Consider the following 59,016-nt stretch of genomic DNA (forward strand, 5'->3'; position numbering starts at 1 on the left):
TTTAAAAAAAATATACCAAAACTTAAATTATAAATTTTACTGACGTCTTAGAAAAGTAATAGGAAAAATTAAAGAAAATTAAATCCATAATTCACAGTCCGATGAACACCGTACAGTGTTACGCCTACCCGGATATATCTGGAAGTTAATGAATAAAAACATCATCATGGCTATAATAAAACAACTTTTTTGGCCACCTCCGTCACTGTGGTTTACAGAAATGGTCTAGGGTTCGATTCATGGTGTACCATTATTACTTTTGAGTCTCATGCTCGTTTATTTATACTTAGTGAATTGTAATAAAATACAAAAAGATATTAATTACATTGAAAGATTTATGATAACGCATTATATTTAAATACGTAGGATTAAAGAAATATAGAATAACAATTTGCTTGCGATGGCGTCCATGCGTCGGGTTGTCTGTCTCCCTAAAATATGGCGAGGGGCCCGAAGGCTGGCCATGCGTCATACTCGTGAACTGGTGTTACTTGTGATGGCTGGTCGTACTTGAATTCGTGTATGCGGTGATGTTAGTTACTTCGACTATGTATTTGCGTGTTGGTCTCACGAGAATGTAAGTGCGTGCTCCTATTTCACCATGCCTCCTGCTGACAGAGGACAATGAGAAAAATGTATCTGTGCACAGCCTGATTCGAACGGACAACAAGACGCACGATCAAGCCTCTAGATCAATACTGCTAATAACGTGTTAAATGCTTATTATATTATTGTTTTACATTTAGCATTATTTGCGAGCTGCCAGAAGACGTCTCTATTATCAGTTATCACGTGTCTCGTGGTCCGAATTCGATCATAATAAACATCGCTGTATACATACAAAGATATTTGAAGAGAGCAAATTTAAGAAAGTGCTTCTAACAAAAGCAAGGAGAGCCGAGCTTGAATTTAAATGTCTCGGCCTCGCTGAGTCCGCTGTGACCCTGGAGTGTTTGCCTTTTGACCTTCACACAGGCATGCAGAAAAACTCTACCAAAGTTATGTACCGTCAAACCATATTGCATTTTTTTTACTTTAAACATATGGATGTTAGGTTACGTTATTATAAATATAAAACAAGAACAAAATATATAATATAAAAAAATAGATTAGTTTATTATTTTAGTTTCCAGTATAATTTTCATTGGTACTTGTAACTTTAATTAAGTTTTACACTTGCAATTTAATAATACCTTGTGAGGTCTGGGCCTCATATTTCTGAATATATTTCATGATCATTTGTCAATCTAATAGGCACGTAGTTGGTCAGTCTTCTGTGCCTGACACACGCCATCATTTTAGGTGTAAGGGAAGCTGGCTTTCTCATGATCTTTTCCTTCACATTTCGTGCGAAAGTTAAATGCACACATAGAAAGAAAGTCTACAGGTGTACAGCCGGGGATAGAACCTACGACCTTATGGATAAGAGTCACACGCTAAAACCACTAGGCCAACACTTCTCTCTTCTGCCATTTTACCCTAAGTTTTTCCTTTTTTCTCTTACAAGGATTGGCTGGAAGAGATCGCTTGAAAGGTCAACTTTAATGTACCGAAGTATAAAATAAAATAAAATATTATCTATGAATCAAGTAAAAATCTGTCGTAGTGAATAAATTTATACAAAGCTTTTCAATGATAATATTTTTATGTTTAAATACCTTAAAATCATTAAACAAATGATTTTTCATTTTTTGTAGTTCTGTATTACTTTTAGCTCTTTTAGCTTGGGAAGCCTAAACACGAAAACTTGTAACGATAAGACACTTCTTTTCTTCGTTTGGATTTAAGCCTTAATCATTTCTTGTTGACTGTTAACTGTCAGCTGTAAATAAAGATAATACTTACTCTACTGGCACAGCGACCCAAAGTGAACCTTGGCCGCCAAAACTAGAGAAAGCCTTTGACAACGCGCGCTACCGTTTGCCGGGCGCTTGAAGCTGGCGTAAGTCCTTTTGCAAGACGTCTTTCCAGCGATATCTGGGCCTGCCGACGGGTCAGCGGGCGGTCGGTAAACCTAGATACGCTTATTAAATATGTTCTGAATAAATATAAAACGGATATGTGATGATCTCTTGGCCTGATGTTGAGAAGTCGTCAAAATTCAGATTTAGCTTAGGTCTGTGTGCTGTATGTATTAAAAAAGACAGCGGAAAACATTAGAATTTTTTTACGAAACTTTTGGCCGTATGACGTATGTCTACGGCCAAACATATGGTAATTGGTGAGAAGGTGGCTAGTTGGTCAACGGAAATGAAAACCTGATATGTTTTGACTAGGTGTTGTTAATCTCGGCAAATTTAAATCACAAAGGACGGTCGTGTTAAGAACGTTCCTATGTAATACTAGAATATGTTTATTATTTATATTTATACTTATTATTAATTTATATATTTTTCCCGAAGACAAAAACCACGGATCTTCATTTGCTACGGTCCTGACATACCTCTCTCGCTTCATCCAATTTTTATGACATTCACCATGCATGCCTGCATGTTGTGAGAACTTTTATAAGGCTATTTTTTAAAGAAATATCTTTAAATATAATAATGCTAGCCGCTAATGATGACTCTTAAATAAAAAACAAGAATGACTCGGTGTTAGTAACAAGCGTGTTTCTATAACATAAATATAAAAGGACATTTAAGTTCTAATCAACGTTTTAAGAATATTATAAAATTAGTTCCTTTTGAGTATATTTGCGTATTCTGTTTAAAAGAAGAGTTCCAAAGCAAAAGTGAATGTTCGTGTTTCCAAAGCCACACATGACGCTTCTTTGACTTTATTTATTAATCAGTTCAATTATTTCGCGGGAAACTACTATTGTCTGTTGCAAGCGACTCTACTGTCAAAATGAAAATAGGCATTTGACAAAGAACCTACAGGACCAAGTAGATTCGAAACATAGTTACATAGCACACAACATAGCATATGGTAAGTGCTATATTTATATATTTCTCACAATTACGTTTAAAAATAGATAAACAAAGGGCCTTTTATTTGTTTGATTAATAGAAAATGAGCAGTGTTGCCCTAGTGGTTTCAGCCAGTGACTCGCATCATTGAGATCGTAGATTCGATCCCCGAATGCATCAATAGAATTTATGTCTATGTGCGCATTCAACAATTGCTCGAACGGTGAAGGAAAACATTGTGAGAAAACCGGCTTGCCATATAACCCAAAACCCACGGCGTGTATCAAGCAGAAGGCTGATCCTACCACTATCAATCTACTTGTCTATTAGATTGGCAAATGATCATGAAACATATACAGAAATTTAAGCCCGAGATCTAAAAAGGTTGTAAAACCACTGGTTTTAATTTTAAAAAATGGTTTTATTACAATTAAATTTTGACAAAACGGTGGTTATTGTTTTACGATTGTTGCTAGTTGGGGTTTAATTATTATTGGTTTTATTACAAGCTTGCAGACGTTTAATTACGAATAGTTAAAATAAATATCAATATTATATCTGTTACAGTTATTGGTCCATAGTCCACAGACTTCAGTATCCGGGCGTTTCCGGGAAACAGAGAATTTCCAATAATTTCTCAGCATAGCCTCTTTAATTATAAGGAATATATATGTGCCAGTTACGACATTTATTTCATAACGAGGACACAGTAGATTGTAAAATAATTAGTTTTTAACGTTCTCCTTAAAAAAACATGTTATTTCAACCAGGGATGATCCCTTTTTTACTGTTGGATAATCAATTTACAGACTCCCACGCATCTTCTTAACGTGACGAGGGTAGTTTGGGGGTCGATGCGCGTGGTTCAATGGCCCCCTATGAACCAAAACCGCAGCCCCATCTTCTCGTATAGACGGGAGGCACAATAACAGTTTCTCTTAAAGCCATTTACTTATTTCTTCGTGTCCAAGGTGATGCTACCTACACCATACTAAGCGTATTTTCGCCTTTCTAATCAATACTAAGATAATTTACTTCCACTATACAGTACACAATACTTTCGTCACCTACTGTAAAGAGATACTATACCCATGGGCACTCTCAATGCCAGAGGGCTCGTGAGTGCGTTACCGGCCTTTTAAGAATTGGTCCGGACGTTCCTTGAAGGACCCTAAGTCGAATTGGTTTGGAAATTTGAGTGGGCAGCTGGTTCCACATAGTTGTGGAATTTCTTATCTAGCTCCACTCTAAAGAGCGAAGCCTGTTATTTAGAACGGAAGATCCTGGATGAGCACTTTGCCGAGTCGTGCTTCTAAATCCAATCTTAATATTCAAATCTAATCATTTATTCCAACTAGACCACCTAAAATGGAACGTTTAATAAAATATAAAGATGATTCTTGTTGTCCCTTCCAAAAGGTAGTTTCGTGTGGAGAAGAATGGGCAAGAAACTCCACTCTTACTCTTTTAAAATAGAGTTTACAATATTTGTATACATTAGTTAAATAATTATATGTGTAGACAATGTTCTCCTAGAATAAAACAATCTAAAATAAGTAATTCAACCATTGCAAATTATTAAGAGATTTTAGTCCACGAGTATATAGTATCTGTTAAAATAGTAAGTAAAACCAACGAATTGCAAGTAAGTTCGAGAGTGAGTTGTCGGTGTTTTAAGCATTGGTGCTTTTAGGTACCTATATGTTTTTAAATAGTTTTGTTTAAATGCCTTAATACATTTTTTTGGTTATCCTACAATATTAAATAAAAAATAGCAGAGAAAATAAAAATTTACCTAAAGTACAGACTAAAGAGTATGACTATTGCCAACAAACAAAGAATGATTTCGCGCTCAATTTTCCGATGCTAGCGTTTTCTTTGTCTATGAACAATAGATGAAATCTTTTAATCAATTATTTATTAAGCAATTTAATTCTTTAGAAATATTTTATGGATGTTTCGAGGAACTAGCTTTAAAAATTAAATAAAGGTAAATGACATAACTTCTGTCCTTCATCGTCTAAACTTTAGAAATGGGTCATGAGGAAGTGTTTTGGTGGGTTTAATTTTAGGCATTTGTTTTTATATGTGTTGATTTATTTATACGTTTTATTTATTATTATTTAGGAGTTGATATTTTATTATTTGTAATCATAACAATCAAATTAGTCAGTAAATCTCTTAGTTACATAGTAATAATAAAAACAATTAAAAATTAATAAAGAGCAATTGAAACAAATTTAAAAAGTTTGGTTCCTATGGCCATGTCCCTTTACCGCTGGCAGCATTTCCTCTCTGTATTGGGATACTTATTAGTTGAGCGAGGAAAGCACTAGCACCCCAAGTCAGAGGTACTATCTACCAGGCGCCAACAAAAATCTTTATTTTATCTTTCATTATTTAAAATTAATATTTAACTATTTATACGCAAGAACATATTTTTTCAAATCATAAAATTCATAATTAAGGATTTCATCGGAATTTTGAAAACGACAATTTATTTACTAATTTCCTTAATATTTTTGATTTAATTGGTATTTCAACTTTTATTGGATATTAACAAAACCTTTTATTGTTATACATGGAGTCGTTCCATGCCAGCGTCAAGTTAACAATATACAATTAGGAACCTTGTAAAGATAATCTAATATTCATAACGAAATAGGAAAATTTCTTTTGTTACCTATTATGATAAAGTATTTTTAAAATGTTAATACATTATACAAGCGTAGTAGGGTTTAAAACAATAATAATTAGTTACAGACATAATCTTAACATATGATTTTCAGTTATTCGTAAGAATGACGCATTATTGAATGGACATTAACTTTTCATTATAAAATATGATCATACACACGATACATAAATATTATGTTCATGATATATCAGAAATTATAACAAAAACGGTGCCGGTCTCCAAAAATCAATAATTGTACGTCCTTTGTCCGTGATTATTTTTACTTTTTCTGTTGCGCATAGAGTAAAGACGAATTGTTGGTAATGTTTTGAACTGAGATTCTTGATACGAAAATAGAAGTTTATTGTAAAATCCCCTAAATAGAGTGCGTAATAGAGGGGAGGTCGGAGGGCAGCTTTTACCGCGCATGCGCCCGTGTAGCGCTAAATATCGGTTTTATAAGGACGCTTTTGTTGCTTTTTTCACATTACTGACGTTTGTTTTCCTTTTTAATCTGCATTAGTGCTTTAAACTAGCAATATCACTTAGATTCTTATTTAAAATATTACAGTAAATAAAACACTTATGTATTATATCTAATTTCATATAATGATACTTTTATCCATTGTTAGAGAATTAAATGTTGTTGCATTAATTAGTATTGTTTCTTTTAATATTAATAATTACATTTCTATTTTTTCTCTTCTATCTAATAAATATTTTCGATTCTTTCCTGTCAACTTTCAGGGCTTAAAAATAAAAACAGATTGCAGAAGTAGTTGGGAATGTGGTTGAATGTAGGGTGCCTGTCATCCGTAGGACAGATGTGCGTTGCACGTGTCGCCCAGCCGAGCGCGCTCTGCGCACAATACAGAACAAAGATGGCGGAGAGGAGGGAGCTTTCCCGCTCTTTTTGTGTGGATGTCAATTGTCATGATAATTTTTCGTAATTATTAATTGCGTTATCAATAATAACTATATATCTCAATAGATGGCGCTATGTCACTTCTTCAATCATCTTAGAGATAAATTACGTTTATTTTGTTCTGACAAATTTTTAATTCACCTCCCTTGCTCGCGCGCTCTGTTACTAAATGTGTTTTGCGAGGAGGTACATTATTCTCTTCGTATACTTATACGATAAATTTAAGCAGTCTTCATTGAACCAGACCAAGATGTATATATAATATGTGAAAAAATAAATAAATATTAACCTTTATACATAAAGACCATATGGACCTTATAAATACATATACTTATCATTACTCAATTTTAATTATCATTGCTTTTTTAACGTTTCCCTTACTTTTTAGTCACCTTAAATCATAAATAAACGTGACTATTACTTAAGTTACTACATACCATGGATCTAAAAACTAGGTCTATGGTTAGTACAGACTAAAACTGTCAACGACATAGAATTTTGAAGTTTAAAGTTCGAGTTTGGGATGACATAAGCCCCAGCTATATCAGACTGTCATAGGCACAAATAGGCTTCATAAATCTGTAACACCTTAGCGCGTCCAATTTATATTGACAGTTATTTCGAGTCCCGATATTTCGGGAAGCAGGCATCTGCTCTCATTTCCGAGCTTCGGACCTGCGCACTACATTTTCCTCTTGAATTATTAAAAACCTTTAATAGGCCCGTTTATTAGTATCTAGCTGATACCGTATATTACATTTATTTTAGAAGTCTCTATTATTAAATGAATAAAATAGTAAAAGCGTGAAAGCGAAGACATTATTTTGTGCATTTAAAATACTATGCACTGTGCGAATTTATTTATTTTCCCCCGGGTTTGAACTTGGAAGCTAATCGCATCAGATACGGGGTAAAAATTCATGAGCACTTAATTAAAAATATCAAGAAGAAATTAAATACGCTTATATTATATTATAGTGAAAACATCAGATAGAAGAATTATGTATCTATTAGAACATAACTTATGGTAACTACAAAACGAATTTTTTTTAATTTCCCTGCTATATTATTTCACCAACGCAAAGTAGGTTTACATTCACCAGCCCAGATATACTCATGGACCGGTTTGTGATCGCATCAGAAAAACAGCTACTGAGAGACGAGCGAACAGTTTTAAATATTTTTTTCTTTTATTCCGACTATTTGGTTCATGCTTTTAAATACGTTTTAATCATACGAATCTTAAAAAAAACAAATTCTGCTGCCATATTACATAACTCACTTGCGTTGCCACTGCCACTAAGAGCTTGGCTATGTGAACTCTGGTGATAATACTCCAGTAGGAAGAATATAGAGCAATAGGTAGTGGCAGGAGGCGTAGTTAAGAGTGACTGTAATCGTGGTATGATGATTTTCACTATGGGTAAACGAAAAATACGAAAGTCGAACATTCTAATCAATTTTTAAAAAAATCATTAATTTGACGATGGTCCGTGCGCGCATATATACAACGATTGTTCGATTCTTTTTATACTCAGTCTCTACCGAAGAAGCTAAAAAATTACTTCAATTTAACGGCTGACAAACGAATTACTAAGACGGAGTTATCAAAAGGTTTCACTAGCGGGTCTTCATATACGGAAAATTCAGACACAGTTTTTTCAGAAACTGATAAACAAATTCTTTTTTATAGTATAGGGACAAACGAGTACACGTGACGTCGAAAAGGGCATAGCAGCCCATGCACACCCATTTTAGTAAGTGCGTTACCGGTCTTTGAAGAAGGCTCTTATACTCTTTGATTAACAATTGGAGGCTGTATCTTCCAGGGAAGATCCCCACCAGGAATCGATCTACACTCTTGTTCGCAAAAGAAACTGTCTAATGTTGAACCATGGAAAGCTTCTTGTATTCTGATACTTTAAATTAATACGGCTGGTACAGTGTTGGAATGAGGCTGATGGGATCAAAAACCTATATATGGGTATCGCAGGTATATGAAGACTCGCTAACAATATCTATGTTCCTTTTTTCTAAAACTTCAAAAAAAAATCCTTGTCGTACTGATAACCTTACTCATCCATTGGTTTTTGGAAATTGGTTAAAAAGTAGATATACACACATCCCCTGACAGAAATAAATAGCAAGAAAGAAAACATGATGAGGAAAACTTCCGCTTAAAACATAGAAAGCAGATCATACTCTTAATATATAAAACAAATTCGGTTTATTTGAACTCGATAACTCGAGAACGGCAGGACCAATTTCGATGGTTTATGATTTGCTATAACTATTAAAAATATGGGAAATTTGACGGAAAAAACCTCCAATACAATATTCGTATAATGTATTTTAGATTTAAAAAATGTAGGATTATGGTTATTTATGCATGTCTAGACGCTTATTTCTTATTGTGTCAATTTTGAAATAAAGTAGTTGACAACAGTCAACGGCGTTAACAAACGCCCGAATCCAATAATTACTCCACAATCTCAAATCGACCATGACAGTCGATCCATCTGCTATCCATGTATCCCAAATAACCAAACCTTGTAGGGTTTGGTTAAGTGAAGAAATAACCAAACCCTACAAAGACAATCCATTTTTGGCGACGAATAGAAAGCAATATCTGCTCTCTTTGCACTCATATTTGATAATCAATATAAACCAAATACAGTAAATCCCGTACACAAAATATTTAAATATACATGTCTATGTTTAAAACATAATATCAAATAGCTTTTTAATTATTTTAAAAACTGGTGTAAGTTAAAATCTTAAGATAGGATATTTGCCCAGTTGAACTGTCATTTTCATACAAAGGTCTATCCACATAATATACTGATCCGACCTACTATGGATAGCTTGTATCGACTGATGACTATTACATTCCGTCCATTGGTTAATGGCATACTTTTATTAATAATTGGATTAAGATGTCTATTTCAGATGGACAAAAATGGATTGAGATAGGTTATTGGATTTGGGCGTAAGTGATGAGAAGTTCGCCGGGCCAGTTATTCTATAGGAAGAAGTACCCCTAAAAATTACGAATACAGAAATCTAAGTAATGTTGTGAATAATGTTATTATTATAATTTCCATATATATATATATATATATCATTTACAGATCGAGTGAATTAAAAAAAACATTTCCATGACAGCATGAAAAGCTATTTTCCAATAAACATTAAATTCACGACAGCATCATTTGTACAAATACGAGTAATTTGATGAATACAGTAAAATTTGCTGCGTAAAATTTTAACACTGAATTTGTGGTAGTTTCGGAACACGCGTGGCCATCGGTTTGTGTTTCCGGGCTGATTTCAACTTTCTGTTTAAAACTAGCTTTTTGTTGCGGCTTTTTTTGCACTTAATGAATCAAGATTTACTAGAAAACTTTTTTCTATAAGTACGGTGGGGTTTCACACTTTCGTTGTTGTCATCCCCAGGCACCGCACTGCACGATGCAGACATACGAACAAACTGCTACTTATGTCAATGTCAAAACTAATAATTTGACATACGGTTGTCACATATTCATATGTGGAAGCGAAAGGGGAGTTTCATTACGGACGTCAATCCAACAGTATCAACTTGACATTCAGCGTTCCACAACTGAGAGTTTTAAAAGGTAGTTTTTGGCGCGCACCAGCCCAACTGTCCACCGAAGTATTTCCGAACCAATTTGACATCGGGTCCAAGAAAACAGCGTACCGATTTGTAAAAAGCCAGTAACGCTCTTGATGCAATAAGAGTATCCATGGTTAAGTGATAACATTAGATGAGCCTCCATATAATACCCATGCCATTTTGTATTGTATATGCGTCGTCATAATTCCAATAGGTTTTTTGCTCTCTTTGACCAATATCAGTTTTAAATCTTGATATTTCAAATTTACTGAAATGTAAACGACAAGTGATGTCGACGACTCAGTAGCTGCGTACCGAGCAGTAAGTTCGTTTCCTGAATTCCTAGAAGCCTTCAAAAGGATTTTCCACCACTTTTCTAATATACAAACTAATTGGAAAACTTTATTCGACATTTATATCACAAGAAACTAAAGAAGTCCATAGAGTTTTTTTTAAACAGTTTTTACTTCATTTGTGTTGAATTAGCTTAGAATAAAAGCTAATTCAACACAAATGAAGCGGTCGGTCTATAAAATCAGGTCAACACACAGAACATAGAAAGCCGTGGGAATAAATAGAACCCGTTGCCTCAAATATTTGAGTCGGAGAAAGGCGGCGCGAACGCACTATGAAAGATTTTTAGAGTCCTTAGTGGAAATTAATCATATTATGAGTTTACATAGAGGTGTTCAAGTGCGCGAGACTGAAATAACATCAATATATAATGACTTTATGTGGCGGCCTCTAGCGGACTAAAACAGCACTTGAAAAGGAAAAAATACGTTAAAATCCATAGTGTTAACTGTATTCGCATAAACCACAGATAAACTTGCGTCAGATGTTATAATTTTTTCGTGATGTTGTCAAACGAATTTTAGTTTGTTAAGAAACACCTTAAAAAGATGTAAAATAAAATGTATCTTTATATAGTTAGTAATAAGAATTATATTTCTGTGATATCGATTCAAAAGACAAGGGAATATAAACTATTTATTATAAATTACACTTAACCACTAAGTATTTGAATAAGTTAATTTTTCCTTCTCGCTTTACTTTAAAAATTTAAATCTAATCTATTTTTTATTTTAATTTAAATCTAGGCTATTTTTTGCTGAAAACTATAAAAAGAGGTACTTCTGGGTCACAAATTTCTGTATAGGTTATCAGCCTTCTGTGTCTGAAAACTTATTATTCTCCTGTCATATTATAAAGCTGGTCAACCAACCATAAGTATATGGTTGAACGCGGTTATTTCTTATACTACTATGACAAGTAGAATTTTAAAAATATTTGTTTTTTTTAAGTCTTTTACAATAGTCTAACAGCCGAATTAACACGAATCCTTCGAACACAGCTTGTATTGTCTATTTACGTACATCTTAATGGCTCAAACAATATTTATCACTATTATGTATGTATTTGAAAAGTGTCATATGATTTTCAGTCTCCAGAAAAGCAAATATTATAAATTATTTAAGATCTAGTCGTGACTATATTATGATCTATAGTATATGGTTGAATCTTAGGTTAAATGTTTGAAGTAAGTACGTATTTCAGTAGGTAAGTCGCTTTGAGTCTCTAACAAGGGTCGGAGGGTGAACGCAAGGGCAAAAGGGCGTGGGGGCGCTGCCCAATCCAAGGGTGCTTCGTCAAGGGTACGGGAAGTCATCATCGCGTGATCACAATATATCTATAGTAATATTATAAAGAATTGGTTGTATTTTTAAATATATAATATAATAAATAATATCCAGAGACCGATTTTATCCAAATTTCGAAATTTTAGTAAATGATCCAGCCGCAATAGGCCGCTAGTAGTTTTGTACCACAATATACATGTAAAAGTTTTTTATTGTGATTAAAACGATTTGCAAAATATCAATTTAATCATATTTTATCAATATCATTTATCTACTTATGAACGTTATATCGTATAGGTAATTTTTGGGATGTAATGATTTTTCTAATATTTTGAAAATATTTGAGTTATTATAAACACCACGGTGTTTAAGATTTTTGATAGATTTGAGAATGGTATCACGAAAATAATGATTACGGCTATACTTACCTCAATATATAAGTTGAGCCAAACTTAAAGTTCTGAACCTAGAAACCTGAACACCAATGATAAGCCAACGGTATTATTTTCATGTATATTACATTATAAAGTTTCGCTGCGCAGACGCATGGCGCAACACGTCGTGAAACGAGTTACATAAAAATACGAGTCAGCCACCACGTAGCATGTTCATAATTCGGACATATATTTCTGCATTACAAATACTTCATTTTTCCAGAGCTGGGATACGCTTTCAACAGGCCAGAATCAGTAGTGCTGGTACTCTATTATTTTCAATAGTGACGGCGGATTTTTCGTAGTCCTCCAATGTTTTATGTATACTGAGAGAACTATCTCGAAATTTCAAAAAAAACGTCGATTTAGCTAAGACATTCATTTTAGCCTATCATGACTATATAACCAAAAGAGAAACTTTTTTTTTCACAAATAAAATGTTATTAAATTAGCAAGATGTTGACCACTGTCCTTGAGATGACATCCTGAAGCTATTGGTCCACGCGCCATCTTTCGATCTGAGAGTCGTTGCAGATGTCTCAATCGGCTATGAGATTCACTAGAGAGTGGACCTGTGTGCCCACACTGTGCGTATCACATACATATATCAGTTTGGACATTTAAAGTTTTTGACAAATTCGCAATTCGGTAGACCTGAATTCAACCTCAAGAACCAGTCAAGAGAGTTGTACCACTGAGTTCTTACTTACTTAACTTAAAAAATCAGTTGCGCAACAATCTCTGGGTGTTGGCCTCTGTATGTTTCGTGATATTTTTTATCATAATACGGCAAGTAGGTGATCAGTGCTTGGCGCTCGCCGTCGAATTTTAAGTCTAAGGCATCCCAGATTCCTTAAGATGTTTTTTTTCAAAGCTCACATAGACAGAAAAGTCCATTTGTGCGCAGCCGTGATTCCAACGCATAAAAATATAGGATTACAGGTTACATAGATTTTTATTATTTTTGTTTCTAGACCTATCTGATTTATGGAGTTTTAAACTCTGGAGATGTGCGTTGATACCCTGGATGTCAATCAATAGATTTTCTTGCTATGTACGGAATCATTGCTTACTTGTATAAAATAAAGCTCTCATCGGCAAAGAGCTCTGAACTTGCCTATTCAACAATTATCAATTAAACAAATAAATTATTTGATTTCTCTTGTCTTAATAATTGATGTTATATATAAAACGACGAAATTTCTCGGCAAACGCATATTGGAACACAAACAAACTCTTAAATGAAAACGAATCAACAGAATGTTTCTTTTTGTGTTCAACATTCGAGTTGATATTTCATAACGCAGGCAGGACATTGCCAAAAACACTGCGATGAAAACAACGTGGGAACTGGGAACAAAGCCAGCCCGGACCATTTACACTTCATACACATTCAGTTAACAAAACTTAGTTTTATACCCAATATCCCTTTGCATATTCGGTTTCTCTTTTCATTCGTACTACAACGATGTAAAAAGATTTCAAAATTCCTGAAAATATAAAACGCTTCAAATTAATATATCGATAATTATAAAACCTCGGCCCAAGAGTTAGCTATTACACCGTTAACTTCATACATACGTATATACTAACTTACCGACGGGATCCCAAATAATTACAAAAATCTGCTTTAAAGCAAGAATTTTAAAACGATGCAATGTACTTATTGTAAACAGTGTAAAGTAAGTTTTATTAAAACGTTACTCGCGTAAATGAGAGACAGTGTTTTACAAATAAAAAAAAGAGGTCCTACTTAACTTAGGACTAGGCTTAAAAATATATTTAAATTTAGAACTATCATTTACTATAAGTTGGTGGCAGAAAGTTTTACTTTAATACTCATATTAAGTATATAAACAGTAAAAACCTATGACGGTCAGGCCTTAGTCATAAAATACGGCGCCTATAATGTAAGTTCACATTGCAATCTTTAATTTATCAGTAGGTATATTACATTTATTGTGTATAGGAGTAGAAACGAAATTACTGTTATAAAGAAAAATCACTTGAGTTAATAGCTAATATTCTGCATTTTGCACCTTTTAAGTTTCTGGACTTAATTTTACTCTGGATCAGGTCGCGTTTAACAGTGACCTGCACGTTTAATGTAGTACCTACTAAGATTAAAAATACTTACGGGACTTATTAATTGATTTCTATAATATATGTTATATATAGATACCTTATTACAATAAAACCCCTTTTTTCATTAGAAAATATAAATCTTAAATTAGGTACCTCAGTTTCAAACTGCGCATAAGCAGTATTCTGAGAACTTATTATCTTCAATATAAGTTGATCGTAAAGACCACGGTCGAAGCGAGCGGTGACACATCGTGGTGATTCACAAGCAACAGAGCGCAGGAATTCATGACGTCAGCCCACGTCCGGACTATATTCATTATTGGAGGAAAATGAACGCGGATTTCACAACTTTATGCTTATCTGTATTTTTTTGTTATTGTCATTATCGTGATAACTCTAGTATTAATAACTGCTGATATAAATAGTAAGATATCTGTGGGTGATTTTTAAATCTGTACCCAACAACTAATTTTGTTATATTATTTAAAGCTAGATGGCGTTACTAGACTACATAAGTAAATGTTTAAATTGATCCACCCCGAACTCATTTATAAAACATGAATATATATATACAGCAATTTTTGCTGTCACTATTCTCTAAAGGGATAAATAAAAAACGAATGAGAAATTCTACATCCATTATATTATCTCAGTAATTAAAAATCACGTTTATTTATACACAAAGGGAAGTATTATCAAATAACTAAAGTTATGTAAGCATCTAATGTCAAAAAATATCAAAAAAAAACAAAAGCACATATTGTCTCACTTACAAAAAAATAAGCGGTCAAGAAATAATTGTAATTAAGTCTTCATTAATAGTAAAAAGAAAATTGTTTTATTGTGATAGGAATAAATCAGTCTAAGAAAGGAACTGTCTAACACTTGATGTCAGTTTAACAATAACGGTCCGTTACCTTACAACTAAACAGGAACAATTTAGAACTTAATATATATGGTATAAAAATAATACAAAGAATGGCTCCCACTTCGATATTTGACTAGTATTTGTCCAGTCTACTCTCAGACGCGTACAGTACTAAATCCTGTTCAACTAGAATAAGTCAGCCCCTTATAGATTGTATAACCGTTTGTGTCTTCAAAAACATTCCAACTATTAATCGCCGACTTGCGAGGGTCGGCTGATGCGCTGACGCCTTTTGCGTTGGAAAAACTTCATTTTAGGGCTGAATTCATATAACAATCCCAAAAGCCATATAAACCATATATACAAATACCTTAATTAGCTTCGTGATGCGATATGAGTTAAGGGTTTCCTAACAAGGAGTAAAAACCTTTTATAGCTAAATTATCAATTTCATATCAGGAATATTGAGAAACCCTAGATACTTGAGTATCAAAATTATCTTACCTACATAGTATAGTGCTGTAAACTTAACTGTCCCAAATTAATTTTGGTCAAAAGTTTATGGCACTATATCAGTCATCCATTCAAAACAACACAGCCCAGTCATGACTAATATACAGTCTTATTTTCAATATCACAACAAAAATTGTAAACTGACGTCAAATGTGAGGGCAAGTGATTTGGCAGTGTGATGAATATCGGACAATGGACCACAAATATCAATTTACAATCTGGACTTTTTTTTTATAGAACGAGGGCAAACGGGCAGGAGTCTCACCTGATATTAGGTGATACCGCCGCCCATTGCCCCTTTCAATGCCAGAGGGCTCGCGAGTGCGTTGCCGGCCTCAACTTATTTAAATTGATCTTACTCGCATTTAAACCCAGTAAAAAAATACTAATGACAGTAATTAGTTCATCTGTCATAATGAAATCGGACATTTTAATCAATAGTCCAGCCGTATGTAAATTAATGTTTGTGGTCTATGACTTACACAAAAGATCCACAATACTTAGAATTAAACCTTATCGATCAGTGTGTACACTGGTAACTGAAGGACAGCAGTCTTAATAAAATTAGTCTCATTATTCATACATTACGCGGCATTAGGATTTTTTGTATTGGCAACATTTCCTACCAGCGGTACGCTGAAACGGCCATTTTGTTTGCATGTCAAAGAGACCACATTAGCGTGCCACTGGTAATGCTAAACACTAATACGTAGATAATACTATAGGATTTTCGAGATTCTAACGGCTTAACGCCTTGAATACTGTGCGTAAACGCTATTTTTCTAAACAAAACGCCTAATTTAACCTGTCCTTAGCCTATCTTAAAATTATGAATATGACGTAAAAATGAGAAAACCAATCGAAAACAACACATCTATGCTTACTCACTAAAATGTACTTATAAAACTCCCGACAGATATAAAAGACACAAAAGCATAGACAATTTGTTTTCAATCGTATTTACAAAGAGGCTCGTCACTTTAACTAGTTTAAAACCTAACAATTTAGGACCTGTTTAAATATTGGAAGTGAAGGAAATAGGACTTAAGTCCATCAGTTTAGGTAATTTAAACAAGTGTTGTATTATTGCAAGTATCACTTCATCCACTAGGATAAACGTAAAATGAGTTATTTTACGGGATTAAAACGCGTTAAATTTTAAAAACACTGTACTGATCTTATGTCATATGGCTTGTAGCATGTATTATTTGTGACAGTCTGAACTTTTTAAATTGTTAAGTAATACCCCTTATTTATTAAAACTTGGTCACATTGCACCGTTTTAAAGTACTCGTCTCTTTTCGTCGCATCGTAAATTCAATTTGACAAAAAGAGACGAAAGAGTACTTAAGAGTGAGTGCAATTAAACTCATTTACTTTTATGAGGATAACATTTAAACGCGTTTTAATCCCGTAAAGTGTATCTTCTTCAAAGAGAAATATTAGAAATAATGTATGAACTAGTGTGATGTCAATAGCCTCAGTCTTGAGCCCCACCATACACAGCGCCACCTTTTACAATCTGAAATAATATCGATAGTTTTAGATTTTTTAAAGGATATGTGTTTGTGACTAGATATCGATTTTAAGACCTAGACTTTGTTTTTTCACATTTTTACATGCATTTATATTAAGTGTGAATTCTCCTATCCAACTAAATTTAACAGTTATGTTGAGTTATGGGAGAATTGAAGTTAGCTCTTCAATTAAAAATTTTGACTCTTTCGGGCTGAGGCCTGTAATGTACCATACATTAATGTAACCGTAGCAGTCTTGTTTAGGAGCGCAACAAATGCATATAAAAGTAGTTTTTTAATTTAGAGTTTATGTTGGTTAGTGTTAGGCTGTTTATTATCTGCTTGGGTAGACTATTTATTAGTGTTTAATACCGCAACGTTATCTTGCCATATACGCTCGAGTCTGTACGTCGTGCTCCACTCGTTTTTTTATATTATTATTATCTCACAGACTTATATTATATAATAGGACTGTGAGAACTAAATAAATATCTATCAAAGGTGTTCATAAAAATGATAGCTTATTCGATTATCAATAGCTCTCTCAGTCAATATCTCTACTTCCAAATGTGTGGACACGGGACAACGTCATCATATTTCTATATTACGTGATTGACACCCCAGCACATATTATATAGATTTTTGTTAATTGTAAAATACCACATTATTTTGTATATCACTCATAAGAATTGAAGAAATAGAAAATAAAACAATGTAGTGTAGTGGCCATGATGTAGGCGTACGGACCAAGGGTTTGAGATAAGATTTTAGTTTAGTCTACACATGTTGCAGTAGGCGTGTTTTTTATTCATCTTTACTAATAGCACATATTGTTAAACCCGCAAAAGCCTAAGCGAAAGTGAATAAGGATTTTATTGATTTCGTTAAAATTGCAGTTTTAAAATATTTATATATATTATATATAAATTTCTACTATGACATTAGAAGGACATTTACTTGAATTTTGAATCAGCGTAGCTGTTTTGACCTTTAAAAAATATGCAGAATTTTGTTTAATTATTCAGAATGAATTATCTACTTCCAACCATATATTATATATATCAATATACATAAATATAAAAAGATATGTACATAATGTAATAGAATAACCTAAATTGTTTTATATGTGTATTTAAATGTATTTGGCTAGCAAGTTTTGTGTAATTGTTAATAGAACTAAGAATACTAAAAATAAAATAAATGCTCACAAGTATTTTATGCCTCTGTCGCTTGCTCTATGGGGTCTGGAAGTGGTTCTTCCTTTGAGAGGGATTTCACTTTGATCTCCGAAACAGACTTAATTTCTTCTTCTGTTTCGTTAGTGCCATTTGACCCATTCATTTCTTTTCCATTTTCTGCAGAAAGTCTTTCTTCTACTTTTTCGACACCGTTTTGGCTAATTTCAGTTCCATTTGTCGCATCACCATTTAATTGAACTTCATTTTCATTCTTCGTTTCCTTTGTGTCATTTGATTCTGATTTTTCTGGTTCAGCTTGTGTCTCTTTTGTGTTTTTCGGCAAAATTTCTTTTTCAGCTTTCGTTTCTGTTACGTCTTCCGCAGGTTTTGCATCATTTTCCTTTTTAACTTCAGTTTCGTCAGCGGGAACTTCAATTTTATCAATTCCATTTGTTTCCTTAGACTTTTCAGCAATAGGCTCATTTGAAATACTCTTGTCTTCACTTGCTTCTAGTACTTTAGTTTCTTTCCTTTCATCGACTTTTTCCTCAACATCCTTCTTTTCTTTGCTTTCAGATTCAGCTGGCAGACTATCATTTTTTGATTCCACTTTGGTGTCCGAAACTTTTTCGCCTTCACTGGGTACATGATTTTCCACTTCCATGGATTCTTCAATAATAGGTTTTAATAAAGGCTTCATGTTTTCTAAATTTGCGACATTCTTCATTTTAAATAATATCTCGTCACATTCTTTTTCCAATTCCTCACCTACATTTTGTAAGTTGTCTATTTCAGCTGCCGTTTCTGGTTCTTCAACAACTGGTTCCAGGCCTTCAATTATTTCAGCAGCGTCAGCAAGTGATTCCTTCTCGTTTGTAATTTCTTCTATTTCTGTAATTACAGCAGGAGGGGTCTCCTCCGCGACAGGACTGTCTTCTTTAACCAACTGGTCTTTAGACAATTCATTAGCCTTTTTGGGAGTTATTTCGTCAGATGTTTCTTTAGCCTCCAACTTTTCAGCAGATTTTTCAGCAGCAACACTGCCATTTATTTCAGTTTCCATCTTTTCTTCTTTTTCATGGCCATCGTCGACTTCAGTAACAATTGGTTTTATATCACAAACTGGAACATCGGTATCCTTAGCATCGGTTATTTCTTCAATAATTGTCTCGACCTTCGCTTCAGCAGTGGCATCATCCACTTCCATTTTTTCTTCTGCTACTTTTTCAGTAGGTGACACCACTTTTACTTCGGCGGATTCAGTAGCAGTCTTTACGTCATCATTTATATCAGTCTTTAGAACTTTGGCGGGTTGTTCGTCCTGCAATGGACGGAACAATGGATTAAACAGGAGAATGAAAATACCTAAAACTAAACAGTATTATTAGGCAATTGTAGAAGCTTACAATTATTTTTACCGATCATCATTAAGGCAGCCTTATCGAATTTTTTTCAGCAATATGAAAAAAACTTCGAGGTAAATAAATAATAGATAGCTTTTTTAAACATAATTTTATTAAAAGAAAACAACAAAAACCGATCAAATACTCACATTACTAATGTTATAATAAAAAAAAAGGTTTATCAATTGCCTTTGACCATCACCATACAAAAATATACATATAGCACCAGTTTTTCATACAAACGCAGAAACATACATAAATATGACTTTGAAACACGAATTTGTATACACTCGAAAGTGAATAAATTTTAAGGAAATAAGATTTGTTTACAGGCTAAGCACGTATGATAACGTACCGTCAAGTAAAATAGCAAGCGACAAAAATTAAAAGATCTTTCGATTAGTTAATAGTTATCAAGAACAAAGGCTGTGCTTATGTTACTGGTAGCATACAACTTCTAATCAATATACCTCACTCATTAATCGAGTTAGTTATAGGATGGCAAAGCAGTGTTCAATATAATACAAATATACGCTGGAACGCTACGATTTCAATCTGAATTATTAAAAATAGCATTAACATCATATAAAAATGATAAATAAGATTGTAAGGGACTTGCCAGTATTAAACCAGTGTCGCTACGGTTGATACCCCTTTCATTCTTAATTATCTCTTCTGTAAAACCACATTCCAACCAAGATCTACTATACTAACCTCACCTACTACAAAGCATGCAAATCTAATATGGCACCTGAGGGTCGGTCTTTCGTTTGTTTGAGACTGTAAGTTGCCCAAACGACTGAATCACAGGGTATGTGTTTTTGTCTTCATCTGTGAGCGGTGCATTGCCTTCTCTTGTGACTAGAGCTGTGTATAGACCAGCAGATTTGGCGGCTTCCGCTTCTGTAATTGAAAAAATATATATTTAGTCCATTTATTTGAGATTGAAAGACAGACTTAAATAATAAGACAATTTGAAACAGAGGCAGATATATGTTTTGAAATGAAATCGTTTATTTGCTATGGATAGTGGTACAATTAGATATAATAATTATAAAAATCCGCCACATATAAATAGGTATGCAAATGTTAATATGCATGCCTATTTATATTATTTCATATACATATAATACAAACATTAACATAATGTCATAATAACAGGTAAGTTAAGTTATTAAGAATTATTGTCATGTTGATAATCTAGATACTCGACCACGATATAAAAGCACCTTGCCTTATTTATGCCTAATTATTATTATTATTAATAAATATATTTATGCCTAAATTTAATCATCTTCCCCTTAAAAGAATTGCACATCAGTGATCTATAACTTGTAGGAAGGTGATTAAATAGTTTAATAATCCACAACCGTGTTGGATCCTTCGGCATATATCGGTTAGTTTCTTGAATGTTTTGAATAATTTGGGAGCTTTATTACAGTCATAACTGCTTCAAGGATATATCAATTTGGTACTGTTAATATACCGAGTTCGTAAAAAAGTTCTACAGCTTACGAGAGGCCCAACGCCCACAAGAATGAGTTAAATTTCTAGACTTATCACTTAGATGCATCAAGATAGTCAGGCATAAATAAGTAAATGGGCTAGTTAGATTTTAAAAACCATTTTCGAGTATTTAATTGTCATTATAGAACTTAACAAATGTCAAATTCACTTCTGTAAGCATAGACTTACAATTCAACATTCATAATTACAGTCAAAACGAAGGTCACGTCGCACAAGTGTGAAAACAAATATCAAGTTTTTTTATGTTAATTATTATTCTTGAATATACACATATTTTATTGCGATAAAAAATAATTTCAATACTGAAAATAGTTTTATTTGCACAAAGTATTGTCTTTTTTTTTCATTTATTATTTTATATGCAATGAATATTTTTAATGAAATAACGCATATACAAAAACTTTCGAAAAAGTTAAAAGCCTTTAGGTTCATTTTTGGCAACACAATGTCTCAGGTTGATTATCTATTATATTAATTGTCTATTTGGAAATTTTATCAACAAACTAGACAGAAAGATGTTTTTAAATCCTATTATTAATCAAATGTATGAAAATATTGTCAATTACCTTTAACCACATCAGTTAAAAACAGCACTTCTTCAGCACTGCAACCTATTTTCTCCACTATGGCCTTATAACTCGCTGCCTCCTGCTTAGCACCAACTGTTGTATCGAAGTGGCCATCAATAAACTTAAGCAGGTCTCCAGCCAGGGATTGTCCAAACAATAATTTTTGAGCTTGAACAGATCCAGAAGAGTAGATGTAGACCTTCTGACCGTCAACAGCTCGCCACTGTTCCAATCCTGGGAGAACGTCGTCGTAAACGCTGTAAAATTAAGTTTTAACCTTATTTACTGTATTAAGAAATATTTACAAACAATATCTTCAAATAAACATGCGAATCTTGACTGGTCAATGGCCTTTCTATGTCCGCAAACAACACGATTTTGCGGTGAAAATACTTTGAAGAACGCATGCCTTAGACCTAATTATGATTTGTCCGGCACAGACGGCTGAACATCTACTTGCTTACAAGGATTCAAAAAATGTTCACGACAAAGTTACATAAATCGGGGAGCAAGACCTAGAGGTTGTATGCAATGCTTTGTTGTTTCAAAAGACACACATGATTTCTAATAAACATAATAACACCTCTAACACCAATTCTTCTGATTGGGTTCTTTATTTATAATACGACATATACAATATGATAATACAAATTTGCCCAGACATTTTACATTATGAGCTTCTGCAGTCATAAACTAACCCACACTGTTCTTGGCTAATATAATAATTACTTACTGGCCCTTAATATCTCCTTTATCATAGCCTTGCTTCCAAATCAATCCTTGAAGCTGTTTAAGAGCACCAACTTTGCGGTCAGAAGACATCTGCCACTTCACATTGTTGACAAGACCTTCAATCTGGTCTTCTTTTGATGCATCCTGAAAAAATATGGAACAGTTTAACTTATATGATTCCATATTAGATTCTGTACCTGAACCTCACCTCCACAATAGACATCAAACAACATCTTTAAATAAAATGAAGAATAATGTCCGAAAACGAAATATACCAATAGAAACATTAATCTGTGTCACACAATTTCAGCTGAATTACAGAAGTATCCTTAAAAACTGCATATTTAAAAAACATTTTTGTAATGCTTAGCAGGACATGATAAAAGAAAAAAAACTTTGGTGGCATCACTTTTCACTAATACTAACAATGCTAAATCACTACTGGATTATTTCTATTGTATTGTATAGTGGAAATAATTACCTCTCCGGGTATTGAAACAACCCCGTCTACACTTTTCTCTTTATCCTCGAGTGCTAGCTCCTTCAGCGCAATCACAGCCTTCTTTACATCCTCATTCTCCCACTGACTGTCCAAGAATGTCTTCACGTTCTCTTCCGCATACGGAAACAACTTGTCCTAAAGACATAGTAAATTATATAAATAATATCTTTCAATAAACATACCATCCATCTTTATCTAAAAATAGCAATTCACTTCGACTCGCCACATAATACTTTAACATTGAAAATTTATATTCAAAAACAGCTTTCGTTAACCAAGGTAGTTATTGGTAAATAAAAATTCATAGATACTATAAATCCAGATAATCCCCCCCAGAAAACCTCACATCTTTATAATATTAGCATAGAAATATAAGTTTTTGAATCAAGATTAAAAATACGATACTTTATAGGCAGAAAATCTAATAACAATAATTATAACATAATAGCTCAAATCAGCTGTATAATTTTACTATTATACACAAGTAAATTTATTTTTTGAGTTTTAAATTGTAAAGTACAATATTTAGATACCTTAGTTTTTACAAACACATGCATAAGTTATCGTGTAATTGCATTTTTTCATATGGGAGAACGGGAAATCCATGACCACAAGTAGATTGTCAACACTATGGACCTCCCCGGCTTAATAGTAACAAAACTATAAGCTATTTATTTGAGGGTCTACATAGTTATTTAATGGAGTTTTGTTACGTCAGTAAAATAGGATGGCCGTATCTCTTATAACAGATGAGAGAAGAGAGAGAAACAAGAAGAAAATTCGCTCAAACGATCGAAGTAGATTAGCTTGGTATAAATATTACGTTCCGAAATGTAGTACATTCAAATTATTTGTATTATTATTACTGATCAGATTCTACAAAAACACTGACCATTTGAAATACTCCTCAAAAGGGCAAATATTATTTTTATACATATGATTCCTATTTGGCTGGCCAAGTATAAATAATCATAGCATAAGCGATAACGATAACCCTAAAAATTGTAGCTCATTATTAGTTTCGTAAGATTCTGTCCCTAATTGGTATCATCTTATCAGAAAAATCATAAATTAACTCGAAATTCTACATTGTAATTCGAAATGAGTAATTAAAGATATTCATTTCTAAAGGCGTAAACATAGAATATAGGCGTATACTTCCGAGAACTAGGTGAACATTAGCCCACCAAAACCTCCTTAATTAAACTACCAAACCTTTTAACCACTTAATAAAAGTAGGTTACGACCTTCAGAGTCGCAATTGTTGGCTTTATGAGGCCTAATTTCATATATGTAATATGAATGTCTTTTTTATTTCTATCCACAAAGAATTTATTTAATATAATAACTTTTTTTACTGAATACTAATTTACTAGTGATGTCATAACCGTTTTTTATAGTAATTGACTATCTATGCCCTTAATGTATTAATATAAGTATATCTTTTAGCAGTCGAATAAAATAACAAACTGTACTGCAAAAAAGACAGGGATATGATGGGCTGAAGCCACTTCATGCTCTCTGCTAATCAGCTTGCCTGGCAAGCAATAACCACTAAAACCACCTCGATTAGTTAAACAAGGCATCTGCAGATGGATGTGATGTATACAATGCGAAAGTAAGTATTTCACATTTGACTTTGTTCAGGTAAACCCTAAACATGTTTTTGTGAGACCAGGATTGAAATGCTTATCATTACTTCTTAAATAATTCAGGAATAAAACGACTCTAAATCCAGTTCCTGATTTCGGACTTCAATATAAAATAGTACACAAATATTATACGAAGTAAGAAGTGAAAAATGGTTTTTAAGCATTAACTTATCATAATTTCTAATAAATAATGTTTGATTTTGCTTATTTATAACGCATCATCTAACCATTCGTATACATTCTTTCGCTTAAATCTCACCATACATAAATTGTATTTAAATAATAAACTCTGTACTCCAATTCGTCTATTAGTCGATATGGTACGCGCGAAGGCACTCTTGACATAATTTTTTTATAACCTAAAGTAATAATAAACTAGTTTTATAAAAAAGTTACAAAAACGGTGTACAAATTATTAGCTGAAACTTCTAAAGACGTTAAATTCTGAGGAGGGTTAAACTCTTTTGCTGATCGTCAGAATAACTTTTAATATTTTTTAATTACAATTTAATTATTAGTACAAGACTATACTTAATGCATTGCTTCTCGGCGATGCTTTCCTATATGTAAAATCACCGTGTTAAACCAGATATATAGCCTAGTGAAACTGCATACACGATAGTGGGGTGGGTTAACGAACTTACGAAGTCGCTACCCAAACCGGCTAGGCTGCTAGACTAGCCCGTGTAGATCACAATGCACTGAATACTGCATGTTAATTTACCATTTGAAGTTCACTTCACTACTAAAACTTCTCATTAATGACTATATAATATGTATATTTCTGCCTGCTATTTATAAATGAAAGTAGAAGATTTATTGGACAATAAGATTATTTGGACAATTTTTTTTTGCATGATAAGTACAAGCAAGAAACTTAACTGAGACAATTTACAAAAACACCATTGTTACATACTCTAATATAATTTGTGCATTTAAGAATGATTTACAACACTTTCTAGCATTTGCCATTAAAGAAGTTTGGTCTCTAGATTTCATTAATAAAGAATTAGTTATGTATTATTATATTATATTGGTCCTCAGAGTACTCTACGAAAATCGCATACTTTTCGTGATATAATTACGTTATTTACACACCAACCCATTTGAAATTTGATTCGATGATCTTTTGAAAAAGACACCAGAGACCATGTGATACTGTCACTAATATAAGAACAATTTCCTCAAACATATATTAATATGTAAACATATATATTTGTTGACTGTATGTGTAAACTTCTATGTTTTGGACTTGATTTAGTAACAATTTAAGTTTTTGACTATTGTGCGATTATTATAGAATATAGAGACTCCAATTATTAATGTATTTATTTTATTAATATTATTTTTCTAAACATTTACATTTGAAATAACTGAATATGTATTGTAGTGTGGCTCTTCAGGCACCAAGATTATACCCCTTTGTGATGCTTTTGTGTCTGTGCCTAGTTAATTTGGTTAGTTAAAAAATGCCTGGTGCCTAGCTAAAAAATGTTTAAATATAAAAGAGAAAAAGAACTTCAGTATACATTTACTAAGAAACTGTGTAAGAAATAAAAGAATTGTTATCATACAATAATTATGCCACGGAATCACCACTAACAGATCAGTCTCAAAATTACTTGTCTTAGCTGTAGAGAGAAATTGTAATTTACGGCCAAAAAAACCTGGTAGTAGGTTATTGCTAGCAACATAAAAAATGATTTAATATATAAATTATCATTCAGGAGTAAAATGATACTTTTTAACTGACTTGAAATTCAAAAGACAAAGCCATATTCAAAGTTTATTCAGAATTAAAAATTATTATTTATTGTTCTTGTCAATTATTATTCAATAAATTATATTTTTCATAATATTGTCTCGGGGGCCATCGCTCACTCCATTCAGCTCATTGCACCAGCAATGTAGATAATACTTTGGTGTATTGTATGTAGTATTTTCTTGACTATTTATTTATTTAATTAAAGAATAATACGATATTACTTAAAAGTAAACCCACCTATAGCAATGAGGTATAAGAATAGCAATAGCCATGGATAATTATTCAACCTACTCTCATGGAATCAAATATTTTAAAGCAATATGTTAAGTTAATAGAACCTCTCTTAGGTATTAATTGAAATCAGTTAAAATTTCAAAACCAGAATATAGCATTTTTATCTTTAATAGTGTATATTTAAAAATGAATGGAATGGCAAGAACTTTTAAACGCAAGTTTTTTTAAACTTATCATATTGGGAGAGAGTATTTCTGGCTGCAGGTTGATATTTTAACAGACCTTGAATAAATCTAGTTAAAGATTACACCATATTATGTTTTTTGTTCTTATAAATATATTTATATTATGAAATAAGGCTTTTAACATTTTTTTTATCTATACAGAGTGAATTGTATAATACAGTTCGTCGTTATAACAAAATTTGTTATAACTACGTTGAAGGGACTGCACATATTTGGTCGTAAAAACCGATGTCGTTGTTATTAAGTACCTAATTCAATAGAATTCAGCCGTGACCTTTGATTTTGGATATAACCGGTATGTTGTTGTAAACGACATCATCATAAACGGTTTATAGTTTTAGACCTTGTTTATAAAGTAAAAAAAAACTAATTAATTAGATAAACAACACTAAATAACAAACGACATAATATGGATGAAGTTATAAATAGACATTGTTGGTTCAGTGTGTTATCAAAAATCAACATTGTATTGAAAAGTAAAAGTTGTCTGCAAAAAAACGCATGGAATGATCGTCTCGACAACACTTCGTTAACAACGCGCGATCGTGAAACATGATTTCCTTTTTTTTCTCTGTCTTGATTTTATATATGACGTGAGATAAAAAAGGACAGCCTATACAACCACGGCACCTATTCATGTAACTGTTCCACATTTTTTTACCTGCCAGCTGTGTGAACAGCTGTTCCTGCCGGCAAATCAAGACAACGAAATTTTTGAAACTTGTTTGGATTTAAATTATAATATACTAATATATATCATTGTTATGCAGAAAACATGACGTTGATGAAATACATCGATCCAGGAACTCTTTACGTTAACTAAAAGCCGTGTCGTTACACAAAAATACCATTTCAATCACTTTAACAAGTTCAATAGTATCGTAATTCTTACTTTAATTAAATTTTTATTAAAACCACATTAAATATTAGAGGTACCATTTTGAAGTTGTCCTCCATGTTGCGAATCCATAAACGCGCCCATTTTGCACACTATTCTACCTTAATAGGTATCGTGATGAGTTGCTCCAGAAAGTCCTAATCATTATTTTTGCGAACATAATGTAAAAAGCGTTTCTTACCGACGAAAAACACATGTTAAACAAAACACCGGCCGGCCAATTAAATAGACCTACCTTAACAAAGCTGATCGACGTTGTAGTCCCTTCGATGTCCAAAAGCAGAATTTTGCATTTTTTCACGATATCATTTATTTCTTTTAGTTCATTAGCCATATTTCAAGCTAATATAAGTATACTCTAGCAATTCTTAAGATTTTATAAAGACTAGAAATTCTACCACACCGCACTACAACCCCACGAAAAAGGGCATCGATTGAACGAGACACGAGAAAACTGAGGACAAGAGGACGCGCGGGCTGCGGGTGCAGGTTACACGAGTGAGCAGGATGAATCTGTTTATTAAAGGTTAGAGAAAGATGAAAAACGGAAGGATACGTCTTATTACAGTTTAGCCAACTTGAAGACTTAATTGCAAAAATTGCCAGTTAAAATTAAATTTTAAACATTTATGAAATTCAACAGAGTTTAACGATAAAAATTAATCATTTATTACAATACTGTAGAATGTAATGTTTATTAATTTATGAACGTTGCTAAATAAGTTTATTTGTTTTCCAGTTTAGATGGTGGTCGACACTGGGTTCCGTGTAGATTTAACTTTTTCTACTTCAGGAAAGGCAAAGAGAAAGAGTCTAAAAATGATAAATTACTAAGTATAATATTTGCCTTCTATCTAAGATTTATTTTACATGAAACCCATACAATATTATGTAGGCTGTAAAGGGGTTACGTCAGGACAGTTTTATAAATTGAAATAAATAATTAAAAGATAGTAAACGAGTTTTAATTTAACAAAGTTTCAGTTGTTAAATCTCTAAGCAAATTTGAATTAAGCTAAATAATTGGAATTTACCTTGCTAAGAATTGATTTTTATTTTAACTTATTTGCGTTATAAATTTTATACACTTCTGATGAATTGTTATAGCAATGTAGTTCATAATGTTCTTTAATTATTTAATAACAAACTTAAAATATCTTTTTTCGTATAGGTAAACAGGTACACTTATGTACGTCAAAAAAAATAAATTAATTGTAAATTTACATTTACTACCAGTTCGCAAGTCAAGGGCGTAGAGCGGGCAAGAAGTGGCAAGTAACTTTCTGCTACTCGTTTTTAATACAAATTCTTTGAACTGGAGCAAATAGATCCCAAGGATCATGTAAGTATTCAAGCATATCGGCACACTATATTATTTTTACATGGCTTAGATTTTGTCATACGATTGTAGATACATTGGCTACACAATTTTTTTTAAACCCTTATTGTTTATTATTAATCATGGGATATAAAATGTAGGTGTGTATATGAGAGATTGATATAGCAAAAAGCATATTTACAGTCAGTTTTATTAAAATATCTGTTACATGTCATATATATTTACAAGTTTACAAATAGTTCTAGTCACGAAGTTGTTCAAACAGTGTTTTCTTATATTCTTCAGTCTTCATCTTCTTGATAAGTTGTGGTGTGCCTACAGTTGCTTCGGCTTTTCGTTTTTTTACCTGGGAAAAAAAAATTACCTTTTTAATACAGTTGCTCAAAAAGTGGCATATTGCAGGGAGGTATAGCGTTCGGAAAGTGGGCTATTACACACTCGTGCTTTTTCTTTGCCATTCCCGCACTCGTGCGTTTTCTTTGCCAACTGTCAAAACAATGTGTATAAAAAAGAAAAAAACCAACCACGAAGGTTTTATTAAAAAGATTCATAGAAGTTTTTATGATTTATGATTTCTAAATATTATAATAATTGCATTCAATAAGTTCGATTAGGTTTCTTTTCATTTCAAATTAATTAAAAAAATATTAAAAAGAATTTTATAATATATGCAAATACGTATTTTTAAAAAGTTTACTAATAATTGGATTCAATAAGTTAGGTTAGTTTTATTATATTTCATATCAATAAAAAAAATATTAAAAAGAAAAAACTAACCATGAAGTTTTTACTAAAAAAATCACAGAAGTTTTTATGATTCATACAAATATTTTAAAAAGAAGCTACTATTTGTTGAAATATCAGATTTAATGATTGGACTCAATGAGTTAGATTTGGTTTTCTTTCAATAAAAATAGTCTACTGAAGAATTGGCTGTCTCGGCCAAGTTCCCTTTGCCTACCCAGAATGGGTGAAGAAAAGAAAAAACAAGCTTTGCTCATATTCTTTGCGGTTGGCGCCATTTTCCAAAAATGTTCTTTCGAGTTGAGTTATTTGTTGCACAAAATGAGTAATTTCGACGATATTTTATTTGAATGAATACCACCCGAACGCAGTATAATTGCATAAAATGCTTCGGAGAACAATTTACCGGAAATATATAAGTAGCTACATATCTACGTGCAACGAATTTATTCCGTAGAGAGAATAGAAAAAAAGCAAATAGTTTAATTAAATTGCTTAATTTTTTCGCAACTGTATTAAAAATAGTCGTTCAGTACACGTGCGGTACCGTCATTGCAACTTGTCCCGACTGTCAACCGTCAATTCGTCGGAACTCGTTGCAATGACAGGCTTTCCGCACTTGTAATGAAATATACTATTAAGTGATAGCTAAAACATTTATAAGATCAATAAAGAGATCAAAATTGAGGTATCAATAGATACAGCAATTTATAGTTGTTTTTATTAACATATTATACTTTATTAGTTAGTTTTAAGTAAACATATACTGGGATCAGTGTAACTAATTATAATCTGTGCAGAGAGGGAGCTGTGGTAATTAAGGCATCAGCAGTGTTAGATTATTATCCTTATTGTCTTTATTATTAGCCTTTTGTCAGGTTTCCAGAATAACGTTACTTTTTTTTCGATAGTAATCTTGATATGAAAAAAGTATATGTAAATAAATAAAATGACGTAAATAATAATTAAATTAATTTGTATAACCGGCGTTCGTTCTCTCTCCGCATAAACTTAACAGAGGCTACAACTTCATTTGCTCTAACGGTGAAGGAAAACATCGTGACGAAACCGACCTGTCTTACACTCAAAAAGTCGACGACGTGTGTCAGGCACTGGAGGCTGACTTGCCTATTAGATTTAAAAATGATCATGAAACAGATTCAGAAATCTGAGGCCAGGACCTAAAGAGGTTTTAGCGCCACTGATTTATTATTTTTTCTATACCTTTGGTTCATCATTCTTTGCAGTAAAGACAAAGTTGCCTCGCGCCGAAGCGAGGACTTTAGGTGTTTCCTCGTCCACGGCTAAAGGTGTCGCGAGAGCAGCGAGTCTTGCGAGCGCTCCTCGACCACGAGTTAAGAATGACCCGTGGTAGCTTTGCTGTAATTGCATTAAATACTTTATTAAATCTATAATAATAATAATATAATAATAATATATTTATTTTATTTCTTACAAAAACATATACAATAATTATCATTCTTCTTTGGATCTATGATTTTTTTTTTAAATTACACAATTTTTATACATAAAAATCTTTATTATGTGTAAATTATATTTTTATGTATAATAAAAAAATAATAATTTTGTTAGATATAAGAAACTGGGTAAATAATTAACTATGAAAAACTATTATTTAATGGCAGTTTTAAAATTAATTTCAATTATATTGTAATTGTAATAATTCAGTTTTAATTGGGTATAAAATTAAAATATCTAGTTTCTACAAATAGATAGTACCTTCAACATGGAAAATGGTTTCTTAGGACTGGGTATATCTTTAGTTTTCTTCTCAATACACTCCTTTTCGACCGGGCTTTGCTTGCTTTCTGCTATGAGGTTAGACATAGTCCTCGAAGACAGATTCGCTTTGATAATTGTTGTTCGATTTATACTCGTATCGAGATTTTCGCCATTTTCTTGCTGTAAATAAATTTGGGCGGGTTTTGTATATATTCTAATGTTCAAACTATTTATTACATACAAGTCTTTCATTATTTATTTTATTAGAAAAGTAGGTGAATCGACATGTAGTTATTTAATAATTTCATATAAGAGTAATAATTAAATAATTGTTTTAACATAAAAAGGTTAGCAAAGTATATTAAGGTTTTAAACTATAATAAAATAAACTACATCTAAATGGGCACATTTGTATAGGGGTTTTTTAGGTTTAGCCCTTGGCAATATCTTAGAACTTTTTATTTAAATAATCATTTTTCAACATAACAGTGTAGTGGAGTGTAGGGACACTCAAGAGATCATATATGCTCCTACGAGCCGAAATTCAGACTTTGTTTTGGATCAGGATTTTATATGTTACCATTTTCTTCAAAAACATCTCCCTTTCGTGTCTCTGTTTTCGCCACATCTCCTCTGACTCAAACTCTTCTTCTTGCGTATCACACTCATCTGCTATCGTACCCGATTCTTCTTCACCGTCTGAAAATAATAGAAAAGTATTACATTAAAAAATATATCTATACGACAAAAATACTTAACCAAATATTTTACATTATTATAAAGGACAGTTTAAAAATTTGAAAACCCAATAAATTATAAAATAGTATTGATTATAAAAATATAAGAAGTTCTTTAAATTTATAAGAATAATATATTGATGCATCTAATTTATTAAAAGTGAAGACATTAATTTACTTACATCTTTGGTATAAAATGTTGCAGTTAAGTAGTAAAGTCAAAATGCTAGAGACTAGAAAGAATATCAATCTTTAATTAACTGTCTATAGATTCAATTAACTCTCTGATTTAACAACTTTACTGGGACATATATACTCTGTGTATCAGGTCGACTTTTAATATTAAGTAAAAAAAGTAAAAACTTTACATACCAACATTCCTCCATTTAAATTTCCTTTGTCTATGCCCATCACCGAGATCCGCGTCTTCAAGTAACAACTCTTGTATGAGACGAACTTCCCTTTTGTCTTGATCTAATACTTCTCTCCTGTAATAATATTATTGATAACAGAAGCTAAAGCTGGCAACATTTCTTCCCAATAAAAAAACATTTGTGGAGAAATACTTCGTTCTTCCTCCGCACAAAAGGGATTGATGGTTCGAAAGTCCTAGTGGCTAAAGTCGGGAAGTTCTATATTCTAAGCTGTATATAATATATAAGCTAATATATTCTTAGCTGTACCGTGGCGCAACTGTGGTGAGGGAGGGTTACTTGACACAGAAAGTATCCTTCACAGACTGAGCCATACGCTTTTACAAATAGTACATGCAGGGATGGGTCACCATCCCTTTTTTTTACTTGGGGAAATACATTCATACCCTTCCGCGGCGCGACTGCTTGGTGCAGAAGGGTTATGTGGGATTCGCTATTGTGCATACCCCCTAAAACCCCAAGGTGCCACCGACAATCGCCTTATGCAGGATGGATGGACGCTTCCCGACATGAGATGCGGGAAGCGGATAAGGCTATATGGGTCACCATCCCTTCTTTATCCTTAGCGGTTGGATTAACTTCGTTAAGGCGATTTAGGGTCGTCATCAGGCCGAGAGTACGTAGATTGTAGAGGTCGTTACAATTGCTTAGATATTCAGAATTGTCGTATTCGTCTAGAATTACATAGGTTAACGGACTTTTTTTTATTGTTCGTTTGAATTGACAATAGTTCTACTTTTTGCCTATAATAATTGGTAATTTTTTTCATTTATTTTTCTTAATTGTTATGATCTTTTTATGAGAATATTGTAATAATATATATAATACAAGAAATCCTTTTCTAAAAGTAACACACTCATAAGTTATTTTTTTTATTGATATTTGTCTCTGGTACTGCACACTAATAACCCCTCGCATAGTATTATGATTTATATATTGAAATAAAGTTAAATTTATATCCTAATTTGTATCTCAACTCACAATATCGTTGTGAGAGTGGTCATATAGGTATATCAAAACTTCATACAGACAAATTGAAAGAGCTATTAAAACTATGTTTAAGTTTGATTGACATAGAAAGATATTGTTGTTGATCTTACATATGTATCTGTCCCAACTCGCTCTGCAGCTTCCCTTGGTGGAAGACATCATCGTCTCCCTCTTCCCTCTCCATCCGGTCCAGACCGGCTTCATCTTCATCACCAGACCCCGCCCATTCATCCTCTGATGTCAATTCTGCTTCATTTTCAAAGAACTCCATCTTCCTTTTCTTAGGCTGGACTACTTCTACCTATAAATAATAAGACACAAGATTAAAAAAAGAGAGAGACTTATATACACGCGTTAGAAGAAGTTAGTGAGTTATACTTCTTAGCCTTTTTTGTCTTTAAATTGTTTAGTTCATTTGTCACTCAAATATTTATGATTGAATATTTTTCTTTCAAATCTGAATTGGATATTCTTTAGAATTTAACTTACTTCATTCTCCTCTGAATCATATTCATAAACCTTTTCACCGACATCGCCATCTGATTCATTTTCTTCGTCGGTTAATATTTCTTCTTCGTCCTCCTCATCATCTAAAAAAAAATCGGATTTGAAAAGGTTTAAAAGTTTCAAAGGTTGAATTTTTTATTTGGTAATTACGTAAACAGTAATATTTCTTTACTTTTTCACAGATACCCACATATTGTCTATGCATAAATACGAAATGTAACCTTACCTGTGTGTGCCTGTCAATTGTCATATTAAAGCTATTATTTATTTATGAATGAGTTGATAACTTTAAAATTTTGACTCGCAAGTGCGTTGTCGTCTTATCACGAATTCACTTTTACGAAGCTTGTCATATGGTGTTTAACCAAAATACACATACCTGATATTTGCAAAGCCCGAATCTCTTTTCGTCTCTTCTTTTTCTTTTTAACTTCTTTCTCTTGTTCCATTTCATCATCCGAATCAATCACTAATTTCTTCTTAATCTCACTCGGTGCGAAAAATTTATACTTCTTAGGTTTATCAAATTCTGGCTCATCTAATTCATCTAAAATTGATTTTAAGAGAGTCTCTTCTCTATTACTTTGTTCTTCTATATTTTTTATATTGTCTTTGGTACAATTTTCAATATCTTTCTTAGAATTATTCTCTTCATTATGTCCTAAATCTGACTGTAAAGGAGTTGGCATGCCTTCGGTGTCCAAACTTGCAGTCGGCAGTATCTCTTTTGGAATTGTTAAGCTTTCAGTGTCCAATGTTTCTGTCGATGTCAAGTCCTTTTGATTTATTTGAGAAACAAATTGGTTGTCATAGAATTTTCCTGTGCAAAGTGCGACAACATCATCAGCGAATTCTAAAGATGGTGTAAGTTGAGATTCCTGAGTTGGAACGATGATGCTCTGTGAGAAACTCCCAGAGCACATACCAACTATATCATCCAAACTTGCCTGAAAATTATTTTTAAGAATTAGAAAAAATCACAATAAATGTATTATTTAAGGACTGTAGCAGAGTATTTTTGTATCACATTCTGTCTGAATGTTTTTTTTACATTTAGGTACAGAAACAGAAAACAGATTGATTAAATATTAATATTAATAATAATAAACAATTATGAAACACTATGATATATATGTAGATAGATAGATATAATGACAAAAAAATTAGTTATACAAGTTGCAAGTCATCACCGCGAATATTTTTTTTAAATTCATCACTACATATTATAAAACAAAGTCGCTTTCTCTGTCCCTATGTCCCTTTGTATGCTTAAATCTTTGAAACGGATTTTGATGCGGTTTTTTTAATAGATAGAGTGATTCAAGGTAGGAAGGTTTATATGTATAATAACATCCATTAAATAGTGGAGAAGTACTGTTATTTTGGAGGTTTCTAATGTGATGTCATAAATAATTAAATTATTTCCGCTTACATTGCAAACGCAGGCTAAACCCTACGAGTTTTATCAAAATAATGTACTAAGTATTGTACACATTGAAAAGGTCTACAGAAAAGTCTATAATGGAACATATATGTCTATCTCTTATGGATAACCCACATTTTTATATACAACGTTCACAGATTTTCTGTAGTGTATTTAGTATCAGCATTGCACCCGTGCGAAGCCGGGGCTGGTCGCTAGTAAATACTATTGTGAAAAATATCCAGATGAGAACACACAGAATTATAATATTTGCAAGCAGACAATTCTAGGATACATTGTTGTTACTTGTAACTTAACTAGAACCTTTGGTTTATACATAAGACACTTAATTGATAATAACCTAATCTACAGAAATTATTTAAAATAATTAACTCACATTATCATTCTGGGTTTCACAAATAACTGGCATTGGGCCGTTATCTTTATCAGTGTGTGAGAGTATAGAAAATGTGCCCAACTCTTCGGTACTCATTCCCTCATTATTTTTGCTTAACATCAGCACATCACACTCTTGACTGGGGAATAAATCTTCTGAAGACTTATTTGTTTGGGCTAATTGCAGTTCATCATCTGAAAATATTTAGTTAAATATATATATTTTTTTAATTAATTTTGCTGCTACTATTTAACGCGTCGGGAATTACGACTACATCGGTAATATTTTTATTAACAATATTCATGGGCGAGCTATGTAAATTTAGTTAAATATTACTCTTTGACGCTTAAAGATATAATTTCTAGTTGAATCTTCATGGTGAGATTTTAGGTTTTATATTTTGACAATAATAAAGTGATAATAGTATAGCATTGTCTTTTATTAACAAAACTTTTTCACATTCAAAGAAAACACTTTTTTAATGGATGCCATGTATTATTATAAACTAATAATTATTTAGTATAATTTTAAAATTTTCCGACGGTGACCATATAATAATACATAGCTTCAATCCATTGAAAAACTGTTTTCTTTAATTGATAATAGTATGAAAAAATTATTTGAAATATATTGTATATAATATTGATGATATTTTTTTTATGCATTCAAGTAAGTCTACTTGAATGCATAAAAAAAATATCATTTATAATAAGAATTGTTTAGATTTATAATTGGACTACATGTGTTTAATTAAATATTTTTGTATTCAAAATGTATTGGACAACGTCGTTCAAGTCCACTAATATATAATTTTTTTAAATAAACCAAATGACGCCTTACTAATAAAAGTGATATTACTTTTAACACCGCTTCGCCGAAATGCACTCAAGGTCGGCAACATATGCAAGTCCATGGGCGGTGAAGGTGTCCATGGGCAGTGTTAACACTATTTAATTGTTTGCCTCAAAGGTATTCTAAATTAGAACAGTACCTTGTGATATTTTATCGTCATTGTACTCCACGAGCAATTTATTTGCATCTTTATTTTCAACATCTTCTTCATCAGAATCTTCAAAAGCCTTAAGGATCCGGCCTTTCTTAGCCTTCGGTTGTTCTAGTTCATCTTCTGATTCACTGCTACTGTCACTTTCCTCATCATCTTGATCATCATCATTGGGTTCAATTTCTTCATCGGCCTCGTTACCATCCTGTTTTTCATCATCAGATTCTTCTGCTTCATCATCAAGCATTGGATTACGCTTTGTCGGATTATCGGTCATATCAACATCATCTTCAACTAAATCTTCATCATCATCACCCTCATCAATATCACCGTCAACACTCTCATCAATTTCACCTTCAACTGTATCCTTTTCTTCAAGTCCTTCGAGTTTTGCCTCAATTTTGTCAATATCCTCAAAGGAATCATCTCCTAAGATCTCTTTTTGTTCTGACTTTAATAGTTTTTCCTCTTCAAGCCGTTTAGCCCATTCCAGAGACCTTTGCTCAGCAATTTCTTCTTCTAGTTGTTGTCTTAACTTAATATGTTGTGTGCCTGGCTTATATCTGTAAAATATACAGATTAACATTGTATTAATCTGTTTATTTTAATAAAAATTAACATATAACAAATTTTTTAATATAAAAAAAAAAAATTACATTGAGGAACTTACTTTTTCTCTCTATCTTTCTCCATGTCCTCTTGGTTCTGAAGCTTAGCAAAATATGTAAACCTTTCTTTTAGAAGTTCTACGCCAGTGGGTTTTCCAGTAGAGTCATCATCGTCATCTAAGCTTATAACCATACCTGGACCACCCGTTAATTTGGGTTGAATTACATTTATTTTCTTTGCCTTGGTATCATCTGAAAGATATAGATTATTATGACTCTATAATATATTTTATAGCTAAATATTGTCACTGTATTTTGTACTACTACAACTCATATTTGGTAGTAACAGTTAAATGATGTTGTTATTAAGTATCTAATACAACAGAATTCAGCCGGGACCTCTGATTTTAATCAATATAACTTGTGTGTTTTTCAAAACCATGTCGTCATATATGGTTATGACTGTACTATTCAATACCACATTATATAATTTTTAATTTACTGTAATAAAAATTAATAGTAATTTCATAAGTGTTAAACAGACTATGTAAAATAGTGGTTGACTGGAAAAGCGAAAAGGCCGCAAGTTGCCCTTGTTTTCATTTAATTATGTTTCTAAATAAATAAAATAAAATGATATCCATAGGAGGATCCTCAATACATACTTGTTTGTACTATACATAAATGATTACCTTTGACAATCTCAGCATTTTCAATAAGGGTATCTAGATCATCACAATTTAGGTCACTATCTGAGAATGTATCTAAATGTTCACCAGCTTTTTCCTGTGCAGTATTGGTTTTTGTACATGTTATTTCTGTATCAAAATTTTTCGATTCATAATTCAATGATATCACCTGACTGTTCTCTATGTCTTTAGGTTTATCTTTATCTACTGGAGTATCTGTTAATATTTTTCTAGTGACATCAGCATGTACAAAGTAATTCGATTTTTCAGTTGCAATATCTTCTGCTATTCTTTCTTGAGTACCTTTTTCTGAGATATGTTCAACTATATCAACATGTATATCTGGTTCACAACTTTTTTCTAATTTATTTAATAAGGACAGAGATGACTCACATTGCATTTCACTTTTGTCATTAATAATAGTTTTATCAGAAATTTGGTCAAAACTCATATCATTCTCTTGTGCTATATTCTCTGTGTTAACTTGACCACATTCATCTTCTTCATTTGCTTGACTTGACTTATTAACATTTGAATTTTCTGTTTCTACATTATCTTCGTCTGACTCACTTTTACACAATTCCATCATTTCTTTTTGCCTCTCCTCCAACATCATTCTGAAAAAGTATAATAAGGTAAATAAAATACCTATATAAAGTAGGCCTGCCCTATTATTTTAGTAATTGTTTCACTTTATAACTGCTGCCATTATCAATTATGCTATTTAAATTAGCAATTGTAATAGTTAGTTATTAATAAATTAAATCTTATAAATTATATACTAACACTGTCAGTCAATTATACTGTACTGCCAAGAGGTGGAGAGTACTTCATAAGCTAATAGAAAAAAAATCTGTCTTACGCATAATGTTTTAATTGCTCCTCATTCATTTTAATAGGTAAGTTCTTTCCATCACTCGAAACTGCAGGTTTTCTACGATTCATAATATCTTTAAGAGATAATGCCTTGGGTCGATGATATGGAAGAGAAACCTCTTTTTCTCTTAACATTCTATTGGACTCACTCTTAATTTTTTGCATGTTTACCATTGCTTCTTTTGCTGACATCTAAAACAATTAGATTAAAAGTTATTTAAGCTTGAGATACAATTACTTAAGCATTATTTATAATAAGATCCCAAAACAGTGTGTTTTAATAAATATTATTATATAAGCATGCAAGCATTTTTATGCAGATTAAATGTAGCTGAAGTCTGAGTAATTATCAGGTTCTTGAGCAGATTTTAGGTAATTTATTATAAACCTTCTTTTGCATGCCAGTTTTATGGTATTTTTATTTACAGGGTTTATCAGCCCCTGCTTATTTTATGAAAAATATAATTTTTAATTTAAATATGTATAGTATAATTATTACTTACTCGTATTGGTTTTGATTTCACAGGTGGTAAGTTAGATTTAGAACCAATCAGTTTCTTTATGGCTGTTATACTATTTCCTTCATCGTCAGAATCATCAGGATCACACACTGACAAATTAATGTTTGCTGATGTTTCTTCAGCATTCTGTAAAATTTAGTTTATTATGAAATTTGTTATGAAAGATAATACAAATTAGTGATTATAAAAAGTTAAAGTACAATATTCTTATTATTATAGTTAAACCTAAGAATATTAACTTAAAATAAATTAACAAATACCTCTTTATATTGTAATAATTCATCCCCAGAGTCATTTCCATTCAAAGGTTTTGAATGTGATTTCCTATTTTTAAATTTATGGAATTTCTCTCTAAATTTTTTCTTACCGTCACGTTTTACGATATTCTTTTTTTGGTCTTCTTTATCACTATCGGAGTCCGTATAATTGTTTTTAATTCTAGACTTACGAATTATTGTAACAGGTTCTTTGCATTCGTCATTATTATGTTCATTTGAGAGCGCAGGCAATAAATCAATACTTTTGTTAGAATCTTCAGGGAAGAATCTTTTACGCTTCTTTACGAAATTCAAAGCATCTTCTTCATTACTCGACATGATAGCGAGGTTATCTTTAACATCATCGTTTGTAACATCAGGAATTTGTTCATTCAACGTGACTATTTTAAGAATATCCATCACAGCAAGTAATATTAATAGTAAGCAATTTAGAAAATTGGCTACGTAAGAATTACATCGTATTCTTAACCAGCTTTAATAGATGATAACATTAAGTATTAATCCTCAGTTTTGAAACCTGTCTTTGTCGTACACAGTATTTATTATTTACAAATTTCTGTGTTAAATATTTATTATCATTTACTAAAAGTTTAGGTTGGAAATAATGGAATGTACAAGACAAAACAAAAAGTCTTTCGCGCGATATTTGCTGTCAGTTAAGGCGAAATATAAATACACTATATATAATGTGTTATATGACCATAGATTAAAATACTCTGATAATCTATCTATTATTATAATTTGTATTTGCAACTCACTTGTATAGTGTTTTATGCAACTTCCACTATATATATATATATATATGTATATATATATATATATATTATAGTGTATTTAAAGTTTGAGTCATAGTAGATAGTTATTTGTTGTACATAATATAATTGGCTGTAAAAGCATAATCTAAATAATAATCCAAACATAACCTTTAATCGGTTAGTAGCTTATTTTGTCACGACTCAGTAACTTTGTTCTAGAATTATTCATTCGAATGTGTATTTTGGTCAATAATTAGCAATCTAATTAATAAAAACGATAAACACGACAATTCCAAACATATTTTTCAGTGCTAACCTATTGCTCAATTGACCATATTGCTCGATTTGTTGTAAGCAAACTGAAAAAAGAGAAAAAAAGAAAAAAAGAGTTTTTTTTGCTATAACATCAAAGACTAAAATACTCTAACTTACAACTTAAAAAAGTTAAAGGGGGACTATGTTACCAAGATATGTTGTGTGTAAAAATTTGCGAAATTTGTGAGGAAAATATATATAATAAATGATAAAAATATATATAATAATAAATACGAAAAATATTTCGTAAAAATAGAAGTGCTAGATCGCAATCGGGGTTTTTAGTGAGTGACAGAAAAGACCAAAGTTCGTGTTTGTGACCAAAGTTTTATGACTAACTATAAAATAGGTAGGCACAAAAAACTGCCACATCTTTTTACAGAACGAAGTCTGTCGGGTCCGCTAGTATAAGAATAAAAGTTTTATTCATATAAATGAAAATCTGGTGGATAAAGGAAGAAGTACAATGACTGGACAGTATCCTCCATAAAAGCTACTGTAATTTAACAGAAAGAAATATATTTTAATAACCAACAAAATGTATAAAGATCTTCGATAAGACAGAAGACAAACAATTTCGACAAAAAAATTAAACACCAGTAATGGGTTACACAATTAAATTTTACATCCTAATAAATAGTAACTCCTGGTGTTTCTGGCCCAAGTTTATTTGGCATTGGTTCTTTTTGGAATGGTAAGTCACACACAACTGCTTCAGCGGTAGTTAAAAGAGATGCTACCCTGCTAGCGTCTATCAACGCTCGTTTTACTACCTTTGTGGGATCAATTATTCCTTTTTCTATCATATCAACAAAAGTATTGTTCAAAGCATCATAGCCAAAGTTCACATTGGGCAAGTTTTCAACCTTAGAAACAATTACTGAACCGTCATATCCAGCATTCGATGCAATTGTGAGACAAGGAGTTCTTAAAGCCTTTTTTACTATGTCAATACCTTTTTGTTGGTCTTCATTTACTGATTTTAAATAGTTTAAAATTGGTATACATCTTAAAAGAGCAGAGCCACCTCCTGGCACAATTCCTTCTTCTACAGCAGCCCGCGTTGCATTGAGTGCGTCAATGACTCTATCTTTCTTTTCGTTTACTTCAACTTCGCTACTTCCACCTATCCGTAATACCGCTACCACTGATTTTAGTCGCGATAGTCGCTGCAACAACCTTTCTTTTTCTTTTTCATTTGTACATTCAATGTATTCTTCTTGGACCTGTTCGATTCTTTGTTTTATTTCATTTTTATCCCCCTGGCCTTTTAGCATCAATGTTGTATCTTTTGTGATTACTACTTCCTCCACTTGACCAAGACTTTTCAGAGTACAGTCTTCAAGTCTCAAAAGGTTAATATCATCTTCGAATATAACTCCACCAGTAGCGATAGCCATATCTATTAATGCATTTTTTCTGTATTCTGCATATCCTGGTGCTTTTACAGCAGCCACCTGAAGACCAATTTTCAACTTGTTTACTATTAATATAGACAATGCTTCCCCATCATAATCTTCAGCAATAATAATAAGTGGTTTCTTTTGTGCGTTTGATATTTCTAGAGCAGGTACGATTTGTTTGGCGTGAAAAATTTTTTTTTCAGAAAATAGAATCAAGGCATTGTTATACTCCACTTTTGGTCCTTTAGTAGAGTTAATAAAAAACGGTGATACAAAGCCACGTTCGAATTGAAAACCTTCAATTATTTCCAATTCATCATTTAATGTTCTTCCATCTTTAACAGTAATAATACCATCTTTTCCCACTTTTTCCATTGCATTAGCTATTAATTTACCTATAGCTTCATCACCATTCGCAGATAAAGTTGCTACCTGCTCTATTTCTTTACGGCTAATTATCGGTTTTGATATTTTTTTTAAATGATTTGTAACAGCTTCAACAGCGATGATTATGCCTTTTCTTATTTCTATTGGATTAGCACCTCTTGAAATATTTTCGAAGCCCTCTTTTGCGATGGCTCTTGCAAGAACAGTCGCAGTTGTTGTACCATCTCCGGCTTCATCGTTCGTCTGTTTTGCTACATTTTGAACTAGTTTAGCACCGATATTTTGAAATTTATTTTTAAGTTCTATTCCTTTGGCTACAGTTACACCATCTTTTGTTATTTTAGGAGGGCCAAATGTTTGCTCCAAAATTACATTCCGTCCTTTAGGACCCATTGTAATCGCTACAGCATCTGCCAGAATATCTACTCCTTGCAACATTAAGGATCTCACGTCTGGCCCAAATCGAACATCTTTTGCATAAAATCTGCCCCAGTACTTTACTTTGAAAATATTGTTCTTGATTTTGTTAATTTTTAGAAACTGAGACAACATTATAAAATATTAAAAATAAGGATTTGTAAAAGACGTCAAGAATGTTATGAAAGGGCAAATAAAGCAATTGCAAAATTTATTTAAATTTAGAATGTAGCAGTAAATAGTTTACAGTTTAGAAGATAACTAAAAAAAACTGTGATTTGAGTTTAAAAGAGATCTTACTTAGAAGGTTCTTATTATAATACCTGATGTGTATCTGCATCGTTGAGGATAGTCTAACGATAACCGAGTCTGTGTCCTGTGAGACTGTGACAGTGCTGACACAAAATGCCGTTACATATGAATTTTTAAAATTTTGTTTAATAAGTAAATTACTTCTTGTTATATTTTTAGTTTTTAATTTTATTTAATCTCATTACAGTCAAGAAACACACTGAAGTATCCATTGTAACTATTTAAAATGACCCAAAACATTGTATTCAATATAAATATAGGCGATCAGTTAACATCAATTTCTTGTGGCCATGTTATTGTAGAGTTAATAAAGTTTTTAGCATACCAAAGGCTTCAAATTCCATACACATATCAGTGGCTAAAACAAATGGTTAATAAGAAGAAAGATAATGAAAATAAAAAGGATACGTACCAGTCGGAAAGACACTTTCACATTGCTTCTACAGCATTAAATAACTTGGACTTTGTCCTTAAGGTACAGGTGCAGTAAATGCTGCAATAATATAATTAAAAGCCTGAGTCGCAAAATAATTTTGTTATGCTTAGTTTTATTGTTATTATGGTATTCTTTACCATGGGTTGGATTAAATCAGTAGACATTTTGTAATATAGAATTATTTCAGAGTTTGTTGAAAGAAATTGGAGAGGCAACTAAACCACAAGAAGTTTGTATAGCATTTGGTTCAAGTCCAATCTCATGTAAGGAGATTTACCGTATAGTCTTACCAACAGTGTGTCATAAGCCACAATGCCAATCACCTCATATTGCATCTGACAAAAAAATACAAAGCAGTGTATTTAGGTAATTCTATTTTATATTACACATTAGACCTATTTTATAATTGTTAAATACTGTTTTATCTAAGTTATATTAGTAATGACAATATATTGTTTTACTATAATTATGCTAACATTATCTTAGATGTACATTTCACCATAATTGTTGTTCAGTATATAATAGAAAAATTGTTTTAGGAATCTGGTGACTTCAGAAAAATTGAGCCAAGTCTTTTTTGAGCCACTATCACCTACTAACATGTATATTTTCCTTAAAAAGGAATTATTAAATAACCAGCAAGTTGTCTGTAGTGATACTTTTCTTCATGTTAATGGGTACAGAATGCCTAAAAGCTGTAAAGTTGTTGTTCTAAACTTTCCTGCTAATCCTAATAACACTATGTGTTGTAATGATTTTAAGATCTTTGGTAATGCACCCAGTGGAGATCTCTCAAAACTGAGCTTGGATGATTCTAGTGATGATGATTTTCATGAAATTGAATCTACTGAGAAAGTGCAATGGTTTCAATCAACTTATGTAATGAAAGGTTTTAAAGATTGTATTGTAAATGGTAGTTCTATTATTAACAGCTGGCTACATTAATGTTAGTCATCTTTTATTAGCTCAATTATATATTTTGTAAGTGTAACGGTAGGGATGATAATATGTGTTTGATGACTTAAGGGAAACTAAATTTTTTATAAATTTTATAATTACACTTTGTTTTATCAATTTTAATTTGTTACATTTTGTCATTTAGCTAAAATATATGTTGACATGCAGAATGTTTGTAATTACTTACTTTCTTAACTTTAATCTTACTGGTAAGAATGAGTTATGATTATTATCACAGATTTAAATTATTATACTCATTTTTAATTATAACACAATCTTATTTACTTCTGCCATTCCATCGCTAAATATGGTCCTATCTCTTTTCATAATACATGTATCTTTCAAGTTTTGTTGGTCAGACCCAGAACAAAAAGTTTTACATTTCCTATAAGCATTATTAAATTCAACTAATAAGTTATGTCTTCCACCATTTGGTCCTACAACATATTTGCATTGTATATGTTTTTCTACCATGTCTCTAATACAGCATTCCACTAATTCATAATATTCCAACCAAAAACCACTTGGCAATTGTTGTAGTTTGATATTAAGATACTCAGTCAAAATCCCTGTTACTAGTATGTCATCTATCCAAAAATATGGATGGTATGGGGCCTCACTACAAATCATTTTTGCAGTTTTAGGATTCACTATGTAAAACCAGCCAGAGAGATAAGCTGGGTATTGTTGTCTTGGGTATTCTTCCCTTGTAACGAACCATTTGTTATTACTATTCCTTCTCGGTAATGTGTTGTTCAAAACATATCCCATAATAAATTCATCTTGGTTAGGAATGCTTAGTAAATAATCAACAGTCTTGTCAAAGTTAAAAACTGTGTCATCATCAACTTTTAGAATGAAGGCAGTATTGCTACATTTTGATGATGCCCATTGTAGTCCCATAAGGTGCTTGTAGGTCAAATTTCTATAATTTTCATAAAAGGAGCCTTGCAGGATGTCTCCAAATGTTTTACTCTCATCTTCAATGGCTGCTTGTGTTATGTACCTGTAGGAGAAAAGGTATCATATAGAAAAAAATCAATATGTAAAATTAAGAGATAAATTAATAAGTTAATTTGGTATACCTCTCAGTAGAAGGAATTTTAGATAGCAAAAATACTCTGGAAGCATTTTTGGATGCCAAGTAATCTGAAGGCATTGCTTGGCGATGTGCACTGCGTAATTCAATATGGCCCACATAGGAAGTAACTATGATTAATATATGTAAAGGATCTAAAACAGTTAAATTGTTTTAATTATATAATGTGTTTCCTTAAGTGACAAGTAATTTATAAAGAACCTTACTTCTACATGTTAAGTTTGATGGAGATATTATAATTGTGTTTATGTATTGCTGATTTTGTTGTAATATTATAATAGTATTTTCGGTTTCTATATTTGAAGTACGATATATCCAGAAAGCAAGAGATACTAACAAGAAAATAATTAGGTATAGGACTTTCTTCTGCATTTTAGTTTATTTTAAATGCACATTGATAAGGGTACAAAGTCCTAGTTACTAAGTATCTGTGATTTTCTATCAATACTCTAAAACATAGTGTTTTAGTATTTCTTGCTTTTCGTTAATTAACTGTTGTGGAACTTATAAATATGTAGTGAATTGAATTAGAATTTTGAAAGCTGTAACTGGCTGAATGCAGTGTTGCCAACTCCTACAAAATATTCCCCCTAAGACCAACTTCAAAAACCCCTAAAGGTTTTGCTGTTTAATGTTGTAATTATGTGAAAAAATTTAACATTTTTATATATATGTTAATCAATGACCGAATAATATTGATAATGACAATGAGATCAAACAATTCTTATGTTTTAAATTTTTAACTTATAAAATGTGAAAATGAAATTTTAACTTCGAATTCAGTTATTTTTAACTTTTCTTGGCTTTTTTTCGCGTTTTGCGTTTTCGTTAATATTTAGAATACAGTACCCCCTCAAACTCAAAAATATCTTTATTCATATAGGTAAATATGTACACTTATGAACGTCAAAAAACAAATTAAATTAATTGTAAATTTAAATTTACAACCAGTTCGCAAGTCAAGGGCGTAGAGTGGGTAAGAAGAACTGGCAAGAAATATAAAATAAATAAATTTACCTCTGAAATATCCCTAGACATCATGTTTCCCTCTAAATTTGGGGGAAAACCCCCAAGCTGGCATCACTGGTTGAATGACGAAAAATTTCAATTTGAGTTTAGAAGTGAGAGAATTTTGAGTGTCAACTGTCTTTCGACGTTTTGCTTTATAATTACTTTTGTCACTTGATTTAAACTTACGTTTACAAATTACGACAGGCTGACTTTTAAATTATCGATTCTAAAGACTTAGGTCTAAAGTCTGTAGATTATTAAACTGGGGGCTTAGAGTCTTATAGTCAAGATGCCTTAACAGACTGTAAAAAAATATATAGAATTTCTAACTATGTAGTTAGAAATTCATTCAATTCATTCATAAATGTCTGTACATTGGTAAAAAACAACATCGTAATGAAATATTAAGTTTAACGTTTGGTGGCAAATACATTTTTAATTGTCTCTGTACTAATAGACTAATATCTTAAATTTATTTATATTACTATAAATACAGTAAGTAAAACTAATAAATTACGACAACCTTAATATTTAATACTTTATTGTGAATATATATTAAATCTAAACATTTTTGTCCTACGAGATGGTGGACGTTACTAATTAAAAAAGAGGCCCTAATATTCTAAAGGCCCTGGCCAGAAAGGGAATAATAGTAATAATTCATTTTATAACTACCCTTTACTGAAATATTTTAACGCCAAATCATAACTAAGTAAATACAATAAACTGCCTTACATACAAACTATACTTTCAATTGTTTATATACCTACACAGCTTTAATATATTATATCAAACAAATCTTTATTAGGACAGTTATGAAAATAATAATATGACAATTTTCCCTTTGTCCTTTCCCGCATATTATAGTTTCCTGCGGAAGTTGTTAAAGAATAAAATGATGCAATATGTATTTGCTGTATTCATATATTCCCTTTAAATATTGTTACTTCTAGAAAAAACGTTTTATTTGACCATTAGCTTTTTAAGTTAGTTAAGTTTTCCCTAAGCCTCCGTACATTGTTAATTTAATTATGTATAAAGTATTTTCAACTACCTTCCGTGCAGTGCAATTTTTTTTGCGATAGTAACCGCTCTAAAAACAGCTGTAGGTACGAATATCTCTATAATCTCAGTCTGAACAAAAGCGGAACCTAATTGATGCGTCGTTAAACCTACAGCTACTGCCACTGTTTATCATTTGTCTTATCAAGAGTCTGCCTGTACAAATACCGGGGAGCTGGATCAGTCGCGCTAGGAGACACGAACGCGACGCCTGCGCACGGAAACAGCGACCTTGTTAAAATTGACAGCATAATGAATGCAAGCATGGACGACGCCGCGATCAGCGAAGGGAATGCGTTAAACGCAAAAATTATCACAATGGTCTGCCTCTTTAGCGTTTCCATGATTGTTGGATGTGTGCCGATTTTCATTTCAATGAAATTTAATTGGTTTACGCCGAAAAAGGATGCGAATATGCGGTCTTCTAATTCGCTTGTGATTGGATTGCTATCGTTCGGTGGTGGAGTTCTGTTTGCGACGACTTTTATGCATTTACTACCCGAAGTTGATGAAAATATTAAGCAGTTGCAAGGTATGTTTCTTTAATAGACAATATTCAGCTGATTGTAAGCAAACCAGTATTTACAGTAATATTTATGTATTAACTTTAAGTTAAATTTATGGCATTGATATAGGGTCAATTAAAAACTTTTTTGCACCATAATAATTTTTTTTATTTGTTTTACTGATATATGTAGTTTGCAATTTTGATATTTCACCTGTATCTGTAGCAATTATGTTTCAAATCATCCTTATACTAGTTATGTTTACTATTAAAATAAAACTTATATGAGGTACCTACGTAATATTTTTTATTACTGAAAGTAAAATGATATTTTCAGCACGAAAATAAATAATATTTACCTATTTAAATATTTTATCAATAGATAAAGTATGTTAGACGAAAAACTTAATTTTGAATAATGCAAATAATGTAGTATATACCTACGTTATTTTGTTGATCCGGTTTTGTCATAACTTTTTCACTTTTATTAGCGTCAGAGAGAGAAATAAGGCAAAAAACTGTGCGACAAAAAATGTTTTATATATATTTGACGGAAATATTCTTATACATACAAGGTATAAAGTAAATACATACAAATTAACACTTTCTTAATATGTTTTTATCAGGTGAATGATAATTATATTTTGCGGCCTTATTCTGAACACTTATATTTTGTTATAGAATATTTTTTGTCTGATAGACAACATGTTTTTTTAAAGTTACACCTTTACACCAATTCTATTTATATTTTAACGTTTTGGTGCGATTTCCAATTCTTGTTAATTTGTATATGCATTTTCTCGATATAAATTACCTAAGTGTAACAGGTAGAGAGATAATTTTTAGATGGTGTAAATTTTGCTCGCACTGTATTTTCGTAACATTCCAACGTAATTTTGTGCAGTCATTCGCGTTTTCTAGTATACTTTTCTGTGTTTGGCATATTACCTATATAAATCTTTTTACGCGTATTTGCTATTACTATAGTGATTATTCGACATGGTTTAATATGCTGCACCAGGCATAGGTGTTATTTTATATGTGCAGTATTGATTTTTTGTTGTAAATTAAATGTCAAACGAAAGGGTCCCATGTCAATTTATATATAAGGTACAATTAAAATTAACTGTAGAAATGTCAATTAAACTTATGGGTTGTTTATTGAAAAAAAGATCTTTTTACTCTGGTTAACGTAACGTATTTATTTAGATATCCTTGATTCATACAATTAGAGCTGGTTGCATTTGACATTTAAAACTAGGTCTAATAAGGGACTGGTTAGGTAAGGTTCTACCTTCGAAACGCGGTTCAGACATGAACACTTTTGTGACATGTTCTTTATATATGAAGTACTAATAATATGATTATATGTTTCTTTTTTTGACGTTCATAAGTGTACATTATTTTACCTGTATGAATAAATGATTTTTGACTTTTTTTTACTTATGTATGCACCTAGGGAAAGTAAGATTCAGGGTCAATACTTATGGTCAGATTTCGAAACGAGACAGCGCTGAGAGTAACTCACCGGAGTCACTATTACATACGTTTTTGACATACGGATGTCAAAAATGTTCAAACGGTTGTCATAATGAAATTACACAGGTTTTTGACGTAACAAACTCATACTAAGCGTTAACTCTTAACTATATACGAGCATACTCTGTATTATATTAACCAAAGACTTCTTACTCCTTTTTAAAGAGTTTTTAGCATATAAATCTTTAAAATTAGAAATGTTAATAATGCTATTTGCTTGAAATAAACATCCAAGTTTTGTCAATAATATTTCATACAGGTGTTATTTATATTTTCCGACCAAGGAACTTCCTGTTTCTAAAACTAAAAAGTAGTCTTATATCAGGCCACTTGAGCTAGACCTAGGTTTGATGACCAGGTCAAGGCAAACTGGCTGATGTACGGAAACGTGCTTAATAAATAAAATTGGTAAAAGGGTAGCTTTACATTTAAAAATGGTGTTGATTCTGATATTGATGACACAAAATTTGCTTAGTGATTTACAGTATATATTTTTGATGTTGAGTAATACTGCCGCTCACATTGTTTGCAAGTGCGACCAGATTGAGTTTGTATTTTTAGTTTCAATTGAGTCAAATCTAATTTTCAGATAGTGAAAATTCACATTAGAAAGATACTTTCTTATTTCTAGATGACTTGATTCTTGCTGAAAAAATTACCAATCGAGTCCTTTACCGGTTTAACCGACGAAAAGTCTCCGAAAATTTCTTCGTTATCCCCTCGATAACGACGTCCGAACTCCGTTATATTATTTAAAATTCATATTTATTACAAAGAGTTATACTTTTAGATTCGCTGTCAAAATTTTATCTACGTAGTATTCAAGTTAGAAACTTGTTTATTAGTGAAACGTGAATAATTCTATAAGAAACGTAACATACGTCTTAATTTCTAAATAAACATAAAAATAACCATTGTTTTTATTATATCAATAATTCATTAAAGAGTAGGTGTTTCTCATTATCGCTAAATAAAATCTTTCATAATGAAAACAATAATTGTAGGTATGGTGTCTAGACTTCTAAGATTAACTTTATATACTTACAAAGTTTTATACCAAACAAGATAACGCCGGTTTAGTTTCAAAAGAATATCTTAGTCTATGATTATGTAAAAGTAAATATTGTCCGTAGAAGGTAATGCACTCGCAAGCCGTAGCAGCATCCGTTTCTCTATATAAAAAGAGAATGTGCAAGAGATGATAAGTCTTTTAAATGCTTTCATTGTGTCAATAATGACATTAAGTGATCCATATCGATAATTGATAGATCTGAATGTACCGCTTCTTGCAAATAAATGATTTATTATAATTAATTATTAATGTATGCGAACAAAGCTAATGAAACGGTATTTTATTTCTCAAAAAACTGTTTTGATTACTTTATTGTTTCTCGTGATCTTATTTCCATGATATTTATTTGATAGCCAAATATCTCAATTGTTAATTTTGATATATTAGAAAAGTTTTTGTTACTATATTTCTTAGGAGAATTTCCTTGAATTATATTATGTAAGCATTATTTAAAACACCTTTTCTCATTTTCGTATTGAGTCTCTGTTATAATGAATCTATTTTGTTATAGAGGACGGCAGGTTGCCACACTTGCCAATATATCTCGCAGCTCTCATCATGTGTAGCGGTTTCTTCATGATGTACCTTGTCGAAGAGCTAGTCCACGTCTACATTACCAGCAGGGAGAACAAGAATGCTAATACCAGTTTTACAAGAGTTTTAAGTATAAGAAGAAATAACGATGAAGAAGAGGGGGTAACGCAAGTTATCAAAACGTTAGAAACTTCCCAAGGCCATGGTCACAGTCATTTGGCCATTCAATCTGATGATACAATTGTGTCAGCGCTAAGAGGACTTTTAGTCGTCTTGGCTCTGTCTATTCACGAGCTGTTCGAGGGGCTTGCTGTTGGTTTGGAGGCGTCAGCGAGAAGTGTCTGGTAAGAGAATCGATCTATTGGCCAGTATGTTTTTAAAAATTTACCATCGGATTAGATTACTACTCAAAATACATAAATATGGAAGATAAGAAGAGACGTTGGCGCTGTGTGCACTCCCAAGCGAAATTACGAGAATTATCACTTAATAAATTTAAAACTCTTGTCAAACGTAAATTAATCAATGAAAAACAAAATGAATCAATTAGTACGACTCAAAACTTAGCGATTAAAAGAATGGCGGAAAGTTTCTTGCCCGCTCTTACGCCCTTGACTTGCGAACTGTAAATGTAAATTTAGAATTAATATAACTTCTTTTCTGTTGTTCATAAGTGTACTTAAACAAGTTAGGTAAACACCTATATGAATAAAGTAATTTTGACTTTGATTCTGTCTGGAAAACTAGTGCAACATTTATGCCACTTGTGTCAGTGACTCATTAAGTATGTAAGAATTACGAATGTTTCTCATGATATAATTGGGTTGATATTAATAATTTAACTGTTTTCAGTTATGTATAATGCTTACGTTATAATGTATTTATATACTTTTAATAGGAGCTAAGTTTAAAGAATTTATGATAAAAATTTGATATGTATAGAAATACATATCAAATTTTTATTATAAATTCGTTTGCCATTGGATATGGAAGACACGATCATAGTTAAATGTTTTGCGTTTGGACTATAATTACTATTTAATTCATTAATCAATAATACGTTATTCTTATAATTAAAATCCTATTAAGTCTAGCACGAAATCTTAAGATTATAGATACCATACTGCGGATCTTACATATACCTAGTAGCATTTATGTATATGTACTAAAAGGATAAGCCGTACTCCAAATTGACAACCAAACATAAATCTAGTTTCAAGAATAGACAAGACAGTTCCTGTATAGTTTGACTGGATTTTTTTTTATAGAACAGGGGACAAACGGGCAGGAGGCTCACCTGATGTTAAGTGATATCGCCGCCCATGGACACTCTCAATGCCAGAGGGCTCGCGAGTGCGTTTTCTATATAAAGCTGACGTTGATCTCTCTTTATGAGAAAAGAATTGGATTACATATCGGGTCACATATAACAGAGATGTACTAAAAGCAAGAATAAATTTTTTGAATCTTTTTGTTACTTTGATAATTGAACCCAGATCTCCACGAACTGAGTATTTAACATCAGCTAGGTATTTATTTTCTTTCTTATCCTCGTGCCTCCCGGTTAATATTATAAGATAATGGTTTGTTTCCAGTGTGTGTTTAAGTTATAAATAACGGCCATGATGTAATGCATCTGTAGGTGGGGGGCAATTGTTATAAATGTATGGGACATTCGAATGTCGATGACAAAAAATTATTTCTTTTACAAGACAATGTTTTAAGAGAATTTTGGATCTCGGAAGTCCGCTAATGTAATGTAGGTACAATAAAACATCTACAATACTGAGTAGTGGCTTCGGCGTGCCTTTTATCTCTGTAGTCGTAGGTTCAAACCCCATTTGTGCACCAATGGAGTTTGTATGGGCACAAATGCACGATAACATAGTAGGGAAACCGGCATGTCTTTATACCATACTTGGCAATTAGAGAAAAATGAACACTAAACAGGATACAGAAATCTGTCTCAGAGCTAAAAGGTTGTAGTACCACTTTGTATGATATGAACTTTGTAATGTATTATTTCTTTGTTTAAACAAAGTGAATGAATTCAAGAATCCTTGGTCTCGTTTAAGGAATATATTTTATCATATTTTATCACAATATCAGTGAACGTTTAGACGAATTACCCATGAAAGTGCTTCAAATTGTCAGATTAGTATGTGTTATTTTTATTTTATCTCATAGCGGCTCTAACGCGTAAAACCAACAACTGTCTCAAAAACTTTTTGTTATATGCAATGATTTTTTTCCTAGCCTAAGACGAATGACGTATATGTGAAATATTCAGTTATCTATTCAGGTACATTATAACTTATATGATATTTGCCTATTTTTATATGGAGCCGTTCGTAAACCGATTTACTGAAATGTATCCCCCCTTCCCCTTGTAATTTTCAAGAATAGACACTGTATGAGTTGTCAGTATAAAAAGTAAATAATTACTGTTGACGTAATGACCAAATAAGAAAATCAAAGATAGTGCTTACGTAATACTCTATAAGGGACTGACTAGAAGTTTTAACTTTTCCTTTCAATCTGTACAATACTTAGTTCCTACATTATTTTGATAAATCTCATAGGGTTTAGCCTGCGTTTGCAATGTAAGCGGAAAAAAATGTTTTACGACATCACATAGAAATCTCAAAAATAACAGTATTTCTGCACTATTTAATAGATGTTATTAGATATATATAAACCTTCCTCTTCAATCACTATACCTATTAAAAAACCGCATCAAAATCCGTTTTACAGATTTAAGCATTAATAGGTACAGAGAAAGCGACTTTTTTTATATTATGTAGTAATTAGTAGGGTCCGACGGAGTGAAGGCCTCCTCAAAATTCTTCCGTTTAATCATTAACGTTTTTGAGTTTGTTACGTGTGTTACTTTTTGTGTTACTATTTCTTTAATTTTAAACCGAAGACGAACGCTGTTCCTCCTTTGGCATACAGTTTAAAAATATAATATGTACCTATATATGAAAATTTAGAAATTTGTTCCAGGTATATGTTTGGCGCAGTATCAGCTCATAAATACATAATAGCATTCTGCATTGGAGTTGAACTTCTCGCTGCCGGCACCAAACGATGGCTGTCTATCGTCTACATCTTTACATTTTCCTTTGTCTCTGCTCTTGGTATTGGAGTAGGCATACTATTGGTGGGAGGGGCCGGGGCTGCGTCAGCTGGATTATACTCAGTTGTTTTACAGGTAAGAAGAGAGCAGTGTAAGCGAGAGGGATACAGAGGTTATAGTTTAAGAGGGCTGTTAAATTTATCGTTAATATAAATTTCATTCCTGTTAAAAGAAATTTGTGTGATTAAATAAATAGCAATATATTTGCTATAAAGTGTGCTTGAATTGACAAAAAAAAAGAAAAAAAAAATACGTTTATTTTGGAACATAAGATCATCACGGTATCACTTATTCCACGTCATTAAATTCGAGCCTGTTGGCATCCCTACTCATCGTCAAAGTAGACAGAGGTTGTTGGCCGAGAGAAAAAGCCGGCGTTAAAAACTCTCGGTACTCTTTTAAAAAAAAAAGCAAATCCTCAAACAATTCTACAATATTTAAAACAAATATAGCAAATTAATTAGAAGTAGCCTGCCCAGCACTAGTCCCAGGCCCTTTTATCAACTAGATAATCACTAACTTTATAGTAAGCCTTTTAACATTATTTTTTCAGGGTTTGGCCTGTGGTACGCTAGTTTATGTAGTCTTCTTTGAGGTATGGAGACAAGATCGTACTGGTATCATGCAGTTCCTATGCGCTATCGCAGGTTTCGCACTTATGGTCGGTTTAGAAGCCGTCGCTGAATCATGTAAGTCAAAGTCAAAATTTGTGTGTGTTTTGTTTGTAATAAATAATATGTCTATGTCTATAATTTATTTATGAATGTAACTTATCAACATTAAAATATGATTAGTCTAAATTTTGTCGGTTCTCAAATAAAGGGTGTAGAACAGATATACAATATTAAATCTAGCTTAAATAATATTTTAAAGACAGGAAGAAAATTGGCTTTTTTAAATGGAAATATAAACAGCTAGTATATCTACATTATTTGAAATGCCAAATTGCTTTGGTTGCACAAAAAGATATAAACTTATAAATTTTTCTTTTACAGTTGTCTGACGATTAGAACCTGCGCGAGCAACGATAAATTAAGATATATTTTTAAGTATTATTGTTATTGCGTAATTAAGTGGTGTAAATAAATATGTTGTTTTTTTAAATATTATTTTTATTTCTATGGGAACAGAACTGACTTGACTTGAAAGACAATTAATGCCCTGGAACCTAGAATCTGGACCGATGCTTTGATTAGAGTTGGATGGTGTAGTCTTGCTCTTTCGCTTATTTTAATTAAGACGCATTTTTATTTTCTCTCTCCATGTCTCCATGTAAGCATAACATTTCGTATAGTATGGTTAACTCAAGTTAACCATATCATACGAAATGTTATACTTATCTATAGTATACCTACGAAACAAGATATCTTTCTAATATATATGACCTGAAAAAAAATATTTTGAGTGTGTGTATACTTTGTAAATATATCAAGGAATTAATGAGGCTTATTTATTATTCTGTTCACTTACGTATATAAAAAAAACTAATTTAGAAGAAACATTGTTTATTTGTCCGTTATTTTTTGACACCTCCATCTCAACAATATCGGTGACCACGTTGATTTTTTCCGTTTAAATTTCAATTTAACAAATATGAATACTTATTTTCTCGTTAAAGACATTTCTTCTGTCTTATCCAGAGGTTTTGTAGAAAATGGAAGAATCACATTAATATAATTTAACTTTTCCTTTAAATATTTTTAAGTTTTTTTTAGAAAAACAAAAAATAAAAGTATTGGCAACTTTCTACATTAAGCCGTTTTTTTATTTTCTTAACATTTTCAGAGTTACCTAGTATTCTTTGTGCAGTTATATTTTTATAAGTATATCTGTATACATACAACTTCGTACTTTACTACTTTTTACGTTCCCATTGCACCAAAATATTCTATATTATTAAAATAACACTTGTTCGATAAAGAAAAACATTATGGGAAAAAAATATCCACGTATGTGTCCACACTTCAATCCAATATCCGTTTTTGACGGGTTCAGAGTCGAGACATACTTTTCCGCTATGAATCCTTTGACTCATAGGCGACGTAAAGTAAAATGTAAAGGACAAACCCACAGGGGATTTTAGCACTCGCTTCCTTATAAAGGTTATATATTTGATTAAAAGGTTTATAATTTAAATAAACTCGGTAAAACGAGACTTAGTATTGTCTTTTATTAACATAACTTTTACACAATTAAAGAAAAACACTTTTTTAACGGATTGAAGTTATGTATTATTGTAAACTTATAATTATTGCGTGACCACGCACGCTGTAAAGCACGCGAAACGTCGGTTAAATTTAATATTATGTTTAAATAATTATAAGTTTACAATAATACATAACTTCAATCCGTTAAAAAGTGTTTTTCTTTAAAAACGAGACTATTCACCGTTTCTATGTCTAATATAATATTGAACAATTAATTTGAGAGATGAGGGATTTGTTTATAAAAGGGATTTGCTTAGTTGTTACTTTTTGCCTTACACAAAAACGGAAATAATACAAGTATATCATATCGTATTATCAGCGTTTATTGCGCTTTTTTGTCTGATTTAATTCAAGTGCAATTATGGATTTACATATCAGTATTTAAATCTTTAATATGAACGATAAACGTTTTACGTGATGTGTATCGGCTTCTTGGGACATATCTATCTCGGTTATTTTGAGGGCAAAACAAATTTTTTTTTGAAATTTTTCGCAGAAATGATTTTTTGGTATAACTTTGGCGGCTCAAGAAGTTAACTGGTTGAATTTATCTCTCCCTACATTTTGGTACCTGTATACCTTATTTAAAAATAATAACTAACTTTAGATAGTCTAGTATGGGGAAATTGCAGCCTGCGTTTGTTCCGAGAATTAACATTGTGCGTATGTTCTATTCTAGTAAACTTATCACTATTTTTGTGTACATACATAATATTCTCATAAATATATTGCGAGGGAAAGGTAAGTATATTGATTTCCTTGAATGTATCTCTCTACATTTTAAATTATAGATTGCACGAATCGCCCTCTTCTGCAAGATGAAAACAAATTGGACATCAGCAACCCATAATAATAAGCCTTAAGTCATTAAGCTGAATGAAATAAATACTGACATGAGTCTGTCAAAACAAATTATAACCGCTTTTAAACTCTCAGTACCATATATTTGTATCCCAAATCCATTATTTGAAAGAGATAACAAAACTCGTCTTAAATCAAGATGCGGGACGGCTTGGTCCTTGCGATAAATTTTCCTCAATCTAAATATGAATTACGATTAGCACTAAAGATAAATCATCAAATCAACATGCCAATAAACTATAATCCCAATAAAGATAATATCATTGTCAAATAACGGCACGTAGTATTTATCACCGCACGTATTCCATATCTTAAATTATCTTAACTTTCTCTGTGATGCTGCAAAAATGTATCTCTGAAGATACGGATCGTTGATAGTTCAAAAATATGTATTGTATCTAAGAATACGTGTTAAGTGCTTTCATTAATACGTCAGAAAAAAAAACAGAATGAGCTTTAGAAGATTCGTGACTTGGGTAATTATTGACAGGAAGCATTTGTCTCAAGTTAAAAAAGTACCGGATGCTCTAAACGGAATACAGATGCATCTGTTAATGCTTAATCCAAATTAATATGTTATTCATGACACGTATTATAATCATAATTTTGAGCTTTCCCTTGACATCATTTAATATCTTAAGGAGATGTTATTAAATTAACGATCAAATACTACTCGCGGATATATGATGTCCAATTCTCTAATTATGTTATGCATTTCGCTTTTCTTAAATTATGAAAAGCGGGTTGTAAGCTTGACCAAAGAGATAGAGAGTAGCAGTATGCCAATTCCAGCGGAGTGTAAC

General features: G+C 31.9%; 5 protein-coding genes across 6 annotated transcripts; 2 read left to right on the top strand and 3 right to left on the bottom strand.

Annotated features, from left to right (window-relative positions):
* Positions 1 to 14,931: 14,931 nt before the first annotated feature.
* On the bottom strand, positions 14,932 to 40,861 carry LOC110994050 (claspin). The gene is made up of 22 exons (XM_022260532.2): positions 40,185 to 40,861; positions 39,907 to 40,050; positions 39,390 to 39,595; positions 38,531 to 39,144; positions 37,901 to 38,090; positions 37,219 to 37,793; positions 36,228 to 36,421; positions 34,787 to 35,354; positions 34,390 to 34,490; positions 34,011 to 34,201; positions 32,849 to 32,964; positions 32,320 to 32,438; positions 31,737 to 31,919; positions 31,221 to 31,376; positions 29,531 to 29,598; positions 27,447 to 27,453; positions 23,099 to 23,254; positions 22,619 to 22,761; positions 21,883 to 22,142; positions 20,541 to 20,692; positions 18,417 to 19,707; positions 14,932 to 17,213 (listed from the first exon to the last, which is right to left on the bottom strand). Exons 1-21 carry the CDS (start codon positions 40,599 to 40,601, stop codon positions 18,424 to 18,426), a joined length of 5,844 nt encoding a protein of 1,947 aa, XP_022116224.2. The 5' UTR covers positions 40,602 to 40,861; the 3' UTR covers positions 14,932 to 17,213; positions 18,417 to 18,423.
* A 1,040-nt stretch (positions 40,862 to 41,901) lies between these two features.
* On the bottom strand, positions 41,902 to 43,819 carry LOC110994055 (63 kDa chaperonin, mitochondrial-like). Its single transcript, XM_022260541.2, has 2 exons — positions 43,780 to 43,819; positions 41,902 to 43,562 (listed from the first exon to the last, which is right to left on the bottom strand). Exons 1-2 carry the CDS (start codon positions 43,817 to 43,819, stop codon positions 41,902 to 41,904), a joined length of 1,701 nt encoding a protein of 566 aa, XP_022116233.2.
* On the top strand, positions 43,285 to 45,345 carry LOC110994059. Its single transcript, XM_022260544.2, has 3 exons — positions 43,285 to 44,266; positions 44,415 to 44,593; positions 44,767 to 45,345. Exons 1-3 carry the CDS (start codon positions 44,018 to 44,020, stop codon positions 45,170 to 45,172), a joined length of 834 nt encoding a protein of 277 aa, XP_022116236.1. The 5' UTR covers positions 43,285 to 44,017; the 3' UTR covers positions 45,173 to 45,345.
* Positions 45,309 to 46,916, bottom strand: LOC110994056 (beta-1,3-galactosyltransferase 5). Of its 2 annotated transcripts, none has more exons than XM_022260542.2 (3): positions 46,490 to 46,916; positions 46,270 to 46,417; positions 45,309 to 46,190 (listed from the first exon to the last, which is right to left on the bottom strand). In XM_022260542.2, exons 1-3 carry the CDS (start codon positions 46,653 to 46,655, stop codon positions 45,449 to 45,451), a joined length of 1,056 nt encoding a protein of 351 aa, XP_022116234.2. In that variant the 5' UTR covers positions 46,656 to 46,916; the 3' UTR covers positions 45,309 to 45,448. The 2 variants fall into 2 exon arrangements, with proteins under 2 accessions (XP_022116234.2, XP_045485990.1); XM_045630034.1 differs by having other exon boundaries at positions 45,313 to 46,190; positions 46,621 to 46,915.
* Positions 46,917 to 48,502: 1,586 nt separating this feature from the next.
* LOC110994058 (zinc transporter ZIP1) lies at positions 48,503 to 56,249 on the top strand. The gene is made up of 5 exons (XM_022260543.2): positions 48,503 to 48,888; positions 51,984 to 52,350; positions 55,013 to 55,220; positions 55,699 to 55,834; positions 56,141 to 56,249. Exons 1-5 carry the CDS (start codon positions 48,609 to 48,611, stop codon positions 56,146 to 56,148), a joined length of 999 nt encoding a protein of 332 aa, XP_022116235.1. The 5' UTR covers positions 48,503 to 48,608; the 3' UTR covers positions 56,149 to 56,249.
* The last annotated feature ends 2,767 nt before the right edge of the window (positions 56,250 to 59,016 follow it).

The sequence above is a fragment of the Pieris rapae genome, chromosome 11 (genome assembly GCF_905147795.1).
Source record: "Pieris rapae chromosome 11, ilPieRapa1.1, whole genome shotgun sequence".
Classification (NCBI taxonomy): domain Eukaryota; kingdom Metazoa; phylum Arthropoda; class Insecta; order Lepidoptera; family Pieridae; genus Pieris; species Pieris rapae.

Bases quoted from the DNA above. Each gene is read 5' to 3' on its own strand.
- LOC110994050 (XM_022260532.2), bottom strand. From the start codon at position 40,601: ATGGATATTCTTAAAATAGTCACGTTGAATGAACAAATTCCTGATGTT. The intron at 35,355-36,227 runs GTGAGTTAATTA...AATAATTTTCAG, and splicing joins GTGAAACCCAGAATGATAAT to GCAAGTTTGGATGATATAGT. The intron at 34,491-34,786 runs GTATGTGTATTT...ATTTTTTTTTAG, and splicing joins TCGGGCTTTGCAAATATCAG to ATGATGAGGAGGACGAAGAA.
- LOC110994055 (XM_022260541.2), bottom strand. From the start codon at position 43,819: ATGCAGATACACATCAGGTATTATAATAAGAACCTTCTAA. The intron at 43,563-43,779 runs GTAAGATCTCTT...ATATTTTCAAAG, and splicing joins TTATAATAAGAACCTTCTAA to TAAAGTACTGGGGCAGATTT.
- LOC110994059 (XM_022260544.2), top strand. From the start codon at position 44,018: ATGACCCAAAACATTGTATTCAATATAAATATAGGCGATCAGTTAACA. The intron at 44,267-44,414 runs GTACAGGTGCAG...GAATTATTTCAG, and splicing joins ACTTGGACTTTGTCCTTAAG to AGTTTGTTGAAAGAAATTGG. The intron at 44,594-44,766 runs GTAATTCTATTT...AAATTGTTTTAG, and splicing joins ATACAAAGCAGTGTATTTAG to GAATCTGGTGACTTCAGAAA.
- LOC110994056 (XM_022260542.2), bottom strand. From the start codon at position 46,655: ATGCAGAAGAAAGTCCTATACCTAATTATTTTCTTGTTAGTATCTCTT. The intron at 46,418-46,489 runs GTAAGGTTCTTT...TAACTGTTTTAG, and splicing joins ATCAAACTTAACATGTAGAA to ATCCTTTACATATATTAATC. The intron at 46,191-46,269 runs GTATACCAAATT...TTTCTCCTACAG, and splicing joins AAAATTCCTTCTACTGAGAG to GTACATAACACAAGCAGCCA.
- LOC110994058 (XM_022260543.2), top strand. From the start codon at position 48,609: ATGAATGCAAGCATGGACGACGCCGCGATCAGCGAAGGGAATGCGTTA. The intron at 48,889-51,983 runs GTATGTTTCTTT...ATTTTGTTATAG, and splicing joins AAATATTAAGCAGTTGCAAG to AGGACGGCAGGTTGCCACAC. The intron at 52,351-55,012 runs GTAAGAGAATCG...AATTTGTTCCAG, and splicing joins GCGTCAGCGAGAAGTGTCTG to GTATATGTTTGGCGCAGTAT.